This window comes from Astatotilapia calliptera, chromosome 15, assembly GCF_964374335.1.
Source record: "Astatotilapia calliptera chromosome 15, fAstCal68.1, whole genome shotgun sequence".
Taxonomy (NCBI): domain Eukaryota; kingdom Metazoa; phylum Chordata; class Actinopteri; order Cichliformes; family Cichlidae; genus Astatotilapia; species Astatotilapia calliptera.
In genome coordinates, this window is record NC_137436.1 from 38,818,241 (window position 1) to 38,882,097 (window position 63,857).

Sequence of the window (63,857 nt, forward strand, 5' to 3'; positions counted from 1 at the left end):
TGTTTCCTACAGTTTTCCCCCAGTATAGGTTTTGGTTAGACTTTTTCAGTTCCCTTTGTCAGTCTTTGTATTTGGTATTTCCTCATCAGTCTCATCACTTTCCTCTCCAGAAAGAAAACAATAAAAAGACCTGAAGAGACGTCTATGCAAACGCTCTCATTGTGAAAGATAAGTATACATCCAACTAATCTGTGACTCTGTCACAGCTCTGATCAGCAATTCTTTCAGGTTTGTCTGTTTTGATGATGTTATTAATTGTTATTATCCTTTATCCAGTTAACTTTCAGAGAGGAGCGGAGGGAGGAGCGAAGCCAGCGTGCTCTGTAAACTGTCATTAAAAAAAAGATAAGTATATATTGATTTTATATTATTATGACAGCTCCTCCTCAGTGAACACTTCCTCTAGTTGCTGAAATCATTTACTAATTTTTTTCTTCCCATTTGTCTTTTGTTTTTCAGAGAAAACAGAGGAGCCAAGGTGACATTAAGACCTAAGACAGGACGGATTGAACCCTTTCTCGTAAAAAGATAAGTATTCACTCTGCTTTTAATCAGAATATTGATAAATATCTAAAATTCTGCTCACCTGGTTGATAAAGTTACTAAAATGATTCCCTCTTTTCTGTCATTTGTCCTTTAGAGAGAAGATGAGGAGAGTGAACGTCAGCAAGAATGAACAAAGTGGTAAGTAGTAAATAGTGTTTAAGGTTGTTTGTAAAACATCCCAAACATTAAAAAACTTGTTGAGGTTTTAACTTTTATTCTTTCTTTTCTGCCTCTTGTTTCTAAATGTCAGGAAAAAGAGCCAAGATGAGAAGAAACTCCACACAGAAGATTTTCCCTCAGTAAAATGGTAAATACATTCATCATGTTATGACGTTTGCTCACAATAACCAGGAGTGTTTCTGAAGGGATTCACTCTCATTTGGTGTTATTTGGTGTTTGTCTTTGAAAGGAGAGGAGCAGTAACGACACTGGGAGACAAACAACAGGATGATCCAAAGAGAAACATCAAAGGCCCTCTCACCAGCTTTCATTTATTAAATTTGTCTTTACTGAACGATTTCTGGTGTGTACTTGCGTTGATACTCAGACAACAGCTCGTCTTTCTGTTTGTGCTGGAAGATTCAGGCAAACACATATTACATATATAGATTGTTATATGACACAGTCTCACATTTAGTGCTATATGATAATGATAAGGTCCAGTTTAATGGTATTGCTAGTGTCTAATGAAATGAACACGTGATTTTCAGATCCAGCAAAGTGAATATTTTTCACTGTGGATAAATTACATGGAAACGTTTAATGAGTCATCAGCTATTTCACTACAAAGATGATGTGATTAAAGGTTCTCATACATGCAGGTCAGAAGTTTTGCTCCATCCTGGATGTTAAATGCTGATCAATGTTTACACATATCTGCACATTTCTAACAGCTCATTTCACAGGTCATCAGTCTCCTGACTGCATATGCAGAGTTTTATCATCACGTGTTCATGGCAGACAAACATAATTATGAATTCTTGTTTTAGTTCCATTCAGTCACTCAACATCAGGTGTCTGCTTGTCCTGAGCTGTGAGAACTACAGTGAGTTGCTTTCCTCTTTAGCTTAGTATTAATAAACCAGGTCGTAGGTGGGCACCTGCATCAAGGAGTCAAGAAGCATATTTTATTGTTTAATGGTGAAAACAATGGATTGTTGGTCATTTGTTTAATGGAAAGACTGAAAGTGCGGCCTGGTGTTGACTTACACTTATTCAAAGTGATGAAGTACCAACAGATACTAAAAGTCACAGCCTGAAACACGTCAACTGCTTTATTATTTCTAGTTATAAATAAACTGTCAGTTTATGGCCCCTGTGGCTCGATCAGGCCCTTCCGGGATGTGGAGATATTTATTATTTACTATAACTTGTGCTTATGTTGGTTTTTGCTGTGGTTTCGCTACTGTGTTTTTCTCTTTTTGCTTGTTTTTATTTTTCCAGCAGGTGATCAAACAGATTTTTAGTGTCTTCTCTCTCTGTGTCTCTCTTCTCCTATCTTTTTGCTTTCCATCTCCTTCTGTTGAGCATCTTCCCAACTTCTCTTTTCTTCATCTTTCTCTTTCCCATCCCCAGTCCTGTCCGTTCTGATTGTAATAATTTCAAAGTAAAGAAAAGAAAGAAATAATAAAGAGCTAATACACTTTGACAATCAAGTGGACCAGTGTGGCAAAAGCTGTAATGATCCATTTGGGAAAATAAATCTGTTGGACTGGTAAACTAAGCTATCGGGGATAGCTCAGTAGGTAGAGTGGTGGCCCCATAATCGGAAGGTCGGTGGTTTGACTCCACTGAACGGCTACCCTGAGGTACCCCTGAGCAAGGTACCGTCCCTACACACTGCTCCCTGGGCGCTGCATTGGTGGCTGCCCACTGCTTCACTGGGTGAATGGGTTAAAGGCAGAGGAACTATTTCCCTACGGGGACTAACATGCACACTTTACTTTACACTAATATACTATAATAATACGGTATGAAAAATGGCAAACATGAGAATTCTGTGTGTTTTCCTTCTTATCTGCAGATTAACAGTCCACAGGTTTGGTGCTCAGACTCTGATTTGTTCCCTGGAGATGGAGGAGAGAGAGCACAGAGGACAGCAAGGTGGAGGAGTGAAGGAGAAGGTGGTTTAGTTTTTCAGACAACTCAAACTTTTAAACACTTGTAATGAGCTGAGTGTGTGTGTGTGTGTGTGTGTAAGAAGTACCACTTTTAGGAGGCTTTGAAGAATCTACAATAATTGTGTGTTGTTTGTACATGAATCACAATGTGTTACTTCAGAGGTGTGATGTTTTCAAGGTTTTTAAATAAAAATCAGCTTTCTTTTTAATTGCTATTAACTGACAGTCAGATAACCAGCTTTTAAAAACATATTCATAAACACTTTGCAGTCAACAAAATTTGCACAGAGGTTATAGATGAAATAAAAGTATCACGTGTGTTCTAGGTGTGTTTATAACTCTGTTATTGTACATATTCTGTGTTATACATCATAATCATTCCAGTCTTTTTTTTACTGTTTTAATCTTTATAAAACTGTTATTTATTTATTTTTGTGATTTCTGCTGCCCTATTGGTCTGGTCTCTCTTGAAAATCTGAGAATGTGATATTCATAATAAAAGGATTTAAGTTTACTGCCAAAAAATGATTGCACTTCATAACAGAAATGTGCTAACTGGCTTGAAATAGATTGAAACTGTTATGAGATTGCTTCAGGGAGCAGACATGACACCGTCTTTTAGGTTTCGCCATCACTTTGTATTATGCGCACAACACCACCCTCCTCTGGCTTCCACATGAACTGCACCTTAAACATCAACTGTTTCCTTTCATATCAAAAATCCTTGAAAGAGTAGTTGTCAAACAGCTAACAGATCATCTGCAGAGGAATGGTTTATTTGAAGAGTTTCAGTCAGGTTTCAGAGTTCAGCACAGCACAGAAACAGCTTTAGTGAAGGTTACAAATGATCTTCTTATGGCCTCTGACAGTGGACTCATCTCTGTGCTTGTCCTGCTAGACCTCAGTGCAGCGTTCGATACTGTTGACCATAATATCCTATTAGAGCGATTAGAACATGCTGTAGGTATTACAGGTACTGTGCTGCAGTGGTTTGTATCATATCTATCTAATAGACTCCAATTTGTGCATGTAAATGGAGAGTCCTCTTCACACACTGAGGTTAATTATGGAGTTCCACAGGGTTCAGTGCTAGGACCAATTCTGTTTACATTATACATGCTTCCCTTAGGCAGCATCATTAGAAGACATAGCATACATTTTCACTATTATGCCGATGACACCCAGCTCTATCTGTCCATGAAGCCAGATAGCACACACCAATTAGTTAGACTGCAGGAATGTCTTAAAGACATAAAGACCTGGATGGCCGCTAACTTTCTGCTTCTTAATTCAGATAAAACTGAGGTTATTGTACTCGGCCCTGAAAATCTTAGAAATATGGTATCTAACCAGATTCTTACTCTGGATGGCATTACCTTGGCCTCCAGTAACACTGTGAGGAACCTTGGAGTCATTTTTGACCAGGACATGTCCTTCAACGCACATATTAAACAAATATGTAAGACTGCTTTCTTCCATTTGCGCAACATCTCTAAAATTAGAAATATCCTGTCTCAGAGTGACGCTGAAAAACTAGTTCATGCATTTATTACTTCCAGGCTGGACTACTGTAACTCATTATTATCAGGATGTCCAAAAAACTCGCTGAAAAGCCTTCAACTAATCCAAAATGCTGCAGCAAGAGTCCTGACAGGGACTAGAAAGAGAGAGCATATTTCTCCTGTTTTGGCTTCCCTTCATTGGCTTCCTGTTAAATCCAGAATTGAATTCAAAATCCTGCTCCTCACATACAAGGTCTTAAATAATCAGGCCCCATCTTATCTTAATGACCTTGTAGTACCATATCACCCTATTAGAGCACTTCGCTCTCGCTCTGCAGGCCTACTTGTTGTTCCTAGAGTATTTAAAAGTAGAATGGGAGGGAGAGCCTTCAGTTTTCAGGCCCCTCTTCTGTGGAACCAGCTTCCAGTTTGGATTCGGGAGACAGACACTATCTCTACTTTCAAGATTAGGCTTAAAACTTTCCTTTTTGCTAAAGCATATAGTTAGGGCTGGACCAGGTGATCCTGAATCCTCCCTTAGTTATGCTGCAATAGACTTAGGCTGCCGGGGGATTCCCATGATGCATTGAGTTTTTCCTTTCCAGTCACCTTTCTCACTCACTATGTATTAATAGACCTCTCTGCATTGAATCATATCTGTTATTAACCTCTGTTTCTCTTCCACAGCATGTCTTTTATCCTGTCTTCCTTCTCTCACCCCAACCGGTCGCAGCAGATGGCCGCCCCTCCCTGAGCCTGGTTCTGCCGGAGGTTTCTTCCTGTTAAAAGGGAGTTTTTCCTTCCCACTGTCGCCAAAGTGCTTGCTCATAGGGGGTCGTATGATTGTTGGGTTTTTCTCTGTATCTATGAAGCGCCTTGAGGCGACTTTTGTTGTGATTTGGCGCTATATAAATAAAATTGAATTGAATTGAATTTATCTCCGGTTCTGTTCATAATTTTTATGGACAGGATTTCTAGGCGCAGCCAAGTGGCGGAGGGCCTTCGCTTTGGTGGCCTCAGAATCTCATCTCTGATTTTTGCGGATGATGTGGTTCTGTTGGCTTCATCGGGTGAGGGCCTCCAGCTCGCACTGGAACGGTTCGCAGCCGAGTGTAACGCAGCGGGAATGAGGATCAGCACCTCCAAATCTGAGGCCATGGTTCTCAGCCGGAAAAGGGTGGAGTGCCCACTCCGGGTCGGGGATGAGTTCCTGCCCCAAGTGGAGGAGTTCAAGTATCTCGGGGTCTTGTTCGCGAGTGATGGGAGAAGGGAGCTGGAGATCGACAGACGGATTGGGGCTGCGGCTGCAGTAATGCGGACGCTGCACCGGTCAGTCGTGGTGAAGAGGGAGCTGAGTGTAAAAGCGAAGCTCTCAATTTACCGGTCGATCTACGTCCCTACCCTCACCTATGGCCACGAGCTGTGGGTAGTGACCGAAAGAACGAGATCGCGGATACAAGCGGCGGAAATGAGCTTCCTCCGAAGGGTGGCTGGCCTCTCCCTTAGAGATAGGGTGAGAAGTTCGGCCATCCGGGAGGGGCTTAGAGTAGAGCAGCTGCTGCTCCACATCGAAAGGAGCCAGCTGAGGTGGTTCGGGCATCTGGCAAGGATGCCCCCTGGGCGCCTCCTGGGCGAGGTGTTCCAGGCATGTCCCACCGGGAGGAGGCCCCGGGGCAGACCCAGGACACGCTGGAGAGATTATATCTCTCGGCTGGCCTGGGAACGCCTTGGTATTCCCCCGGACAAGCTGGAGGAGGTGGCTGGGGAGAGGGAGGTCTGGACCTCTTTGCTTAGGCTGCTACCCCCGCGACCCGACCTCGGATAAGCGGATGAAGATGGATGGATGGATGGATGAATTGAATTTACAAATGTCATGACACAAACAAACGTTTCAATACCGTAAATCACCTTTTGGACTGCGATCACTTTTTGGCACAACATCGGCTCTGATAACATTTAAAGCGCATTGAAAAACTATTCTTTAATGCTAAAAACCCATTATCAATTGTAATTATTTATTTATTCATTTAAATTTCAGATATCGATCTTCATTTTTGTAAACTGGTGAATTAATGATTTTTTAAAGAATTAAAACGACAAAGTTTGGCAATATATTTTTTAAAAAGGATGAATAAAACAGTAAAATAAAATGAGAAATATATATATATATTTTTTAAAAACTATGATAATTAGATGAGCTTTATTTTAAATAAATAAAATTGATTTTCGGTGACACTGGGTGTCATGGTGATGATGACGTGTTTGAGTGCAGGTATAAAAGCAGGAGGCAAAAGTGAAATTCGGGTTTCACGTTTGAGCGCAAACAGGAGCTTTTTCCCACTAGTGCTGTGAAAACTCGGATTTTTCAAACTACAGCTAACGTTTGAAAATCTTCAAGAAGGATTTGCAAAATGACTTCTTCAAACTTGAGTCGCGAGATGCACCTGCTCTCCCTTTTCATTGAGGAGGTGATAGATCAACGCTATGGTGAGTACAGCAGGCTAATATGTCAGAGTGCTAGCAAACAAATACAACTTCGATTTTTGTCTTTTATTGTTTGGAAGTAGGACTTCATGAGTGTTAACATTTAGGATGAGATGTTTCATGCCCCTAGAGACAAAGCACGTACAAACTCCAAAACACGTGCAAAATACAAAACACATGCAAAATACAAAACACATGCAAGCTCCAAAACACTTACAAAATACAAAACACATGCAAAATACAAAACACGTACAAAATACAAAACACGTGCAAAATACAAAACACGCAAAAATACAAAACACGTACAAAATACAAAACACGTACAAAATACAAAACACGTGCAAAATACAAAACACGTACAAAATACAAAACACGTGCAAAATACAAAACACGTACAAAATACAAAACACGTGCAAAATACAAAACACGTACAAAATACAAAACACGTGCAAAATACAAAACACGTACAAAATACAAAACACGTGCAAAATACAAAACACGTACAAAATACAAAACACGTGCAAAATACAAAACACGTACAAAATACAAAACACGTGCAAAATACAAAACACGTACAAAATACAAAACACATGCAAAATACAAAACACATGCAAAATACAAAACACGTACAAAATACAAAACACGTGCAAAATACAAAACACGTACAAAATACAAAACGCGTACAAAATCCAAAACACGTACAAAATACAAAACACATGCAAAATACAAAACACGTACAAAATACAAAACACGTGCAAAATCCAAAACACGTACAAAATACAAAACACGTGCAAAATACAAAACACGTACAAAATACAAAACACATGCAAAATACAAAACACGTACAAAATACAAAACACGTACAAAATACAAAACACGTACAAAATACAAAAACACGTGCAAACTCCAAAACACGTACAAAATACAAAACACGTGCAAAATACAAAACGTACAAAATACAAAACACTCGCAAAAGTAGTAACTACACAAGCCAGGAAGTACCAATGACCGGATTTGGGGTCTGCAGCCTTTTTTTTTCTTCAAATATTAAACTTTATTAAGAAACAGTATACAGAACATGTATACAATCAGAACAAAATTAACACATGCCAGGAGGTGTAATACAAAGAATTACAAACATTCAAATAATTTGTAATTACTACAAATAGTAATAGTTTTCATAGCCTTTTTGTTAAGTGATCCACTAATCAATTTTATGTAACATAAAACATCATTACAGTAATGTTTAAAATTAGGTTTGTTGGTCACGTCGGTTTTTTGTTACTGTATTTGCATTTGTGAAAATAAAATTTAGCTAAGATAACTAACAAGTTTATTATAAAGTAAGCATCTTCTTTTTTTGCCTTCAAAAGAAACAAAATACAACATTTTCCCATTTCACAGTAAAGTCTTTATAGAGATGTCCAGCAATGAATCTACTGAAGTCTTTCCAAAATGTTCTAGCGTGTGAACAGATCCAGAGGTGCTGCACAGTCTCAGGATGGCTTCCACAAAATCCAGTTCACATTTATGTCCCTTTTGAACTTCGTCATGTAATGATTAGCAGGATAAAATTCATGCAATATTTTAAATGAGACTTCCTTCACTTTATTCGTTACCAGATACTTGTTAGGAATTGTCCATACTCTTTTCCAGTTAATGTCACTGACAAAGAAATTCCAATAAGAGACCACATGTGGGATAGTTAGAGATTCTGTCTGGAACAAAGCACGGATATTCTTATTACTTTTACTGTGGTTTGTTAGACAGATTCTTCCTATGTGTGAATCTAAAGGGTTGGGGAGAGAAACAGATGATATGCAAGGTTGAATACCTTTAAAAAGCATTATAATACCCGTAGGTATTGCATCAAATAATATAGCATATTCTTTGGGTGTGGCTGGAAATTTATAGGTGTTTAAGAATTCTGAATAGGACATAAGCTGCCCATTAGGATTAAACAGCTGATTCACTAAAACAATCCATTTCTCAACCCACCTAGAAAAAAATGATTTATTTTTATACAATATGTTCCTATTATTCCAAATTGAATACGTATGGGGTGTAAAGTTATGTTTATATATAAGGGACCAAGCTAATAGAACTTGTTTGTGAAACATCGAGAGCTTTTCTGGAAGCTTATCTATATTATAATCACAACCTAAGATAAAACTTAGACCACCAAACTTAGAGAAAATGTAGTGAGGAATAAAATTCCAAATGGATACCGGATTTTTAAGAAAATGTTTAGCCCAATTAATCTTAAATGTATTGTTTAGAATATGGTAATTTTACGAATAGTAAAATCCAAAACATTGAGACCACCGTGTTCATAGTCATTCATCAATACACTCTTTCTGATGTAATGTGTCCGGTTTTTCCAAAGGAAGTTGAAGAGCATTCGGTCAATATCCTTACAAGTTTTGCCGTCCACATGCAGAGAAATTGCTGCATAAGTCAGTCGAGACAGACCTTCTGCTTTTGAGAGCAATCCGGTTGTTCAGTCTGACGTCACTAGCCGTGTCTGGGTCTAAACTCTGCTGCAGGTCCATATATCAAACGATCACTGTGGCATTACTGAGAGTTGAAAAACTGTCTAAAGTCTTTCATCTTTAATAAAATGATCAGCGTTCTGCTCTACCAGGTGTAACAATTGAGTTTAACATCCAGGCATCCATGAAAACGGAATTTATGACATTTAACGGAGTTAGAAGTTAGCAGGGAGTTAGCTCGCTAGCTTCTATCTAAATACAATATAGCATGTCCTGACTGCGGGGTTTTGGAAACAAATTAAAACGTACAGCTCTGTTATCACTTCCAGCATAAATGAAGACAGAAAACTAAACAGCAGTAACGTTTGTAGGGTTACTGAAGTTGGGCTAGCTGGTATATAATGATGTGCTGCGTGACCGCTAGCGACACAGCTACGTTAGCATAATATAAACAAGCTAACTTTTTTTTCCACTCGATAAAAGTTACCGTGAGTGTTCTCGGTGGTCAGGAACAAATGTAATCGCGTGGCAGGATGCTGTAAAAGGACCAAACTTCAGCCAGGAGAACAACTGAGATAATCCATCCACAATACGAGGTTAGTCATTCATATACTGCTGCATGGGCTGGGCTGTAGTTACACCCTAAGGTTTTAAAAACTGAGCTTAAATAAATGATTAGCGGTAATAAAAGCCGAGGGAGGTCAACAGTGATCACTGACTGTTTTAGGAGCTTTTTGAGATCAAATAGAAGAAAATACATAACATTAAACATGTTAACAACACAAAAGCCATATTAAACGCAGACTACTTTAGACCCGGAAGTAGGATTCGTCACGTCATCACTGAACAACCGGATACCCTTCCTCTTAAACTTAAATCTCTCTGCAACCATTGATTTAATTTGGTTTGAGATTTTTTAATAATTGGGGGAAAATTTAGTAAAATTCTGTCTTTTGGATCTTTGCAGATAATCAGACCTAAATATGTTGCTTCATTTTTAACTGTTATATTACAAATACTCTGAACATTACACTCTTTGACAGGTAATTATTGACATTTATTTAAATTTAGGACCAATCCAGACCCTTTTGAGAAATCCTCTATTACACGTAAAGCAATTGGCACTTGGCTGGCATTTTTAAGAAAAATTGTGGTATCATCTGCCAATTGACTGATGACAATCTCTCTGTCTGCTATGTTTATACCCGTCACAGGGCTATTCGAAATATGAGAGGCAAGAATTTGGGTGCAAAGTAAAAAAAGATAAGGGCTAATCGGGCAACCTTGGCGATCACCTCGATTAAGACTAAAACGAGAAGTGGTGCCATTTTTCATTCTAATAGAACTATTAGCATTGGAATACAGAGTTTTGATAGCTCTGCAGAAGATATCACCAAAACCAAATTTCTGAAGTGTAAGAAATATAAATTCATGCTCAATTGAGTCAAAGGCTTTATAGAAGTCCAGGAGAAGGATAAATGAGTCATCAGATATTAATGCTGAGTAGTCCAGAATATCCAAGACGAGTCTAATATTATTGGAGATGTGCCTGTTTGTCATAAAACCAGACTGTGTCTCGTCTACAATATCGTCCAAAATATATTTAATTCTTCTAGCTAGCAATAGAGCTAATATTTTATAATCATTATTCAGGAGGCTTATTGGTCTCCAGTTGTCTATAAAAAGTAGGTCCTTCTTAGGTTTGGGAATTAAAGTAATAAGTCCTTGAGTAAGGCTGGGAGGAAGAGTGCCCCTTTCAATACTTTCATTATAAACCTGCAACAAAAAGGGTGCAAGCTGACAAGAAAATGATTTATAGAATTCAGCCACCAGCCCATCTGTGCCTGGAGATTTGTTGTTTTTAAGAAATTCAATAGATGTCAATATCTCTTTTTCAGTAATTGGACTGTCACAAAAAAGCCTATCAGCACTTTTAATCATTTCAACATTGTTTACAGAGTCAATAAATTGGGTAGCGACCTTTGCGTTATAATTGGATTCATACAACTTTGAGTAGAAATTACAACAAAATTGAGAGATAATTTTTGCATCATCACTGACCGTACCATTTATATTCAATTTATGAATAGTATTGGTTTTAGATCTATGGGTCTGCAGCCTTAAAGGCCACATTTTAAGGCCGATTACGTCACAGCGACACGACGAAGGCTGTGTCTGAAGAAAATATAATCTGATCAAACATTATTCAGCTTTAAATATTGTTCAGCTTTAAAGTTACTGTGCAACTGTGTAATAAAATGTGCTCACGACTTTGGCCTTGAGAGCGATAAGAAGCGATCGCCTCATCCTGCAGGTGCAAGATATCTGCAAGCGAAGAGACTAGAACACCCAAGGCCGCTTTCCTTTTATGGAGTTGTTTTTCTGCTAATGCAGCACTGTCCTCACAACCCCCTCCTGTAAGTTTTAGAGAATATATACCCATTCGCACAGCAAATCTGAGGAATCTCCTGATGTGAGCTGTGTTGAGAGGTTGTCTCTGTCTCAATAAAAGTTCACTGATTCCCCCATCTGCAGCAGGTGTCCGGTTGTCTTCATTCTCCGCCAGCCTGGTTAAGTCAATTCCTCCTTAACATCTAAAAGAACCTATTTAATGAAGGAAGACGGGTTCACTTTGTGTTTAATATTATTCTATTGCTGTTGTTTTTTTTATATCCTTCAATTGGCGTCACGGAACAGGATCCGCTCCAGGGCAACTGGAACGGATGGGAGGATTCGGCCGTGGTCTGAGTGAACGGAGTTTGGACAAAAGCTGTGTGCACACAAAAACAAGGTAAGCAGACCTTTTATTTCTGCTATATTGAACATTATAAAATACTTAGTGTCCAAACTCCTAGTAATTCATAACCAAAATTGTCTGGCTTACTTAAGGCTTGTTGAGAATCAGACAAGTGAATAAGAGATAAGTGAATAAGAAATAAGTGAATAAGTGAATAAAGATAAGAGTGAACTGAGGTCTGACCACGGTTGCAGCCGACGGGTTGCTCTCCGGTGTCGGATACATACCTCAGTGCAGGTCTGGGACCTTGAAAGGGTTTATTAGTAACGCCTTTCTAAACAAATTAAAAGGTTAAAGGCCTTGAGAATATTTTTTAGTAATATTCTCTAAACTACAGAAGGGTTAGGAAGGCCCAGAGGACTTTATTAGAAAAGATCCTCTAAAACTTAAAAAGGAGAAGTACTGGTTGGAGTCCAAAGGAGGGGTCCCTTTGATCAATAGGAGAAAACGGATCTCTTCTTAAAACCCCGATGATTTTAGTGTTTTAAATGTTTTGATGTTCTGTTTGATATTGGACACACATAAATACACGCTGAATGCTTGCTGTGGAACACTGGGCAGGACAGTTTGGTTCTCCGTTGTTCACAGATTACACAATTAAAGGAACTAGGTTCCTCTTTTGGTTAAAATAATACACCACACATAGAATTTTTTTACACATTTATTACATACATAAGGAGGGTAATGAGTGACTGCAGGTAATGTATGAAGTGTGAATGAGACGTGTGAACAAGGTGACAACCAACTAGCACCCCTATCAGGAAGCTCTAGGCAAGGTTACCCGCCAGACTCCGGTTTGGTAGAAGCCTGGTAACACCTGAAGGGATATTTCAGTGCTGACTCACCTTTAAAGCAGCGCCCCAGCTGTTAGTGCCTAACAGAGGCAGAAACCCAGCTGGCCCAAATTCTCCTTTAAAATCAATAAATAGAACATAAATTACCGGTGTGTGTAAATAAGTTGTATAAATCTGTTAGATCTGAAACTCCTGCTAAAAAACTTCCTCTCTACAACTCTTTTCTCTTCTCTCCCTCTTTCTCTCAGTTGGGATTCTGTGTGTGTATGTGTGCTGGAGAAATAAAAAAAAAAAGGAAAAGGGTCTCTCTCTGTCTCTGTGAGAGGAAAAAGGTGGGGGCCGAGTGAGCCCGCGGGGCCGAGCGGGTCCGCGGGAGCGAGCGTGTATGCTGTATGAGGAAGAAGGGAGTGAGAGGGAGCGAGTGAAAAGAGTAATCGAGTATTTGGTGATTTTTTATTATTTCAGAGGCACTGGGTAAGAGTTTTGACTTTAGCTGTGAGAGTTGTGAAAAGAGCAGGTTTTTCTTTTGTTGTAGACTGTGAGTAATCGGTGTTTTTCTGCCTATTGTGCTGCGTGGAAGACACAGAAGTGTAGAAATGTTTGTGGTTTATCTTTGTTTGACGTTTTATATAGAGTTGGTTGATTCAGGGTGATTTCTCCCGTTTAAGGGAGGAGTTGCATTGTGGTTATGTTAAAGCTTTGCTGTAGGGGTATGTGTGTGATTTTGTGCTGGCTTCGCATGTTTAAATGGATGCATAGAAGTTTGTCAGTGAGAAATTGTTATGGTGGGGTTTTAAAGTTAGTAAAGAGTCAAACAACGCCCACTGTTTTAAAAAGGCCCAAAACATCATAAAAGACACCTCACATCCTGGCCACTCCCTGTTCGAACTGTTGCCCTAAGGCAGACGGTACAGGGCAATCAGAGCAAGGACTAATAGACTCAAACACAGCTGTTATCCAACTGCAATAACACATCTGAATACTACAAAAATGTCCACCATGCCACTCTTGTGTTAATCTATGCACGGTCTGAAGCATGACGGTGGGAATACTTAGTATTTTAAGTATTCTATCTATTTTATTGATTGAATTTTATTGTTTTTTTATATTTGATATTACTAGGGATGATGCAATGATCAGGGACCATTCTTAATGTCGTCGGTCTCATGACAATGACAATAAAGTTTTTGATTTTGATTCTGATTCTGAAATACACCCTCCTCAAGAGTTCAATGATTTAGGCAGTTATGTTTATACAAATACTAAATGTATGTTTAGTGTCTTCATACAGGTGTTTTTTCTTAACCTGGAAGCCTGAGTACGGCAGCAGAAGACAGGCCAAGCTTTGGCTAAAATTCACGGCTGGACACCAGAGTTGTCCTCACCCCTCCCGGTAAAACAAAAAAGAGAGAATGTAGTTTGAGGCAGGTTTTTCTCGCTGACCTGCTCTGGGTGCTGTGTCCCTGAATCTCACCAGTGTTAACCTCTGGCGGAAGACATGGAGAAAAGGAAAAGATGTTCCTGGTAAATCACTGAAACAAATAAAACCACACACAACCAGAGAAAGATATGAGAAGGGTGAGGAACAGACACATGTGCGTGTTAGAGAAATGCCTCGTTTGAGAAAAAGTTAAAGTAACCCATATACAGACGCACCCATACATGCAATGAAGAAACAGCTTACATACATGTGCACGTACATGCAAGGTTAAAGTAGCGACACTTAACATACACCTGTTTTTAAATGATATAGTTCATACATTACTGACAATTAAACGCTTTGGGTTGCAGGACAACAACGTAACGTCAAAAGACAAAGACACTGGTCTGAGGATTAAGTGAGGACACGACAAATTTAGTGGTTAAAAGGGTCGACTTGGGACATGTTTTTGTTGATTGTTTAAGACAAATGACTACTGAATGATAGGAAATTCCTTTTTAGGTTTCTAAACAGGATCTTAAGAATTTTAACACGTACCTGTGTTGTCCTGTCAACTTGAGGGGTTATGAGTTGATTATATGGAGAAAAAAAAAAAAAAAAAAACAAAAAAGGGGGGAGACGAGATCTCGTTGTTTCTCCCCTCTCGGGATAACACAGCCAACACAGCACAGCCAACACAACATCATTTTCCTGTTCGCCTGTTTTGTTTTGTTTTTGTTTTTTCTGAGAGCCGAAGCTGACCTGGACTCCTACCCTCCCCTCTACCATCGTTGCCCTCTCCGCGACCATCTTTGACCCTTTGACCCCTGAAGGCCACAGCAGCTGGACTCACAACAACAACTTGAGGATGTCAACAGTGCTGCAAAAGAGTGATCTCATGCAGCAGAGACGGAGAGCACTAAACCTAAAGCCCGTTTCACTACACGGGGGAAATTCCCAGGCTGCGTCAGCTGACAGAGCTGTGACGAGACGCGCATTAAGCCCGGAGGAAAAGGGACGGTGAGCAGAAGGATGCTGACCTCTGAGAAGAGCCGAACAGCAGAGCTGCAGAAGGCCGTGGAGCAAAGTAAGGAAGATGCAGGCAGCTGCAACAACGGATGAAAACAGACCCAAAGAGGAGGGGAGGACCCTAGGCCATGCGTCAGGCCGCTGGTTTACCTGAACTACAGAACAGGAAGGTGATGAACACAAACATATACCAACACACGAACACACACTTCTGCATGCGCCTACTTAGAATGAAGGGAAACACACACATGAACACTTATGCACTTGTTGAGGGAGTAAAAACTGATACATACCCATGCACTAAAATCAAAATGTTGATTTAATTTACTAAGAAGTGACACACAATGCTCTAGCTGCTGCAATGAAGAATGCTTTACTGACAAAGGCTCAATGCTGCACACAACAAAGTCAAATACAGAATTTGCTATAATAATAAGCCCAGAGGGCATTTGTGTGGTCTGGGGAGCAGAGTCCGGAGCGGTTTGGTTATGAAAATGATGCCCGTGCGAGATATCTGGGGCTTAAGGCCTCGACTTAATTGTTTACTCTACACTAAAAAGAAAAGAAAACACTCTGAGCAGTGGTGCAGAGTGAAAACGAGGAATTAACAGTGTGAGTTTTATTTCAGAGCGCCACGTCATTGTGATGGAGATTTAATAAAGGAGGAACACACGGACAAAGAAGAAGAGAAGGGGGGGCAGCCCTTGAACGCGATTGCCTGAGGCATTAAAGTTCTGTACTAAATTCTGGTTTCCAGTGTGAGAAAAGTCACGCAGTGCCAGTAGTAGAGCTAGGTTGAGTGATGATTCTAAATTACTGTAAGTAAATCATCGTACACCGTTCAAGTTTCATGATAACGGGGATCTAGACTTTGTTGAACCCTAGGCAATTTGAACAGGTAAAAGTCGAGTGACCAAGTAGCAGTTGAATAAAAGTCATTGAATAAGTGTTGAAATAAACTGGCAGAATTAAGAGAATTAAAACATTTCAAGAGCTCAACTTACTTAATGGTTCAATTTTGTTTCACGAACGCAAAACATATAGGTTTATGAATATGAAAAGGTTGAGGTGGTGTTGATTTGACTCTGTGTAGGTTTAGGTTGGTATTTTTATTGATGGGAAGAATATTCAGTGACAAGTCCTAAGACCCGGGCGTCTGCATTTTGTTTTTGTTATTTTTCATTTTATTTTGTTTTATATTTACTGATTTTTGTTTGTGAATCTTTTCTTTAAGCAGATCTGCACATCGGAAATTACAAGCATTACACGTCGGCGAGAAAATTGTTGTAAGTGAGTTTCTCCGCATTGAAATGGGTTCTGGAGGAAACACTTGTGGGGACAATTAGAAACGAGAGTCCCTGTTTAAAAAAGGATTCAGCGAGGTAATCCAAACTCAAGTTCTTGTTTCTTTTTGAGATGACGTCATTTTGCTGAGTGTGGAAACTAGATGCGACGACAGGTTTCACTATCAGCAAAGAACGGATGAATGGATGAAAGACTGGGAATAAAAACAAACGGACTGACTGGTAAAAGATGACAAGACTTGACCATGACTCAAGGTTAACCACCTCCACCTAGATAGGATAAAAGGGTGGATGAATTTATGTGGGTTTCTTTTACAGGAGTAGAAGGATGACAAAATATTCGAGGATGAGTGAACCTGTAAATGCCATTTTTGTGTCTTGTGTTGCTTACAGAGGTAACTGCGCAGCGTTACCATTTACATTTTCTTCCCTACAGGGTTACAGTTTTAATGTTTTTCTATTACAGGATTTCTGGGCGGATGTGTGAAGAAACGGTGTTTATGGGTTAGGAGTTGGGGATGCTATTACACTGTATTTACAGGAAATGTTTTATAGCACCTATGGAATGAGGATGCCTGACTACGGTCAATGTGCTGCTAATGTTTGCTTTGCTTTGGTGAGAGGGGTGCAGTAGAAAACAGACAAGTGACATGAAAACAAGTAATAATAACAAATAACAAATTTGGGGACAGTTTGACCTAGAGCCCACTAACTGGCCATTAGGGGCTCTCGCTCTCTCTCTCTCTCTCTCTCTCTCTCTCTCTCTCTCTCTCTCTCTCTCTCTCTCTCTCTCTCTCTCAGGTTGTTGCTCTTTAACTCCTAGAACACGCCCTTGGCGAGGTGGGGGGAACTGGACCACCTTTCTGTGCCCCATCATCCTCTATTAGACGACATCCAAGCTAAGTAAACATGTCTTGGCCCTTTCCCCCTGAAATGACAGGCAGGCAAAGATGTTGCGTCTTTGTTTGCTTCCTGGCCCTGGGTCTCATTCCCATTGGCATAATCCTGATCTGTGAAGGGCCCCCGACACTTCTGACACCTTCAAGTTCAAAAGCTTCGCCCCCTTCTGACAGTCCCAATCTGACAAATGTAGCCCCTAGGGTCTTGCCCACCACTTCCTCTCCAGTTTTGCCCACGCCCGATCCATTTAGAAAGAAACGAGACACGGTTACCTCCTCGCCAACGGATGATGAAAACTCTGATCGTGAGGGCGACGAACATTATCGTCTTTCTCTTGTTTAAATGCTTCTAGAATGGTTGTTTCTCTGTGGTGTTTTGTATTAGGCTTGCTATTAATTGTTTCCCTCACCCACTTCCTCTTGAAGGATATATCTGGTTGAACTGTGTCTGGTCGGGTTGTGAGGGTTAAGCGATGTTCTCAGGGTCTCCGGACCTAAGCCTGAGCGAATGTGTACTCCCACCACTGGATATAAATTGTTTTTTTTTCCACACCCCTTCCTCACGTTTTACCATATTCACTTTTGAATGTCCTTAGCAGTTACCGTTCTGGGTTTATTTTACGGTTGATTTATTCTTTCACATTTTCACGTTTATATCTCTCATTATTATAGTAGACTCTGTACTCTCCACATTTTTATCATTACTTATGTTTTTTAGTTGCTGGGTTACAGGAACTGTTAATTTTGTGTCTCTACCCTGGTTGCACTAACTCGTTGTATCCGTGTGTGCAGGACAGCTGTTACTGCTTTCATCGGGAACCGAGACTGCTTGCAGCCGACCCCTGGGCAGGGTGGTGCCTGGACTCTTTTCTCCTCATCTGCAATGACAGATAAAGACAAATGATAAGACCCGAGGAGTTTTTCGAGCCAGGCTTCGACACGTCTCTGTGTTCCTTTGAATGTTACTTATTTTTGTGTGTTGACCCATTTAAGATGGGTCAAAAGGGGGATTTGAAGAAAATATAATCTGATCAAACATTATTCAGCTTTAAATATTGTTCAGCTTTAAAGTTACTGTGCAACTGTGTAATAAAATGTGCTCACGACTTTGGCCTTGAGAGCGATAAGAAGCGATCGCCTCATCCTGCAGGTGCAAGATATCTGCAAGCGAAGAGACTAGAACACCCAAGGCCGCTTTCCTTTTATGGAGTTGTTTTTCTGCTAATGCAGCACTGTCCTCACAACCCCCTCCTGTAAGTTTTAGAGAATATATACCCATTCGCACAGCAAATCTGAGGAATCTCCTGATGTGAGCTGTGTTGAGAGGTTGTCTCTGTCTCAATAAAAGTTCACTGATTCCCCCATCTGCAGCAGGTGTCCGGTTGTCTTCATTCTCCGCCAGCCTGGTTAAGTCAATTCCTCCTTAACATCTAAAAGAACCTATTTAATGAAGGAAGACGGGTTCACTTTGTGTTTAATATTATTCTATTGCTGTTGTTTTTTTTATATCCTTCATGTCCCAATTAAGAGACTGCACGCTTGAAGTACATGCACTACACGTACTACGTACGGTGCGTACGAGAAGTGCGGAAGTGAGAGGCTTGTGAAATGAGACGGTATATGCTTCGTCGCGCTGTTCAGGTTGCCTAGCAACCATGATACTAACCGCGAGACACGTTACATACAGCTTTGTTTGACAGAAATGAAGGAGAAAAATGTTTTGTTAGTCATTCATTTTTGTCATGACATCACTTTGATTAGTTGAGTATCTGAGGCTGAGACCACAGGACTGTAAAACATGATTGTTGGGCTTCATTTCTGTGCTGAACAGTCATTTAAGATTAGTTAGTAAAGAACAATTAGTTAATGTTGTTCATGAGACTAAAGTCAACTCACTGTGGCAATGTAAATATAATATGGCCAATATTATAGTATTGTCAGATTATTATTATATATACATATACATATATATATATATATATATACACATATATATACACACATATACATATATCACTGACCTTCAGCGTGTTGTGTTTGTGGATATATGACTGACTTTAATTATTAAACATTCGCACATAAATAAGTGACGTCATATTCAGTACTTTTGACAGTTCACTCTTCGGCCGCTCCATCTTATTAGGGAAATTCCATATACATAAATGTAAATTTCAAAACTCAACCCCATCATTTAATTTGTTTTTGATTGAAATTGAATATTACTTACACTCTCTTAAATTAACTTCCAATAAAAAAGGTTTATCATTGATTGAAATTCATTCAGAAATGTTTAACGAATGAGCTGTCACAACTTTCAAGTACAAAGTTGTTATGAAGTCTGTCACATCCCCCCCCCCCCTTTTTTCTTTTTTTATCCTTTATTTATTTATCCTTCTTATTTCATTGTACTGTATATTGTTACTCTTATTTGCCTTGTATGTCTACTGTACAAACTGAACTGGAATGACTGACTGTTCGCTTTATGATTTCAATAAAGTTTGGAAAAAAACAAAAAACAACCTCTTCGGCTGCTCCCTTCTGCCGTATTTTGCGGCAAAATTATCCACACCCACCACCGCGTTATGAATTGTGGGATATATGGGACCATGAAGCGTGCACCGGACCACGCTTGATATTTGGGGAAATCGACGGCGCATTTGGAGTATGCATTAGTGATGGGATTTCCGACTCTTTTTACAGCACCGGCTCTTTCGGTTCGGCTCACTAAAAAGAGCCGGCTCTTTCGGCTCCGAACCAGCTCTTCAGGTTGTTTTGTTGCTTTAATTAATTTATTATTAACAATAATATAAAATTATGCACAAAAGGAATTACTAACGTAAAAAAAGTGGTTTTATTTATATATGTTTATATATAAATATATGCGGTGGCCCCTAGAGACAAAACACGTACAAACTCCAAAACACATTTCTAGCATGAACTGAACTTCCAAAGCAGAGCTACTAGATCACTTAAATTACACAATTGAAAGCATGTGTGTATTGTTTGTGTATTTATACACAGGCACTCATATATATTCAAATAATTTAAAAAAAAGTTCATTTACCTGTTACTACCACACACCAAATCCGGTCGTTGGTACTTGCTGGCTTGTGTAGCCACAAGATAACAAAGGCTCAACACTGCGCCCAGCATCCTGGAGCACTTTTGTTGTCTTTTGTACGTGTTTTGAGTTTTTATGTGCTTCTGAGTTTTTATATGCTTCTGAGTTTTTACGTGCTTCGGAGTTTTTACGTGTTTTGGAGTTTTTACGTGTTTTGGAGTTTGTACATGCTTCAGAGTTCGTACGTGATTTGAAGTTTGTATGTGCTTTGTCTCTAGGGGCCACCGTAAATATACTTTTATTTATTCACTCCACATAAAATGTAATAAATAAATCACATAATACAAAAATCAACTATTCATATTTCAAGTTTTAACTATTTAAATTTTCAGCTTTTTCCTTTTACAAATTTAAAGTGAAAACAACACAAAACACTGCAAACCACAACACAATTAAATATAAATTATAATATGAAAACAAAAAGAAGATGCATATTCTCTGTCATATGGGGCTGCATGAATAAACTTTCTGAATCCTTTATCATCTGCAACCGAAAATAGTTGTGGATGATTACTATACCTTTCTAATGTTGTTGTCCCTGCCTCTCTTTCTCTCTCTCTCTGGCTCTGTTCCTGTGCTACTGAGTGTAACTACTAGTGATGTGCGGATCGATCCTGAAATATCGATTCCTCCGATACCAATCATTTATGTTCTAGAATCGATTCTCACATTAAAATATCGATATTTTAGTAATTTAGAGTAAATTTGTAGTTTATCATTAACAGGAACACAGTGGAAAGAAACTATAACATTCGGATTGCCTACATTCAAAGGAACTACTTCCTCTTCCGCCTTTCATAGTCATGTGCGAAATACGGCTGTATAAATGTCTCGCAGCCCCTTGGCGTGCGCACTCACAACAATGGCTGAGCGTAATTGTGCGGATGTATTTTACCTCCACAAACAGCTGAGCCGTGGTTTGCAATAAATGTGGCAAAAAAAGGGAGGTGTTGTGGCCATACTTGCCAACCTTGAGACCTCAGAATTAGGGAGACATTCAAAAGGGCTGTTTGGGCGGATAAATATATTTTACAGGGTTTATTTATCGGATAAAATACGTTAAATGTCACCGTTATTATTGGCCGGCCCGGAAACAGCGGGGGTGTCCAAATTCAGAGGCTGCTTCCACCTGAGGACCGGCCTTCGCGGTCTAAAGAAAGCCGGGTAGTACGTCACGAGCTCCCTCGGTGGAGTGAAACTCTGCCGTCTGCTCCTTGCTGTCTAAAATATAACCGGACACTGACGTAAACTCTTCTGTTTAATCAGTTTTCTGTTTGACGTTTATTCAGCTGTGTGAAAACCCCGGAGGAACCCTCCCGAGGGAATAATAAAGTTTAATTTAATTTAATCTAATCTAATAACTTTAATCTCAGCCAACCCGATTTACTCACGAACAAATAAAACACTGAAAAAGCCAAACAAGAACATTTTTAAGTTATCAAAGTGACTTGTACATCATGTTTAACCCGAGTGGTGAAAGACCGCGGGGGTTTGAAGACGATGTGTCGGTCGGCTCAGATATTTGAAGTTTACACAGCTACATTCTCACCTGAAAATATGTTAAAAGTTTTTTTGCGACCCAGAAAGAGAAATAAGAGTGATATTAAAACTAAGTCGCTGCCGTCATTGTTGGAAACTGGAATTGGCTGGGCCGCGCTATGAATTCTGCGATATGGTTTTTCAACTTTGTTGTCCGGGTGGAAAATCTGGAGAAAGGTGGGATTCTCCCGGAAAAATCGGGAGGGTTGGCATGTATGGTTGTGGCAACATCACTAACCTTGTCAAACACCTCAGAGTAAATCATATCACAAAATATGACGAGCGTATGTTGAGGCGAACTGAAGAGGAGGAGAGGGACAGGTGCTGCTAGGGTGAGAGTCTCTCACGGAGTCCTTTAGTCCTCCAGGCAGGCAAGGTGTTCAAATAGCACACAACTTTAGTTTTTTTATTTCTATATGATGAACTCTGCATTATTAAGTGATAAGAAGAAGGTATTCTGATGTCCTGTAATCATTATGACGCTATAATTTGAGATACAATAAATAAAATCCGTTTTGTACAAAGTATCGGTATCGGATCAGTATCGTCGATACCACCCTGAATATTACTTGGTATCGGATCGGAAAGGAAATCAGTGGTATCGCACATCACTAGTAACTACCGCCCCTCCCCCCCTCTGCCCAGCGTAAAGCACAAGGCTCGCTTGCAGAGTGCAGCGGAAAAAAAGTGCGAGAGAGAGGCTGAGAAAAAAAAAAAAAAAACACGTGACGGCTCGCAATAAGGAGCCGGCTCGCGTCGTTCACGTCAAAGAATCGGCTCTAAGAGCCATTTCGTTCGCGAACGACCCATCACTAGTATGCATTTGAAGTACACTTCGAATTGGGACAGCCGTCGTCGCGTGGCGGTGACGTAACTGCACTTAAAATGCGTACTTCAAGCGTGCAGTCTCTTAATTGGGACACAGCCGAAGACTGTCCCAATTCAAAGGCTGCTCGAAATGCGGCCCTGAAATGCGTCCTTAATTTCCCTGAATTTTAAGGATGGGTCGGTGTAGCCTTCATGGCCCAACATATCCCAGACTTCATAGCGCGGCGGTGGTGTGGATAATTTAAAAAACAGCGGAAGCGGAGCGGACGAAGAGTAAACTTTCAGAAGTAAGTACTGAATATTATGTCACTTATTTATGCGCAAATGTTTTTATAATGAAGAACATTAAAACATTACTGTTGGCAACATGTCGGGAAAGTTATGTGACATTAGCGACGTTTGTACTAACTTGGTTTTAAAGCCTTTACTTCAAAATATTCGCCGTTCAATAGCTGACTTTAATCTTACAGAGAATGTAATGATTTTATGCCTAAGTAAAGTCAGTCATGTCAGTCAGCTGACGGTTCACTCCTTAAGCTGAAAGAAAGACACACATGTGTCCACTGTACCATCTGGGAACTCTTCTTGTTTAGCACTCGTAATAACACAAACACTAAATCCTGCTTCTCTGGTGCTGTTGTGTAGCAGTGCATACACCTGTGACTGTCACCTGTCTGTCTGTCCTGCACTCTCTCTCTGTTTCTTTCTCTCTGATTGTGGAATAAAAGTATGAACATGTATTTATAAGTTACACTTGTGTTTGAATCCTGCAGCTTATCACACATTTGATTTCTATGTGTGACAACTGCAAGTGTCCAGAGTGAGGACAGACTGAGGGACCCACTGCTGCACATCATCTGTGAGGCTTTGCACCCCTAATGATCCACCAGGACAAACTCAGCAGTATGTGAGGAAGAGGAGGAGGAAGAGCCAGCAGCAGCTGACAGATGGAGAGAATAGACAGACTGTTCCCTGTTTGTGAAGGACTGCTAGAAAAGTTTAACATAACTAATTGTCTGTCCTGAATCAGTCTTATTAGGTAATGTTCAAATAATGTTATCATTCCAGTGTTTTCGGTGTGGGAGAAAGTACTCAGGGCCTTCAAGTTACACACCATGAAAGGCAGCAACAAGTTTAATGTTCAGAAACCTAAAGTATGTATCAGCAGCAGAATGGAGCTAAAATAAATGTTTGTTTCAGTTCTATGAAGCTTTGAGTATTTTGGATTAGTAGTACTGCTGTGTTTGTTACATCATATTGCTGTAATTGTTTATATGCTTTATATATTCTGAGGTAAGTTGATCTATAGTGTTACATCATATTTTACAAGGATGTTATGTGTTTGTAGACTTTCTGCCCAGTTTGACCCATTTAGCAGAAGTCAGCCTGTTTAAGGCTCTGATATCTATTCTGTATGACTTAAAGCAGTTATGACATGGTCTGATTTTCTAACCCAATAAAGGAATGTTTAATATATCAGTCTACCCTTCATTCTATCAGAAACAGTTATCACAGCTTGTACATTTTCTTTTTACACATGTATGTAAGCATTGAGCCAAATTTAGTAATGCCAACATACTGAAGGAACAACATTTGTCTCTTATATATGATACACCTATACAGTGGGGCAAAAAAGTATTTAGTCAGCCACCGATTGTGCAAGTTCCCCCACTTAAAATGATGACAGAGGTCAGTAATTTGCACCAGAGGTACACTTCAACTGTGAGAGACAGAATGTGAAAAAAAAATCCATGAATTCACATGGTAGGATTTGTAAAGAATTTATTCGTAAATCAGGGTGGAAAATAAGTATTTGGTCACCTCAAACATGGAAAATCTCTGGCTCTCACAGACCTGTAACGTCTTCTGTAAGAAGCTTTTCTGTCCCCCACTCGTTACCTGTATGAATGGCACCTGTTTGAACTCATCATCTGTATAAAAGACACCTGTCCACAGCCTCAAACAGTCAGACTCCAAACTCCGCCATGGCCAAGACCAAAGAGCTTTCGAAGGACACCAGGAAAAGTATTGTAGACCTGCACCAGACTGGGAAGAGTGAATCTACAATAGGCAAGCAGCTTGGTGTGAAAAAAATCAACTGTGGGAGCAATCATCAGAAAATGGAAGACATACAAGACCACTGATAATCTCCCTCGATCTGGGGCTCCACGCAAGATCTCATCCCGTGGGGTCAAAATGATCATGAGAACGGTGAGCAAAGATCCCAGAACCACACGGGGGGACCTGGTGAATGACCTGCAGAGAGCTGGGACCAAAGTAACAAAGGTCACCATCAGTAACACACTACAACGGCAGGGAATCAAATCCCGCAGTGCCAGACGTGTTCCGCTGCTGAAGCCAGTGCATGTCCAGGCCCGTCTGAAGTTTGCCAGAGAGCACATGAATGATACAGCAGAGGATTGGGAGAATGTCATGTGGTCAGATGAAACCAAAGTAGAACTTTTTGGTATAAACTCAACTCGTCGTGTTTGGAGGAAGAAGAATACTGAGTTGCATCCCAAGAACACCATACCTACTGTGAAGCATGGGGGTGGAAACATCATGCTATGGGGCTGTTTTTCTGCCAAGGGGACAGGACGACTGATCCGTGTTAAGGACAGAATGAATGGGGCCATGTATCGTGAGATTTTGAGCCAAAACCTCCTTCCATCAGTGAGAACTTTGAAGATGAAACGAGGCTGGGTCTTCCAACATGACAATGATCCAAAACACACCGCCCGGGCAACAAAGGAGTGGCTCCGTAAGAAGCATTTGAAAGTCCTGGAGTGGCCTAGCCAGTCTCCAGACCTCAACCCCATAGAAAATCTGTGGCGGGAGTTGAAAGTCCGTGTTGCTCGGCGACAGCCCCAAAACATCACTGCTCTCGAGAAGATCTGCATGGAGGAATGGGCCAAAATACCAGCTACTGTGTGTGCAAACCTGGTAAAGACCTATAGTAAACGTTTGACCTCTGTTATTGCCAACAAAGGTTATGTTACAACGTATTGAGTTGTATTTTTGTTATTGACCAAATACTTATTTTCCACCCTGATTTACCAATAAATTCTTTACAAATCCTACCGTGTGGATTCATGGATTTTTTTTTCACATTCTGTCTCTCACAGTTGAAGTGTACCTCTGGTGCAAATTACTGACCTCTGTCATCATTTTAAGTGGGGGAACTTGCACAATCGGTGGCTGACTAAATACTTTTTTGCCCCACTGTATATGCACTGTCAATATACATTTTGAACCAGCTGCAGATGTCAGAGTAACAACTGACGGACCCCCACATAAAGTGCGTTACAGTAGTCCACAGGGGAAGAAATAAAAGCATGGATCACGGTTTCAAAGTGCTGCCTAGGAAGAAAAGATTTCACTCTTGCCAGTCGCCTTAAATGATAAAAATGGACTGGTTCAACTTAAAACCAAGGGCAGTAACAACAGGTTTAAAATAAACTTCCAGGGGTTCCAAATGAAAAGAAGAGGACTCACAGGGGCCACTGGGTCCAAACACCAACAAATCTGTTTTCTTTTCATTCAAATTTAAAAAGTTTAGAGCCAACCAAGCTTTAATGTCATCTAGGCATACCAAGAGAGGTTTTATTCAGATGCCATCCTTCTGCTTCAGTGGCAAATAAATTTGGCAGTCATTCCTATATACTTGTCTTTGAGTGAAGATTTAAGGTGGTAACACATGTAAATAACTGCAACTTGAATCTGTACTGAAGCTCAGTATTTGACACAGAGTTCATGTTCACTGCTGTAATAGCTAATAATGACTAATATAATAACCATAATATTGGCCATATTATATTTACATTACCAAAGTGATATGACTTTAGTCTCATGAACAACATTAGCTAATTGTTATTTACTAGCTAATCTTAAATGACTGTTCAGTACAGAAATGAAGCCCAAAAATCATGTTTTACTGTCCTGTGGTCTCAGCCTCAGATACTTATCAAATCACACAAAGCTCTTGTAGAAACAAACAAACAAATGAAAAAAATATGTTCTCCTTCATTTCTGTCAAACAAAGTTGTATGACACGTTTCCAGCTGTTAGTATCATGGTTGCTAGGCAACTTGGGAAGCGTGACGGAGACTAGAGCCCATGTGTTTGCAATAAACTTGCCGTTTATTTTGCAAATCGAGCTCAACACTGCCCCTAGCGTCCTGGAGCACTTCCGTTGTTTTGGATTTTGCACGTGTTTTGGAGTTTGTACGTGTTTTGGATTTTGCATGTGTTTTGGATTTTGCACGTGTCTTGGTGTTTGCATGTGTTTTGGATTTTGTACGTGTTTTGGATTTTGCACGTGTTTTGGATTTTGCATGTGTTTTGGATTTTGTACGTGTTTTGGAGTTTGTACGTGTTTTGGATTTTGCACGTGTTTTGGATTTTGCATGTGTTTTGGATTTTGTACGTGTTTTGGAGTTTGTACGTGTTTTGGAGTTTGTGCATGCTATTTGGAATTTGTAAGTGTTTTGGAGTTTGTACATGCTTTGTCTCTATGGGCCACTGTAGGGTTTCATACTTGAGTAACATCAATTTTAACATGTGCCAGTACGCTATAAAGATGGCGCCATGTTTTTTTTTTAATTGCTAACGACTTAAGGCGTTGGAGGACGCTGATGTCAGTGCGCGGCCGTTTTTGCATGTAGAGGGTTTGAGTTGACATGTTTGGGCTGCTGGCGCTGAGTTATACGTGAAAGTTTCATAGATTGTGAATGTGTAAAGCTGGAGAAGCTGGAGTTTTAAAAGTTCACAGAGTCGCAGGATGAGTTTGAGATTGAAACAGTGTGTGCCTGCAATAAGGAGGTGGGAGGTTTCTCACCTAAATGTAGCTGCTTTATCCTCAAAATATCGATGCTCAACTAATATGAAGATATTACTCCTTAATGTGAATGCGTATTAAAACCTCAGTGAAAACCCATATGGAAAAGATATATATAAATCTTGTAAGGTTTTTATCTGTCTTGTGTGAAACTTGTATGAAAAATATACAAGAGTGAAAATACATATAAGATCCCTTAAAAAATTATATAAATGAAACTTGCATGTTTTGGATACTTCTTAAAAAATATATGACATTAACCCGACATATATTATCCTAAGAAGAAAAATGTAATATCATACTTATATGAGTTAGACAATCATGAGTGAAACTAAACTATTGTAAGTTTTTCATTGAAAACAAAAGATTTACTTGTGTTATCACAAACAGGAAACAACTAACAATTAACATTGAATGACAAAAAGATGTGGGGGAAAGCCACAAATTTACAAGAAGTTTGCTTTGAACATGTGATTAAATAAAACCCTACATTAGAATTTCCCTCTGGGATTGATAAAAATGCTTTTCATTCATTTGTGTAAAGTTTATTTATTTCTTTGTTTAGCATTTTTGCAAAACTAGGCATCCTATTCCTGACTTTCAAATAATGTTTTTTCCTGTTATTGCATTGACATTTAAAGAACAAACTTTTACAATAAGTTTGACAAATGATTAAATCAACACAGTAAATATTCAAAATACATCTCAAATGTATTCTATATAGATGGAAAAGATATTAGACAATATTCATATTGTAGAAATATTTTTAATTTTGCACAGAATCAGCAGATTACACAAAGATGTAGATAAAATACATTTTATATATAATATATTTCTGTCTTTTTACATGATTCATTATGACAGTGCTTTAAGGACCATTTAAACACCACACCACTAGCTTAATGGAATTACATTGAAATACATAAATGTTGTGAACATGCATTGCAAAATGTTTTGACAGAATTATTTTTTCCCCCAAGTCAGAAACCCATATTTCAATAAGAAATATGTTCAGAAATGACAGCGTGAATGCGCCACCTTTATGAGCCGCTATGGCTTTAGACCTTATTAGCTGCACATTTCACTCTTAATTAGAATGACATTTGACACAATTGAAAGCCTTTGAATCTCTCCCATAATCAACACCATAATCAGTAGCTCCACCTTCACATTTGGATTGAATCATTTACAATAAGATTTAAGATTAAATTATTTACAATAGTACGTATTCAGTAGCTGACATACAATTGAGGTAGAGTCTGGACACTGTATGTACATACATGGCCTAACTATCTGAGTAGCATTTATGGCTTTGTAAAAGCCTGTGGGAAAGTGAACAGTTGACATATAGCTCAGCTGAGTTCTGATAAGAGAACCTCTGGCTAACTTTTGCACTGTGCAATTACCATATTTTCCTATAGCATATAAACAATGACTATCCATTTCAACAAAGTGTGAGACAGCAAAAATACTTCCATTTTTTAAAAGCACCACATAATTGTTTCTTTGTTTTGTTTTGCTGTACGTTTAAAAGGGAACAATGTCTCCATTCACAGAAATTCTCTTGTAGTAACTCACCACAGAGTTTGTGGGAACCTCTAACTGGGTGGAGAGCAGCTTGATCTCTCAGAGATATTTGTCTTACATTTGGTGAACCAAGGGCAGTCACCTGAGTAAACTTTTCATGCTTCTTGACATGCTGGGTTCCTTGTCTCATTTCATTGCAGAACTGTTTAACTTCTGCAGCTGCATTTGTTAAGAACTGCTTAGCTAAACGAGGAAAGGCACGGGAGACTGCCACTCGTTTACATATTTGTTGTGGTACAGCTTGACTACTTTTTATTTGTTTCAAGAGGTACCCATTGAAACTTTCAAACATAAAGGCTGAGTGAGCCCCTAAAGGACCCCATTGCACAACACTTTTACTCAAATGCAACAATGAATGAGCATTGAATGTCATGTGCTGTTTTCCATACAGAGATTGTACACCTCCAACAAAGTACACTAATGCGTCGTGTGCGTGTCTTATCAGTTCAGTATTTAATTCGGACCCCAAGAGAATGCTTATCCCTTCTACCAGTAATGCCCAATGACAGTGATACTTCTGTGGAAGTATGCCTTTCAGAACTGGCAAGCTATAGTACAAAAGCCAATGCTGCCACTCATGAGCTTTCCAGAATTTGCGTTCAATTAAAGATCTTGGAACTCGAGCGACGATACCTGGAGGTTTAATAGACAAGAGGTGTTTGTCTATGCTTGCTGTTTGTACACCAATGTACCATGGCTCAGAAGTGTTTTTAGAATCCATCCATAAAGATGCCATGTATCTGCACACACCAAGCAGTACACAGTGCATGTAGCCAGGGACCATTCCATTGATAAGATCAAACAATGGCAAATCTGCAAGAGGAGATGAGCCCTTTATCCCCAAAATAGTCTTCCCTTGTCTTTCAGCTATTTGTCCTATTTCTACTGTGGTTTTATGATTTCTGTCACTTGGCTTTTCATCAGGACATGCGTAAACCCTTGTTTTTCCATTCCCTTTCCTTGTTTGCATCCCAGGATGAAGGCAAACTCCACAGCCATATTCACCATTAAATTGCTTGAAATTCTGTAACAATGGTCTTGCTACTGCATCACACACACAGCACAATGTGTGTACTTTCATGTGTCTCCGTGCCTGATTGTTAGGATCTTGCCACTCAAAACCAACTTGAGAAAGATTTGCACACTCCTCGACAAATGGTTTAAAGAAGCAGGACATGTCTGGCTTTTTGGATCCAAACCATAAAGCACATAGAAGTACATGTTTGTCTCTACTCTCCGGTGGTATCTCATTAATGCAACACAATATTGGCCAAATACTAAATTTGGAAGACTGAAAAACTGGTACACCATCACAATTAAAAGTGAGGGACAGAAAATCATCTTTACTGGTAGACTTTAAGGTCTGATACAAGCTGCCATCAGATATGTCCTTTATTACACGGCTACCACTGGGATCACCTCTGAAACATAGATCATGCACATTGTGGTTCTCAAGAATGTCTTTTAGCTGATCTTTTAATGGTATACTAATAAAAAAGTTACCTTCCTCTAAACTGGCTTTCACTGTTGTGAATGAAGAACATGACACACAATTAAGTGTTTCCTCCAAAGATTGTGAAGACCCAATGTACTTAGTACAAACTCTACAGTAATGATGTCGTTTAAACTGGTTTGTAATATCAGCGAAGGGTTTCTCCAGAAAATACCTGCTTGATGGAACTACAGTAGTCCCAGCAGAATGTAACTTGAGCAGTTTCAGCAAGTCCTCCATTAATACACCTGTAGTGTTGTGTCTCAAAGCAAAGGAGAGGATTGACATGATGCTTTGATTTTCTGTTAGTCCACTGGAGCAGTTCACATCAACTCCTGCTTCAGGGGCGTTCTCCTGAATGGTTGAAAAAGAATTGTGTTATATTTGAGCAGGTTTCACTTGTTTTCATATGTAGCCTTGTCTTTTTTTTGCAAAACCTACGGTGGCCCCTAGAGACAAAGAACGTACAAAATACAAAACACTTACAAAATACAAAACACATGCAAAATACAAAACACTTACAAAATACAAAACACATGCAAAATCCAAAGCACATGCAAAATACAAAACACATACAAAATACAAAACACATGCAAAAGACAAAACACATGCAAAATCCAAAGCACAACGGAAGTGCTCCAGGACGCTAGGGGCAGTGTTGAGCTAGATTTGCAAAATAAACGGCAATTTTGTTGAAAACACACGGAGATGGATACCAGCGGAAAACACCATCAAGGATAGTCACCACGCCTCATAATAAAGGTAATGTGCAAACTGTTGTTAGTTTGATTGTTTGTTTTTATTAATATGAACGCTTGGTTTATGCTTTGCTCATAGACAACTGGTTTTAAAAAATGGATAAAAGTATGAAAACGTAATGTTTTAGCGATTTCTGTCCTTTGCTAAACATCCAAAGTAGCATGCTGTGCACTTTATATACATATATAATGAAAGTTAAGATAAAATATGTAATCTCCTGTGCATTCAGGAGTCTTAATGTAAGATGTGAAATACTTGTATTTTCTGTGGGTTGTAGTGAATCTTAATTTTGTAAAACATTTGATGGGGTCATTTTTACAGATGTACTGTCCCTTCTGTGGACACCTCTTGGCAGACAGTCCTGCCTTTTGTAGTCTATGTGGTAAAAACATCAAGTTTTTAAAGGACATCACCAGCACTGTGTCGAGAAATCCTGCCCTTAGTGAAGAGGCAGCAGCTCTTCCATCTACCAGTTCCAGCATCCTGACTGGCACAACTATACAGTCTACACAGGGTAAAAAACATATTTGTATTAAATAAATCTTGTTAACTGTCCCTTCCCTAAAATGATAATTTTTTTTTTCTGTTTATAGCTGGGAAATCATTAGTGGAGTCATTCATAAAATTTCGGGATGTGAAAGAAAGGGAAAGAAAGGCATTTTTTTCAAAGAAACACCAGGAACAGAAGGAACAAAAACCAGTGAAGGTATGTCATAAACTTGAACGTGGAAGTTGACCACTTTTGTTGCTAATACAAAATCCAAATTACCTTTAGCACTGCCAAGGCATCACTGTAAACTTCCATATGCATATGAAAGGAACTGTATATATTGCAAGGGTGGCTAACTATGTCCTCTACAGCTATGGACCCCCCCGTACTATCTCTGTTTAATTTACTTTCAGGCTGATTGCTGTTCATTGCCTGTATATGGTGTGTTCAGCTAATCACAACCTTGGACATTAGTGTTGCTCGGGGAACGTCGAAGAAACTAGAAACAATCTAGTTGCCGCTCTTGGGGGTTGTAGTTCACCACTGATACAGGGCTTACAATTTTTAACCTGATCTGAATTTCTTAATTGTCAGCCTTTGGTCAACAGTCCTTCAATAATATATGCCCCCTGTTAAAACTATATTTAGTCGCTAATGTTGTCTTTTGAGTCATAGCACAGCTGGAGCACAACTACAGATCAGAAATAAAATGGAAGACCATGTAGGAACAAAGATGTAAAAACATGTTATTGTTAATCTCATTTCTAGATACAGATTGGCATCATGAGAAGGACCAGTGATGGTATAACACCTGTTCGAGGAAAGTCACTTCCGGTTGATGTTCATTCTCACTGGTCAACTGAGCAAATCTTGTCTGCCAGCGTGAAAAAACATAAGGACTTTAACCAGGCCATGGCCGATGGACCCTATGTACTGCTATACCCTGATGCAAGGGAAGTTAGCACAATTCCTGGAACCAACACCCCTTTCACCATCCAAAAATACAAGGATGCCATAGGGAAGGCCTATCAAAGAGTAACTCTCTACATTTGTAACCATGATGACTTCTTTAATACTGGTAAGTGATTTTGATAAAGCAGTGACAATCATAAAGTTTAGATATTAAAAATAATTCAAGATTTTTCCAAAAAATGTTAATCAGAGAGTGACATGATTTTGCCACAGATTTTAAATATATTTAATTTGTGCTGCATAGCCAAAGTGTTGTATATGTTTGCTAATTGTTAGATATACCTTTCAATACATACATATATTTAAATTAGACTGTATTTTTTGAATCATTGAATATTTGCAGATTGCAACACAGAGTGTGAATCTGAAGAGGACAATGAAGTTCAAGTAAAAGTAGTAGAAAGCCCACTGTCGGACACTGTGGTTAGTCTTTTTCTTTTTTTTAACGGTGTTTTGTGTGTGTGTGTGTGTGTGTGTGTGTGTGTGTGTGTGTGTGTGGGTGCGTTGGTGTGTGTGTGTGTGTGTTTGTATACACCAATATAATCAAGAAAAGTTTTAAAAAGTGCTGTTAATCTTATTTTACTACTTATCAGGTATGGGATTTTCCAGATAATCACAGCACGCCGGAAAGAGCACCTTCAAGAAATAGGTAAGTTTTGTATTGTGGAGAATACAGTGCGGCGACCGTGAATAGGGTGGAGCCAAAATACATTCTTGTGTATTATATTGTAAATTCTGAAATTATTTAAATTCTTTACAGGGGGTCAAACTTGCAAACTTCTTCTGAAGTAAGACTCTGAAAAATGTCATTAATAATTATCATACAGGCTACAAACATAAATTATATTAACTGTTCATATATTTTTGATATTTAGACTCAAGGTCCCTGCTACAGGTATGTTTTGGACACAGAAATTTGTGTATTGACACACTAGACCAATAAAATATTAGTTAACTTTAGATTTTAAGAAATGTTCTACTTTGCCCACTAAATGTTTTTCATTGCAGCACATACACAAGTGTTTATGCACCGATTGTAATTGATAGTGACTCAGACAAAGAAGTTCTCATCGAAAAGGATGAGAGTGAAACACAAAGGTAAGTATACATTTAAATGTGAGAATGTAAATATGATAAAAGTGAGTAATAACATCCTCATTTTATGTGATATTTAATAATTTTTTTATGTTCTAGTACAAATGGCCTGTCTGCTGCAGAAGTACTCGAAGAGCTGGCGTCTAAGACAATAAAAACATCTGTCAGCAGATTTAATATAAACAGGGCAAATGTTTGGGATGGAGCAGCTCGGGGCTTTAGACGTGTGTCTTACAACCCAACTGATGATATACTTGTGAAGTTCAGCGATGATGCAGGACAGCGTGAAGATGGAATGGATAATGGTGGTCCTAAACGTGAATTTTTGACATTATTAATGAAATGCCTTAGATCGCGACGAATCTTTGATGGACCTGAGGACAGCAAATTTCTTACATTTGACAGCGCTGGTGAGAAATTTATACCATCTGACTATAAAATTAAATTAATACATTCTGAAGTTAAGCTTGGATGATTAATTTTTTATTAAAATAAAAAGGCATATAATTTAAAGCATTATTTTAGCATAACTAACTAAATAAATCCATTACCAGCTGCAAGAGAGGATGAATATTTCCTTACTGGCAGAATGATTGCCACATCATTGGTACATGGTGGTCCAGGGCCTGCCTTCCTCTCCAAGACACTCTACCAGCATCTGATTGGGACAACAAAGTCTGATGTGGTGGAGGTCACGATTGAAGATGTAACTGATGAAGCTACAAAAGCTTTTCTGTTGGAAGTATGTTGATTTAAATATTCGATTGTAAAACTACAATTTCCTTTGTTATCACAAAGCTTGATGTGTTAATTGCACATTGGACTGTAACGCTGTGCTCCATAGTAGTTGTAATTTTAATCAACATGCTAAGTGTACCAATGTTTGTTAATTATGAACAAAGATAAATGTTTGACTTTAAGTAGAGGAGTAGAAAACAATACCAGAATAACATGCTTTAAAATATAGACCAAACATTGAAGTGCACTAGTAATTATATTTAAAATGATTTTGATGTGAACGTCATGGACAACAACCTTGTGATACTGCAATTTTCTTTTTTTTATTATGTAAACACTAGATATCCAATGCTGCAACGCTGAAGGAACTCCATGGGTGCATTGAAATGCATTGCAGCTTATTGCAGACAGCTGGCTGCTATGTATTTCCGGACTCTTTAGATGGTAAAGGCAACATCATTAAGGACTACCTTAAGTGGTACATCATATACCGCAACCACTTCTCAATCCAAAGGTAACATATTTGTAAGTATTTGGACTGATACTAAATAATGGGGCAATGTAGCTACAGTATTTTAATAATAGTTTTTTAACAAAATTGTTTTTTAAACCATAAGCAACACTATAATGAATTGATAACAGACCACAGCTACAGAAGCCGCCTATTCTTTTGACCAAATTTTTTTTCGAATAATATGTATGTTTCTGCTTAATTTTACAGTTTTGCATCTTCCCTTTTTACTTATCGTTTCCATGGTTAATTATACTTTGAGCCTAATGTTTGCAAAAAGTTTTTGAGTTATCATGCATGTGCTTTACTCAGTATGGAAAAAATCATGTGAAGCTGCGAGGACAGAGATCAAATTTCAAACTTTTAAACACTTATTCTATTAGAATTCTTGTTACTTATCAGTCCCCGCATAAAACTGGATAAAGCTGCAAACACAAGTTCAGCCAGTGACCATGTTTAGGCAGGTACTTTAAAAAAATGCAGTGCAAATTTGATTTTTGCAGGTGGTTTGATCTTTTACATTATTGATTTTATTGAGAATAAACCGTACTGTACTGACTGAAAATGCATTTGCAACATTGTGGCTGAAGTAACTTAAGCTCCAGTTTCCAACATTCACTTGCTGATGAATAGAAATGCAGATGGTAAAATATAAATTCGGAAGGTGGCATGGTGGAGCAATGGATAAAACATCAGACTGGGATTCAGAAGGTAGCACGTTCGATGAGAGCCCACACACCAGGTGTGTCCTTGAGTAAGACCGCCAGCACTAACTCACTGCTCACCCCAAGGGTGATGGGTTAAATGCTGAGATCTAATTTCCCCCTAGGATCAATAAAGTCTGTAAAATTCATTGTGCTTTCGGAATAATTAAAATAAAACATTCAAAAAGTGTTTTTCATTTTTTTATTGTAGTGCTGATGACAATTTTCCCCTTATAGATTTAAGGATGGCCTCGCAACACTTGGTGTAATCCATGCCCTGCAGCAGCATCCTTTGTTGTTCCAACCCTTCATGTGCTCAAGACCAGAGCCGCTGACATCTGATTTTTTAGAGGACATGTTTGCTGTGGTCCTGAGCGAACCTGGCAGTTCAAGACGGCAGGAAGAAACCAGGGTGCTTGGATTCTGGCAAGACTATCTGATAGACGCTGAAGGTTTGTTTAATACAAAACTTGTACTGCAAACAAATTTCTACGATCAGTGAAAACCAATAAAGCAGCTCTTTCATGAATATTACTTTTATGATATATATTTTTTAAGTTTAAACTGTCAGGTGATATTTCTGCTATAGAACAGAAGCACTTTTTTTGTCTTTTAGCAGTTGAATCTCATCCCTTGGGGGATGAATGTGCTGCCAGCAGTGGCTATTGGGGAGCTACCTAGCATGAACAAAACAATAATAACAGAGTCAAATTATCACCTTTACAGTTTCTGTTTAAAATGGAAAAATTGTACCGCAATAGTAAGTCACCACAGAGCTGCTGTTTTATATATTTTTTTATATTGAACTGGTATGGGTGTTTGTGCTATTAATCTTGGAAAAACAGTAAAAACATAACACTTTGGAACATTTGAGGATCCAAGTTTCAGATATTCTGCTTTGTATTTGGAATTATTATAAAATAAAGAATTATCTTTAGCTACATTCTATTTAATTATAGATACCAAAACAGCAGTCTCCCTACAAGACATCCTGATGTTTGCCACGGGCCTAAACAGCATTCCACCAGCTGGAATGGAACCAAGACCAAGATTGCTGTTTGGTGATGCATCACGTTTCCCAATTGGGAAAACATGTGCAAACACCATTGTGATACCAATGGCTCAGTCATATAAGCAGTTCCAGGATGATATGGACTTTGGAATATTAAACTCTCCTGGTTTTGGTCTGTATTGATCGACTTACAGTTTGATCCTCACACTGTAATATAGTCCTCATTTCAACTGTGTTTTTGTTCTTATACAAAAAGGTTTGTTTAAAGAAATTGGCTAGATATCTGTTGGGCCAAGGCCTTTGTTTTAGTTACAATGCTAAAGTAAATGTCTGTGATTTGAAAGGATTACTTTTTAGTACCCTTAGCTTTAGAATTCCCTTTACTACTATCCAGCATTTAGAATAGATATATTCATAGATATTGTACATTTTACACAATTTGTATTTCAGTGCAAAGTGTAATTTGCCTTGTTAACGTTAACAATAAATCTTATTACTTAAATTAGAGTGTTTTTACTCCTTTATTTTATATCAACCTGTATTAATAAAGCTAATAATACCAACACGTGTCTTGCATTTAAGGTGGAGGTTAAGAGAGTCTTCACAATATCATCTGTTAGGATAAATAATTTATTTGATCTCATCGTCACAACTGATATTCTTATTTGGAAAAACACAAAGGCTATTTTTTTAAGTGACTATAAACTGATGAACTATAATTGTGATCTACTTGAAGCAAAAAACTTTTTTTTTTTGCCTTAACAAAAGTGCAGGTGGTGCATTATTATAACCACAAAGTGGAATCCACAGTTCTGGGATGTGTGGGAACCTTGGCATTACAACCCAGCAAGTCCTTTTAGTCTGATGTAGTTCTCCACACAAGATTCCAATGTCTGTGATGAACTGAAGCCACTGTTTAGTCCTTCAAAATATTCCTGTAGGTGAGGGTCTCCACAGAAATCGGGAGTTGAACTCATCCTGAACTGGCTCAGCTCTTGATGTCCAACTGCAAGGCCACAGTCGCGTCCACCAAACCTAAAAGTTTGTACAAGGAAAATTTTTACTATTAAAATACTAAGAAAACGCTACAACATCCTTGTCTCTGTAGGGGGGGGGGGGGGAATTATGCTTAAAGTGAACATATGTTTTTACTTAAGACCACTGGCTGTATTATGGCATTGAATAGACTAGAAGGTGGTCAGAGTTCCTGTAACTACCTGTCTTGAACAATTGACTTGCTGAAAACATTGGCAGATTTTTGTCATGTATTTAAGGAGATAATATAAAACGGCTTTTCATAAATTTTAGCACTGGAATCAACATGTGAAAAAAGTAGACCTATTTAGTCCAAATTTTGGGTGGTACAAACACTGTGGTGTCTGTTTTTTATGACCATACAGTAAAAGAAGACTATATGATCAAGTGCATAGATCAGTGCGCCCCAGGGTGACTGTGGCTACAATGTAGCTTGCCATCACCAGTGTGTGAATGTGTGTGTGAATGGGTGGATGACTGTTTGTGTAAAGCGCTTTGGGGTCCTTAGGGACTAGTAAAGCGCTATACAAATACAGGACATTTACCATTTAGAGATTAAAAGATGCTAAAAAAAAATGTCATTTTTGTGATTTCTACTTAAATTACAGACTTTTGATTTTTCACATTTTAAATTGACAAGAGTGATACAAACCTATGAGGCAGGTAATACATCACATCCGGTTTACCAGATGGACAGCGTGACTGGCTAACTGGACGGATCAGGTGCGTGTTCCACTTTCTTTTGCATTCATCCAGATCCCTCTGAAGCACAGCCATGAAAATGAAGCGCACCAAGCACATGTGTTCATGACTACCATTAAAGAGGTGCATTTCCTTCATGTCACTCAAAAGGTCCATCCAGAACTGTGTTCTAGAAGAGACAAAAACATACCATCAGTTCAAAATCACTATCCTTCAAAGCCTCACTATTTCTTACGTTTATGAAACTGTTTCTTGAGTTGATGTAAAGTGCGTGCATTTTGGATTTCTATTCATCTCACTTTCTTTATTGACAGTTTAAATTTTCTATCTTATACTTGGCTACACATTGAAGCTATAAAGGAAAGGTGGTGTAATACACATCAAGGCTTCTGCATCACAGACTATATATTACAGCCACACTTTTATATGCTTAATATAGTTGTTTCTTGAAAAATTTTAAAACCTACCGCTGTTTTCTGAAGTACGACCACCAGCTTTCAATTCTTTGATTTGTTATTGAAGATCCATACATATGACTGGCAGCTCCTGCAAAAAAATCCTGATGAGATGACCGTAAGGCACAATGCATTGCTGCCATCGTCCCATTTTCAGTGCCGCAGTCTGTGCGAAGTCGCACTGGTATGACTCCAAACTCTGAAGCACACTGAACGTAGTGTTGAGCTATGACTTCTGGGTTGCTGTTAGTTGGTCCGCAAACCAACCATAATATCTTCCGCGAATAGCCATCAATACAACCACTGATAGTCAAACCATATGGCTTTAATTTGTCATATCCATCAACATGCCAAGTGTGGTTTGGTCCAGGTGAATCGTAAACTCTTCGTAAAAACTTTTTCTTTGAGCGCTTTTGGACTCCAGATGGGTCGAGCTCTGCCATCATCACCATTACATCATGCCTTTTCACAGAAAGATGGTGTTTCTGACGCAGTGTCTGCCACATTGAACGGTATCCATAATGTTGACCAGGTCCCTTCAGCTCTTCTATTATTGCAGCACGAATCAAGGCCTGAGTTGAGTAATGTTTTTTGCAGGACAGTGATAAACTTCTTAATCTACTTTTAAGTGTGGTCAGACTGATCTTCTGTTTATGTTTTGAGGCCAAAATGTCCAATGTTTCATTATAGGAGTAACCGTCTCTGAAATATTTCTGAATGAGGTCTTCAATGGAAATGTTTTCTTGAATTGATCCTTATAAACAGAAAAAAAATAAGATGGGAAATGGTAAAATAGATCATCAGACAAGAAATGTGCAGTTTTAAATAACAATGACATTTAAAAACCAATGTATTGTCTCATTATTAAACGAAATTAATATGTTGCTTCTTTGGGCCTCAGTAAATTCAAGACAAATAAAGTCTACAACTATAACCCTAACCTGGACGACTAAGAATCTTCACAGATATATACCTTACTGGTTTAAATGATTGCAAAATAATGTGTATGCAATTTATATAACATAAAAATAATATAGTAAATAAGGACTGCATTCAAATGTAAATAAACTGTAAACAGCCAAATGGCAGCTTTGTGAACTGGTTCAGACAACCTTTTTTATATATGTTATTTGTGAAATACTTACTGTTGTTGACAAACGCCAAAAACTCAATATGTTTGCCACATGAACCGCAGAACTTGACAACTTCTCTCACGTTATGGCCACAATATGGACAAAACATTCTTACCCTGAAACAAACAGCATTTTTCTTTTAAAATGGAGTATTAAAACGGAAAAGGGCAGACCTAAGCTAAAGTGTATATACACAGACGCATTTCCAACACAACAGCTACGTTGCTAGTGTAAAACTGAACTTCCAAAACACAACTACCTAGATAACTTAAATTACACAATTGAGAGCATATGTGTATTAGTTGTTGATTTATACACAAACACTAATATATATTCAAATAATTTAAAAAAAAAAGGTTCATTTACCTTTTACTGCCACACACCAAATCCGGTCATTAGAAACTTCATGGCTTATGTAGCCACTAGGTAACAAAAACTCAACACTGCCCCTAGCGTCCTGGAGCACTTCCGTTGTGCTTTGTATTTTGCATGTGTTTTGTCTTTTGCATGTGTTTTGTCTTTTGCATGTGTTTTGTCTTTTGCATGTGCTTTGGATTTTGTATGTGTTTTGTATTTTGCATGTGTTTTGTCTTTTGCATGTGTTTTGTCTTTTGCGTGTGTTTTGTCTTTTGCATGTGCTTTGGATTTTGTATGTGTTTTGTCTTTTGCATGTGTTTTGTATTTTGCATGTGTTTTGTCTTTTGCATGTGTTTTGTATTTTGCATGTGTTTTGTATTTTGCATGTGTTTTGTCTTTTGCATGTGTTTTGTATGTTGTATGTGTTTTGTATTTTGCATGTGCTTTGGATTTTGTATGTGTTTTGTATTTTGCATGTGTTTTGTATTTTGTATGTGTTTTGTATTTTGCATGTGCTTTGGATTTTGTATGTGTTTTGTATTTTGCATGTGTTTTGTATTTTGCATGTGTTTTGTCTTTTGCATGTGTTTTGTATTTTGTATGTGTTTTGTATGTTGTATGTGTTTTGTATTTTGCATGTGCTTTGGATTTTGCATGTGTTTTGTATTTTGTATGTGTTTTGTATTTTGTAAGTGTTTTGTATGTTGTATGTGTTTTGTATGTTGTATGTGTTTTGTATTTTGCATGTGCTTTGGATTTTGTATGTGTTTTGTCTTTTGCATGTGTTTTGTATTTTGTATGTGTTTTGTATGTTGTATGTGTTTTGTATGTTGTATGTGTTTTGTATTTTGCATGTGCTTTGGATTTTGTATGTGTTTTGTATTTTGCATGTGTTTTGTCTTTTGCATGTGTTTTGTATTTTGTATGTGTTTTGTATGTTGTATGTGTTTTGTATTTTGCATGTGCTTTGGATTTTGTATGTGTTTTGTATTTTGCATGTGTTTTGTATTTTGTATGTGTTTTGTATTTTGCATGTGCTTTGGATTTTGTATGTGTTTTGTATTTTGCATGTGTTTTGTATTTTGCATGTGTTTTGTCTTTTGCATGTGTTTTGTATTTTGTATGTGTTTTGTATGTTGTATGTGTTTTGTATTTTGCATGTGCTTTGGATTTTGCATGTGTTTTGTATTTTGTATGTGTTTTGTATTTTGCATGTGTTTTGTATGTTGTATGTGTTTTGTATGTTGTATGTGTTTTGTATTTTGCATGTGCTTTGGATTTTGCATGTGTTTTGTATTTTGTATGTGTTTTGTATTTTGTAAGTGTTTTGTATTTTGCATGTGTTTTGTATTTTGTATGTGTTTTGTATTTTGTAAGTGTTTTGTATTTTGCATGTGTTTTGTATTTTGCATGTGTTTTGTATTTTTTAAGTGTTTTGTATTTTGCATGTGCTTTGTATTTTGCATGTGTTTTGTATTTTGTACGTGCTTTGTCTCTAGGGGCCACCGTACTCTTTAAAGAAAAGAGAGCCATAGAAAGGGAACACATCTTGCATTTGTTTCTTACCAGTGACACCGTTTGTGGTTCTGGCATCTGCTCATCTCTTTGGGCAGCATCTTCACTTTCCTGTGAGGAATACAACCCAAGTATTGAATATATATATATATGAATTAAATATCCGAATGATATATTCCAAAACAAGTAGTGAGTCTGTCACTGGAAGTGGAGCACATCTTGCATTTGTTTCTTACCAGTGAAACCGTTTGTGGTTCTGGTATCTGCTCATCTCTTTGGGCAGCATCTTCACTTTCCTGTGAGGAATACAACCCAAGTATTGAATATACAGTGGGGCAAAAAAGTATTTAGTCAGCCACCGATTGTGCAAGTTCCCCCACCTAAAATGATGACAGAGGTCAGTAAGTCTATAATCTGTGAAAAACATATTCTACCGCCAAATAGAGAAAATACTGACGTAGAGCATGAACTCAAAAATTTGTTTTCAGCTGTGAGTGCCATGATTGGTTAAGTGTACGGTCAAATATGAGGATACACCAATCAAAGGCAAAGTAGGGCGGGCCATGCTGCAGCGTAGAGGTGGCCAGCTTTCACCGCGAGACCTCACACCTCACACGGTCCTCATCAGGTAACGGCTTCCTTACGTAATTTAACAACAAGCGGGAAATCGGTCTAATAAAGTGTGTCTTGCAAAGATGGAGACTACGGAGACGAATAAAACTAATATCAGAGGTAAGTCGCCTAAATGTTTTCGAATTTGAATGACTTAGCTTAAGCTAATAGCTTGCTAAAAGTGGTTTGATGTTTTACGGGTCACATAGAAACAAGTGACCAACGTGGAAATGCTCTCTTCAGAGAATTATGCATGCGACATAGCACTTGGTGGCATTAAAATGGTTCAAACGGTAAAAGTATGCCTATAGAAACCATGTCAAATAGAATATTTTTTGATAAGAAAAAGCCTTTATTAGTATATAGCCCGTAGCATTCTAGCTAGGAAATAGCAATTCTTTTTTTCCTCCCCCCTTCATTTACTACAGAACACGAGGAGAGGAAGTTTGCAGTGGTGAAGTGAAGGGGAGGACTATGGAAAGCTTAGTGAAGTAAAAACTGTTAACATACAGGGGTATGATGACTCCAAGATGGACCAGCATGGGAATCCCATTTCCACTTACTCAGGCAGTTATTGAATGGCGCCATGGGAAGAAACAGCGAGGAGGGTGGCCACATTACAGGGGCACTGTTGTTTTTGTCTCTCGTAAGTAATTGTTAATGATTTGAAACGTAGAATGTCCTTCTCTACTTGAAAGTAGTTCTCTAAAGAAAAACTGAATTCACTCTTTAAAGTCATGTGTAACACTGAGTTATTTAAGGACTAGTTTATTTCAATGGATGAGTTTACTGACTGACGCGCAGAAGAAACAGTTCTTTTATTGTGCGTGACTCAAAGTCTGGTCCTTGATCACTATGGAGCTTTTCTGGGATACCATAATGAACCAGAAAATTGTCCCAGAGACATTTGGCGACAGTCTTTGCTTTTTGGTTTGGAGTGGGGACAGCGACAGCGTACTTGGTAAAGTGATCTGTTATTACCAGGATGTCTTTGGTTCTGCTCCTGTCAGGTTCCAGTGATAAAAAGTCCATGCAAACCAGTTCCAGAGGTCGATAACTTCGAATGTTCACCAGGGGTGCCGCTCTTTCAGGTAAGGCTTTCCGTTTGGTGCATCTCTCACATGTCTTCACTTTATTCCACACATCATTGGCCATTTTCGGCCAGTAGAATCTTCGACGTACGAGGTCAAGAGTACGTTCGATGCCCAAATGACCCATCTTGTCATGCAGTTCTGACAGTACTTCAGCCCGAAATGTCTGAGGTAACACTAACTGGTGATAGAGCTGGTCCCCAACTTGCCTCCTCCTCATGAGAATGGCGTTTTGGAGCTCCAGGCGATGTTGGTCTCGGAGTAGAAGGGGCAGTTCTGGGAGTTCATCCCGCAAGATGGGAGGAGGACTAGAGATGGACCGATCCGATATTACGTATCGGTATCGGTCCGATACTGACCTAAATTACTGGATCGGATATCGGAGAAAAATAAAAAATGTAATCCGATCCATTAAATATCACGAAAGCACCTCACAAAACTTGCAACACGCCGTAACTCACCTCAGAACGTTAGCACGTCGGAGCAGTATGCATCACGTGATAGAGCGGCTGTGGCATGCGGGACCTGTCGGTGGTCTGGATAGCATGTGGAGCTTCGCTAGCAACCTGGCATTTCATCTCCGACAAAGTTATCCCCGAGAGAAGTAAAGCAAGTGTGTAAGTCCATCTCTGAATGTTTGTAAAGCATTCCTGCGTTAAGCTTAACGAGCGACTGCCTCTCGCTCTCCGGCTGCTACTTCAATCATGAAACTGCTTAATGATCAGCTGATCGGCTTTTCTGTCGCGAGTCCGTGTCTCTTGTTTGCTTTTGGCCCACTTTGCACCAGAAAGAGGAAACCAGCGGCTGAACAACAGCAGCACGTTTAAGCTTGATCAGCTGTTGTTAGAATTTATTTATTATTACTTTCTACTCCAGGATCTTTTTCTACGTAGCTGACGGCTGGTAACTGTGCAGGGGCGGATCTAGCAAAGTTTAGCCAGGGGGGCCGATAGGGCATTAACAGGGAAAAGAGGGCACAAAGACATACTTTTCTTTCTTATTCTCATTTAAAATGTCGAGCTTTTAATTATTTAATATTGATCTGAATCTTACACCCAAAGTTTTAATCTGATGTAAAATGTATAGAAGTCCATTATTGTATATAGTAACTGTTAAGTCTAATATACCCTAGTAAGCTATAGTACTTTTTCCTTTGGGAAGGTACCATCTGTGCAGTCTGCAATTTTGTTGAAGAAAGATGTTGAATCTATTTAATATTTCTTGAAAAATAATTGATTTCTGTGCATTTTTTTTCACACTGCATCAAATTAAGGTTGATTACGTTGATTAAGCATCATGAGGTGGAGCGTGAGGGGTGGTTCAATATTTTTTATTTATTTATTTTTGTTGTTGCTGGGAGTTGGAACCCTATTAGTTAGGTTGCTTAATATTTATGCTAAGTACTCTTTAAAATACCAGAATAGGGAGGATGGTGTAGGTTTAAGTTTATTAGATTGATCAGTATTGCTGAACTATGAAATTTTTTTTTTTGCATACAGGTATAACAGAATAGCTTTAGTGTAGTTGTTGTTTTAAACTTGAGTATGAACTTATACAAAATGCAGCAAGATATTTAAAAAACAGTTTTGTTGATTAAAACACACTATATCGGATTCATATCGGTATCGGCAGATATCCAAATTTATGATATCGGTATCGGTATCGGACATAAAAAAGTGGTATCGTGCCATCTCTAAGGAGGACTTTCCCCAGTCTCTAGCAGCAATATGACATGCCTCAGGGTCTGGTCTTCCCTCTATCTCTCAGCGATTTCAGCATTCGTCAGCTGAGGAACAACAGGAGGTGCAAACTGAGTGTCGTTGACGAAGCTGTCAGGCAAACTGTCGGCATGGGCAGTTAGTGACTGGATGAGTGCGGTGGTGGACATCTTTTCAGCCATACTATAAACGAGCTGCCGGTCACAAAGGGCCTTGACTGTGTGTTGATCGATGGAAATTGAGGAAGACTGATCCAGATGATGTTGGGCAAATCGGAGAATTCTCTCCTTCTCCTTTTGGGACATCTGGTCATTGGAGAGTTCTCCATGTGGCCTGCGAGAGAGAGCATCAGCATCTGGATTTTGCCTACCAGATCTGTACATGATTTTGAATGAAAATGTGGAAAGAGCAGAGAGCCAACGGTAACTGGTGGCATCTAATTTAGCAGAGGTAAGTAGATAGGTGAGTGGGTTGCTGTCAGTAATGACAGTGAAGTTGGTGCCGTAGAGATAGTCATGAAACTTCTCCGTAACAGCCCACTTGAGAGCCAGAAATTCCAGTTTGTGAGCTGGATATTTTGACTCACTCCTCGACAGACCACGACTTGCATAGGCAATCACCTGGTTTTGTCCTTGTTGCTCCTGGTACAGAATAGCTCCTAGCCCAGTAGAACTAGCATCTGTATGGAGAAGGTAAGGCTTCTGGGGATCGGCGAAAGCAAGTACTGGTGCTGTGGTGAGTTTTTTGATAATGGTGTCAAAGGCTTGTTGACATGCAGGAGTCCAGCGACTGGCAAGTGGTTCCTTAGGATCCAAATATTGCTCTCGCTTGAAGGTGGCTCTGAGTTTCCGCTGTGATGGAGGATATCCAGCAGTAAGGTCATGCAAAGGTTTAACGATGTTGGAGAAGCCTTGGATGAACCTACGGTAATATCCTGCGAAACCCAGAAAAGAGCGGAGTTCTTTAAGAGTCTTTGGAACCGGCCAGGACTTAAGTGTCTCGATTTTATCTGGATCTGTCTGCACACCATCCTTTGACACAACATGCCCCAGGTATTTAACGGATTTCTGGAAAAACATGCACTTTTCAACTGAGAGCTTGAGTCCAAATTCCTTCAGACGGTGAAGGACTTTCAGTAGTCTCCTCTCATGCTCTTCAAGCGTTGGTGCAAAAATAATCAAGTCATCAATGAAGACCAAGACTTCTTTCAAGTTCATTTCTCCCATGCACTTTTCCATTAGTCGTTGGAAGGTACTGGGTGCGTTTGTGACTCCCTGGGGCATTCTGTTGAACTCATAGAATCCAAGTGGACATACAAATGCTGTTTTGCTCTTGTCTTCCTCCTCCATTTCAATCTGATAATAACCAGATTTAAGGTCAAGGACTGAAAACTATTCTGATCCAGAGAGAGCTGTAAAAGTATCCTCCAACTTTGGCAATGCATATGCATCTTTGATGGTCTGCAGATTTAGTTTCCGGTAATCAATGCAGAGCCGCACACTCCCATTTTTCTTTCGCACCACGACAATGGGTGATGCAAAAGGTGACTCTGACTCTCTGATGACCCCAGAGTCAACCAGCTCCGTCAGGTGTTGGCGCACAGCATCCAGATCTTGAGGATGGATTGGTCTTGGGCGCTGTTTGAAGGGAGTAGGGTCAGAGAGCTTGATCTGATGTTTCACTTTGTCGGTTTTCCCAAAGTCAAGGTCGTGTTTTGCAAAGACATCATGGAGGGCGTTTAACTTCTCAGTAATACGACTCTTCCATTCCGGTGTTAAGGGGGAGTTACCAAAGTTGAAGTTGAACCCAGAAGTCACAGGGTTAGGAGGCATACTGTCATGACTCCTTTCCTGACACTGAATAGACTGAATGGCACTGATCTCTGCAATGATGGCTTTGGCTGGGAGGGTTACATCATGATCAGACTGGTTGCAGATTACCACAGGTAAGTGGTATGGCTGGTGAGAAGGGAAATCCATGACACAAGATGGGACCATTAAGCCACCTGGCAGAGGCGACGAAGTTGGATGTTCCACCAACACAGCCTTCTCGGCCTGGAGGCAGCGTCCGCAAATTAACCCCTCCAAGGGAACAGTTTTTCCAGCTGGGATGGTCTGTGGTCCGTCAGTGTGCAGCTTGATGATTCCATGATGGTTACTGTTGGCCAGTCTGTATTGTTGCTCAAGGATTTTCAGCACCGTTCTGTATCCATGTGGGGCTGGAATGGAGGGTTGTTGGTCTGAGAATGCTTTCTCATATGCCAAGTCCAGAGTATTTGTACCAATCAGTATTGACGGCTGTTGAGCTGATTGGACATCAGGAACTACCAGGGCAAGTGTGTCAACAGCTGTGGTGGAACCCAAGAAGTCGGGAGGGAAAGTCACGTTCAGCTCCACATAACCAAGGTATGGAACAGCTTGGCCATTCGCTCCTTCTATCTCCAGGAGATTTCTCAGAGGTTGTATCTCATGGTTAGAAAGATAATCATGGTGGAAGGAGTGAGAGATGGTGGTTACCTGAGACCCAGTGTCTAACAGGCAGTCAAATACAGTTCCTCCAATCGTGAGTCTTTTAGGCAATGTGATGGAATGTCCATCCTGCTTGTAACTGGGACATGAGTCGACTGCAGCCTCCGCCTGTCCCTCCACAGAGACTGCCTCTAGTTTGATGATTTGTTATTGCTGTCCCAAGCCTGCTGTCTTTTTTCAAGTTGTTTCTTCTTTTTCAGAACCAGTGTCGGGTTCGGAGGGTTGGCGCATCCTGCTGACATGTGCCCATCCTCTCCACATTTAAAGCAGTAGCCTGCTCTAGGCCGGGAACTGGTTGCACTGCTGCTGGGTCTTGGTTGTGCTGATCTGAGTTGAGGTGGTGCTGGCTTGGAGAATTGAGATTTCTGTGAGAGAAGAGCAGCCATTTGACTCTGCAGTTTCTGCATCTGTTGCTTCAGCTCATTAATAGCCTTGGTGTCTGAATGGCTACAAGCACATGTGCTCTGGGAATGAACAGCGGCACGAGGCTTGGATGCAGTTAGGTGCTTCTTCATGAGATTCTCCTTGGCCAGCTGTCTACCCTCCTCAGTTCGAAGCAGTAGGAGGAGCTCTGCAAAATATGGGGGATCGCTCCTCAAGTTCTCCAACTGTAGTTTGTTTAGGATATCGCTATCCCAGCATCCTTGACAAAACTGCTTGAGCAAATGTTTGTTGAAGTCTGAAGACAAGATACCACCTCTTTTCATCACAGTGTTTAATGTGAGTTGTAAACGTTGTAAAAAAGCAGAGGGTTTCTCACCCGGATCCTGTAACGTATTCAGGAATTGAGCAAACAACTCTTCACCATCTTGTACTAAAGCAAAAGCAGAATCCAACACTTTTAAATAGATGGATGGAATTGTGTTTGAGCCCAGCCCTTTCACAACATCTGCTGCCGGAGGTAGCAAACTTTCAAGGATGCGACGAGTGATCTGTAGAGGTGCCAAATTTGGATCTGCTAACAGCAGTTCAATGTGAGATCTCCAGGTCTCATAATCTGTTTCGTTGGCTGGTTTGGGGATCTTCCCAGAGAAAGGACGAAGTCTGAATGCAGATACGGTGTATGTTTTTTCAACATGCTCCACTACTACTTTTTGTATTTCTGGGGGGTTCATTTCAGTCTGTGACAATGAAAATCTTTGTGGATGTGGCAGTGACCCCTGTTGGTCAGGTGAGGGATTGCTGGTAGCTGTCTCAGGGATTGCGGAGTGTCCAGACAATGACCCCTGCTGGCCAGGCAGAGATGATGCAGGCTCCACAATTTGGACTGAGGCTCCCTCTTCTAAGTCACTGTCTTGTTCCATTCCTTCCAGATGCTCACTAATTTGTCCCATCATTTCCCGCAGAATATCTGGAAATTCCCTGCCGCTGCGGCGTGCAAGTTGCTTGAGCTCGTCGAGGTAATCTGCAGGGGTCCTGACTCCTCCTGTGGCTGTGCATTCCGCGGCAAGCGATCTTACACAAAAAGTCAAAGCCGAGTGATTCTTTGACTGATGAGTATGTGGGAAAAATGTATTAAGAGCAGTTAACGCAGAACTATCACAATATTCAACGATCAGGTTTTTGTAAAAAACGCTATTTGCGTCATCCACGAAAATAGCCGTTTTTATACCGTATTGTTTCAAATAATCAAGAATTTCCTCATCTTTCTCAGTGTTTGTGGCACCAGAAACAATGACAGAATGTGCAACATTGACCCCACTTTCCTGAATAAACTTCATTTTTTCTTGTCGCGGACTTTATCAAAACCACAGAAAATACCGAATATCAAATTACATCAAATAACACAAAAAAAACCCCCACTCATTCACCCATCAGGCTCCTGGCTGCCTCGCCACGTGTAACGCTAAGTTATTAAGGACTAGTTTATGTCAATGGATGAGTTTACTGACTGACGCGCAGAAGAAATAGTTCTTTATGGAGCCTAGATGGTGTGAATGATGAGACCAAAGACTGCAATGTCTTGTACCAAAAATATATTGAATAAATAGGGGAAAGGGGAAATGGAACAAAATAATTAATACAACACACAACGTAAATGTCCACAATTAAATAATAAATCAATGCTGTGATTTTTCTGTGCAAGAGTCCTTTTGCTAAGAGTCCTTTTTTGGTCCTTTTCTTTTTAAAGTTCACTTTTAAGGTATTCCTCCTTAGGGTCCAGCTTCATACAATGGGGGAATATGTCTGTAATCCAAAGACAGCTAAGTGGGGGAAAAGAGGGGAAAACAAAGAATGGTCCTACCGGCTCGCCACTTCAATATGAAGAAGATCAATTCAAAGGGGGGGGAAAACCTGACCGCTGAGGTGAAATGAGTTTATAAATAAGATAAGATAAGATAACCTTTATTAGTCCCACACGTGGGAAATTTGTTTTGTCACAGCAGGAAGTGGACAGTGCAAAAGTTATGAGGCAAAAATGAATGAGGGGAGAAAACGCTTTGTTTTCCAACACCGTTCTAAATGCCATAAGCTCACAGCCACAGCAGAAGTCGAACCCGGAAGTATCCCTCCACAGCCGGTTTTCAGAGTTGCCGCGACGTCGAAGGAGCCAATCAGAAGAGGGACCTCAAATCAGCTGACGTGGGTCATGTGACAGAGTAGTTGATATGGGTTACACATGTGCTTACTTCGTTTTTCCAGGGAGCTGAAGACTGTACTACATGTTTACTTAATATACATTAAGTATACATTACATAAAGTCGCAACAGTTTTGTATTTTATCACTCGTCTTTACTCTGCTCTAAGTAAAGGTTTACATATTAACACAGTAAATCTCCTAAACGTGGCTCCTACTCCTTTTAACCCTAACCCCTGACTAATGAGATGTTTGCTTTTAGATGTTGAATAGTTGTATATTTTATGTTTCACATGGATGGAAATTCTGTGAAATAGGAATTGTTTGTTTTTTTGCTAAATGCACTATGTGAATCACAACTCAACACAAAACTAGACACTGTTACTGCTGTCTTCTTCTTCTCTTTCTCTATCCCATATACAAATGTTCTCTTTTCTTTGTTAGCTCTCTCTTTCACACAGGTCAAAGAACCATTCCAGTGCTCAGTTGTGTTTTTAGTCAGGAGTAAAAAATAACATTCATTACTGCAATTACCTGAAAACAGGACATAGTCTGGTGATTTAAAAAAAAAAAAACACCTGTGGAGTAATGAGGGGATTGTTGTAATGTCTTTTTGTTTCCTCCTTTGTGCTCTAGCTACTCGTTTTGAGGCAGCTCGGAAAATTAATGCACTGCTGAAGGAAAATGAACCAGAGGACCTGACCAAGAGGGTATCTGTCCATCCTGAAAACTATCAGGATGATTCTGATGACTCCGATCCAAATGAGACTCTGATTCTGTCGCAGCCATTGCAACTCAAGGTGACATTTCACTTGGAACCATTTTGTAGTATCCGTGTTTTACATGTTATCTAAACACTCCATCTATAAATATTGGCTTCTAGGCTAGTGTCAGTCATTAGGAAACCATTATATACATGTTTTCATGTGGAAAATGAAACATTTTAGGTGATGGCTCCTTTAAAAAGTTGACACTATTGTATTGTACATCTACCATTGGATGGAGTCTATGCAGGCTACAGCCTTATGAAACGGGACAGTGTAGCCTGCAAGTAGCATTTCCTGGTTATGTCTGAACATCCTCACCATCTTTCTATTATGTTACACACCATTTCTGTCACCAAGCAATGACTGTAGTACTTCTCTTTCCCTAAAAAAAAAATATTTTACTGATTTTTACCTTTTTCAGATCAGATATAATTTTAAAACTGAAACGTATTTACATTTAAGAAAAGGAACTCCACCAGTGGTCCCCCTATTCTACTGCACACAAAGGTCATTTGTATACAATGATTGTCAGGATTTGTTAAAGGAAAAAATCACTTGTAGCCACCTAAATTGAATAATGGTAAACTTTTTTTTTTTTAACTGTATTCAAATGAGCCCAATCTTTGGAACAGGCCTAGTTACAGTTCTGTGATGTGCAGTACCAGTTAAAAGTTTGGACACACTTTCCCATTATATTTAATTGTAAAATTGTACAAACTTTTGACTGGTACTGTATGTGGCTAAGAAATCAGCTCTTTGAAGTATGCACCCTACACTTTGTGGCACAGCTATTGAATCTGTTGTCTTTACACTTTAGATTCATAACTTTTATGGCAGCTTTGACTATTTTATGTAAATTCCTCTTCTTTCTCGCTATCTTTTTTCATGTCCAGAAGTCAAAGGCTCCTTCAAAGAAAGACCCTGCACAGGAATTCCTTGCAATGTACAGTCATTCACCACCTTCAGTCGCTTATGGTGAAAAAAGTCCAAAAAAGACAGTAATTGGTCTAAAGCGGAAGATCCAAGACCTGAAACAAGAGAATGATAAACTGAAGGAGTTGCTTGTCCAAGGTATCACTTCCTATCACTAATTTAACAATTAAACAGCCAATATATTTGAAAAAGTCACTCTAGCCTATGTATAAACCATTCTGGTAATCTTTTTTTTTTATTAATTTACTATATATAGATGTGCCAGAACTCATGAAGACGATGAAAAAGGTGATTAATTTGGCTGAACCTCTTAAGAGATCCAGTTTGGAGCTTCCCCAGATTTCTCCGCAGTCCACGCCCGGTTCATCATCAGATGGTTCGCTGCTGCCCCCTCCCAAATCTACTTCATCCTTCTCAACACCAGCATCTGTCATTCTATCAACAAAGGAATCCCAGTCATCAAAGGTAATGGAATTTTAAAGAATAAATAGATGAAGTGCATAAATTGGATCTACTGTCTTTCTACTTACAGTTGATCCAACCTTGAACACAGTACCAGTAAAAGTTTGGACAGACTTTCCTATTAGATTTAATGGGAAAATATGTCAAAACTTTTAAATTGGTACTCTACTTATAAGTATGATGGATCTAATTCAAGTGTTAAATTCATTGACTGTGTTTCTGCTGTAAAGTTTCCCTTCTTAACAAAGGAGTCTATGGGGATTGACTCTGTTTTAGAGCCAGCCCCTGGTGGAGCAGAGGCAAACTACAATTTTTCTACAAAAGCTTCACTTTTGCATGGGAATGCCTGTGCGAGTAACAAGGGATGCAGAAAAAAGTTTTGCAATCCAGTAGCTTAGCATCCGGACATTGCAGGTGAACGACGGCTCCGGGAATATACATAAATGTCACTGCCTTCAAAACTAGACGAGAAACAGAGTTTTAAGTCTGGAAAGGTATGTAGTTGTTCTTTACGTCTCTTACATTGATCAAAATGTCTTTTTGTTGGAACAGGTGGAGATTTATCCTGGGACTAGAGTCATGGTAGAGAAACTGGCCTGGGCCTATGCTACTAATGCAAATTCATCTACAACCTTTGTGAGGCATCTGCTCACAGCAGTCTTCCCTGTGGAAATACTGCTAGTGAGCAATCTTCGAGGGGGAAAACGAGGCAGAGGAGATGCACGTTTACCGCTCGACAAAAATAAATTGGATGCCATCTACAGTAAGTTTTTAGCTTTTTATGGCATGTTTTCGCAGTTGTCCACACTTCTGGCATTTAAAGATAACAAAGGACCAATGAAAAACAAGGGCCACACATATGAAGAATATCTTCTTAACATTTATGCATATATTATTGTTGATGAAGAAAGGCCTCCACCAAATAGAGGATTCTAGTTGATCTTTTTTGAGTTATATCCAGATGAATGAATGGTCTTTTCATGACATACTATTGTAGGCCTTAGATTTCTCTGGTGTTTCATTTCCTTTATGGTGCATTTTGTTTGTCCAACTTCAAAGTAACAAATGATGGTAGATAAGTATTTTACATTCTGAATGTTCTTGCATTTGATGTATTTCAGTGACTGCGTTTACATGCAGCCGATAACCCATTCAAAACTGGAATGCTAGCAATAACCCGGTCACACATGGCTTTAAAATACCGGCAAAAATCCAAATATAAATCTTGGAGTTACCAAATATTTTGGTGAGAAAAGGGTCATGTAAAACCTCTATCGGCATATCGCCATCAAAATGAAAATGGATTTGTGTTTTGCACATGTTCTATTCCCACGGAATCCTGGTCTTTTGAGTAGAGGAACTTTGTGTATGTGCCGTCTGGCTCTCTGTGACTCTCTCATCTCATGCATGTGAATGAGTTATCCCGAATGTTTCAGAAACCTGAATAGTGAGCCTAACTCGACCATAACCTGAATATTGGCTGTATGTAAATGTAGTCAATGTAGTGAACCTCTCCATGCATCGTCTGCAAATTTCAAAGCTGGCACCATTAGATATTAAGACTGATTAATGCAGGATCATTGCACTATTGTTTAAGATCATTGGGTTCTTTTACACTACTAATTCTGTTCTTGTCATCATCACACACCCCCCCCCCCCTCCCCCTGCATTTTTGTACATATATAGGTGCAACCCTTGAGAAGTGGCCTGGGACCCATCCTTCCAGCATTGGTACTACAATCAATGCCAAGATCACAGAACTCCGGGCCAGAAATAAAAATGTCTCTGTCACAGCATCCCCATAACTTGACTTTCGATGTCTCGTTTGGCATGTTATTATAATGCCAATTCATGTTTTATCTATTAAAGATAGATTGTTTGTTTTTTAAGTGGGCAGGTTTTTTGCCCTCCAAAGTTTTACTCATGTTAGCAGGTAAAAGTTCAACAAATTTGCAGCAAAAAGGTATGCAGCTTAGCATGCTCTTTAAACAATAGAGCTTAGATTAGGTTAAATATTTCTGTGAAATATTAGTATGTGACTGTTATATCAGAATAATAAAAGTTAATTGAATTTAAAGATTGCCCAGTATTCATGATTTCTGTTTTTGTTTTCTTCAGTATTACAATACAGTACATTGACTGCCGACCTGTCAAAGAAAGTTATGTTGGCTTACGAGTTTGTCTTTGCATTGCTAGTTTTTAACTGATGTTGGTCAAGCAGGGGCAAATGATACTGTTGTCTTTTTCATATGTGATAGATTTTTTTTTCTAGTAATGTTAATTTGTAATTAAGTTTATAGGTTTTTTTTATGAGATGAGATTTAAGAATTCTTAGAAGAAAAATGTAAAAAAAAAGAATAGTTTACCATAAAAATGTATTGCCGGAACATAAAGAGAAAACATATGTAATCTAACATATTCTTAGAATATATGTATAAAAAGCATTTAAAAAAAGAGATTATTGCCCTGCAAACTACATTTACTTAACATATAAAAAATTTTTATATAACAGATTTTGTTCATATATGTAAAGCATATGTCTTTATGACAAATATGTACTTAAAAACTTTGCAAAAATTATATGGAACATCTATGGAATACATACTTTGACATTTACTTTCCTTATATAACTCATACTTAGTTTTAACATGATCCTTATGTGATCCACTTTATTATCATGTATGAAAGTAAAGGAGAGGAGCAGTAACGACACTGGGAGACAAACAACAGGATGATCCAAAGAGAAACATCAAAGGCCCTCTCACCAGCTTTCATTTATTAAATTTGTCTTTACTGAACGATTTCTGGTGTGTACTTGTGTTGATACTCAGACAACAGCTCGTCTTTCTGTTTGTGCTGGAAGATTCAGGCAAACACATATTACATATATAGATTGTTATATGACACAGTTTCACATTTAGTGCTATATGATAATGATAAGGTCCAGTTTTGCTGAGTCTGAGTCTGCAGAGGGTCCCGGTGATGTGGAAGACATCATGCCTCGTCCCTGTACCAAAGACGCCTCGTCCCAGTGGCCCCCAGGATTACAGGCCCGTGGCACTGACCTCCCACATCATGAAGACCCTGGAAAGGCTCATCCTGGACCAGCTGCGACCCATAGTAAGACCACATCTGGATCCCCTTCAGTTCGCTTATCAGCCTCGTCTCGGAACAGAGGACGCCATCATCTACCTGCTCAATCGTGTCTACACCCATCTGGACCAGCCGGCGAGCACTGTGAGGGTCATGTTTTTTGACTTTTCCAGTGCTTTCAACACCATCAGGCCGACCCTCCTGGGTGATAAGTTAGCAGCGATGCAGGTGGATGCTTCTCTGGTGTCCTGGATTGTTGATTACCTGACAGGAAGACCACAATATGTACGTCTCCCACAGTGTGTGTCTGACAAGGTGATTAGCAACACAGGGGCACCACAGGGGACTGTCCTCTCCCCCTTCCTCTTCACCCTCTACACCACAGACTTCAGCCACTGCACAGAGACCTGCCATCTTCAGAAGTTTTCTGATGACTCTGCGGTGGTTGGATGCATCAGCAGGGATGATGAGACAGAGTACCGGGCTGTGGTCGACTCCTTTGTCACGTGGTGTGAGCAGAATCATCTGCAGCTCAACGTGGCAAAGACCAAAGAAACTGATCGTGGACTTCAGGAAGACCAGGAAACACTTGACCCCTGTTTCAATCCAGGGGGTCAGTGTTGACATTGTGGAGGACTATAAATACCTTGGAGTACACATTGACAATAAACTGGACTGGGCTAAAAACACCACAGCACTTTACAGGAAGGGCCAGAGTCGTCTCTATTTTTTGAGGCGACTGAGGTCCTTCAACATCTGCCAGAAAATGCTGAGGATTTTCTATGAGTCTGTTGTGGCCAGTGCGATCCTCTATGCTGTTGCATGCTGGGGGAGCAGGCTGAGGGTCGCAGATGCCAACAGACTTAATAAACTGATCCGTAAGGCCAGCAATGTTGTGGGGATGGAGCTGGACTCCCTCAAGGTGGTGTCGGAGAGGCGGATGCTGTCCAAGATAAAGACAATGTTGGATAACACCTCCCACCCACTCCATGACATGTTGGTCAGTCACAGGAGCTCGTTCAGTGAGAGACTGAGATTACCGAAAAGCACCACTGAACGACACAGGACATCATTCCTGCCTGTGGCCATCTCCCTGTACAACGCATCCACTTAACACACTGTTTGCTGCTACAACTACACATGTTTCTTTTCCAAATATTTATTTATAAGTGACTTATGTATGTATGTATGTATATATATGTATATATTGTACTATTCTTAGTTAGCGTATTGTCTGTCTTGTCTTAATGTTGGTTTAAAATGGAGCACTGTAACAAAAAATAATTTCCCCCAGGGATCAATAAAGTATTCTGATTCTGATTCTGATTCTGATTTAATGGTATTGCTAGTGTGTAATGAAATGAACACGTGATTTTCAGATCCAGCAAAGTGAATATTTTTCACTGTGGATAAATTACATGGAAACGTTTAATGAGTCATCAGCTATTTCACTACAAAGATGATGTGATTAAAGGTTCTCATACATGCAGGTCAGAAGTTTTGCTCCATCCTGGATGTTAAATGCTGATCAATGTTTACACATATCTGCACATTTCTAACAGCTCATTTCACAGGTCATCAGTCTCCTGACTGCATATGCAGAGTTTTATCATCACGTGTTCATGGCAGACAAACATAATTATGAATTCTTGTTTTAGTTCCATTCAGTCACTCAACATCAGGTGTCTGCTTGTCCTGAGCTGTGAGAACTACAGTGAGTTGCTTTCCTCTTTAGCTTAGTATTAATAAACCAGGTCGTAGGTGGGCACCTGCATCAAGGAGTCAAGAAGCATATTTTATTGTTTAATGGTGAAAACAATGGATTGTTGGTCATTTGTTTAATGGAAAGACTGAAAGTGCGGCCTGGTGTTGACTTACACTTATTCAAAGTGATGAAGTACCAACAGATACTAAAAGTCACAGCCTGAAACACGTCAACTGCTTTATTATTTCTAGTTATAAATAAACTGTCAGTTTATGGCCCCTGTGGCTCGATCAGGCCCTTCCGGGATGTGGAGATATTTATTATTTACTATAACTTGTGCTTATGTTGGTTTTTGCTGTGGTTTCGCTACTGTGTTTTTCTCTTTTTGCTTGTTTTTATTTTTCCAGCAGGTGATCAAACAGATTTTTAGTGTCTTCTCTCTCTGTGTCTCTCTTCTCCTATCTTTTTGCTTTCCATCTCCTTCTGTTGAGCATCTTCCCAACTTCTCTTTTCTTCATCTTTCTCTTTCCCATCCCCAGTCCTGTCCGTTCTGATTGTAATAATTTCAAGGTAAAGAAAAGAAAGAAATAATAAAGAGCTAATACACTTTGACAATCAAGTGGACCAGTGTGGCAAAAGCTGTAATGATCCATTTGGGAAAATAAATCTGTTGGACTGGTAAACTAATATACTATAGTAATACGGTATGAAAAATGGCAAACATGAGAATTCTGTGTGTTTTCCTTCTTATCTGCAGACTAACAGTCCACAGGTTTGGTGCTCAGACTCTGATTTGTTCCCTGGAGATGGAGGAGAGAGAGCACAGAGGACAGCAAGGTGGAGGAGTGAAGGAGAAGGTGGTGCAGCTCAGTGTCCAATCAGGAGTGAGCATCTCTATATATGTATATAGAATATATATATTTCAAGTTTTTGTTGTTTTTTGTTATTTAAAGCAAACACTAAAACTGTCACCCAGACCTCTGAAGATGAAGATAACTAATCATAAATAAAGGGAATATTATCATGATGAGGACACTATCAGAGGTAGTTCAGGGAACTGTTATAGTTCAGATACCAGAAAAATCGTTTTTCTTTTCTTGTTTTTTTGGCTTAACTTCATGGTAGTCAAAATGAAGAAGAGTGCTAAGTAAGTAAAAGCTGCATGGCAAAACAACACACACCTTCACTGCAGATGCATGCACAGAAACCAGTATTTTTTGTATCTTAAATATTAACTAGTGTGTGTACAGTAGTCAATATAATGGGATGTGACCTAAAGCAGCAAAAGAAGAGTTCTTACAGCATTTTGCAATATTTAGGATTTTATTGAACACTTTTACCTTTCAACATTTGTAACATTAGTGAGTAATGAAGCATTGCAGAATAATCCTGTGTTTTTGATTATTTATTGTACACTACAAGTAAACAACAATAAGTTAAACATCTGTCACATCTGTCAGAAGCTTGGATACATTTACTCCTACAAGGATTTTACTCTCATGAAATGTAAAAAGAACACTGAAATTATATTTTACAGAACACTGAAATTATATTTTACAGTTTTTCACATAAACAGTTTTGCTTTGCTTACAGAAACTATAACTTTAATCTCAGCCAAACCGATTTACTCAGGAACAAATAAAATACTAAAAAAAAGCCAAACGATAACATTTTTAAGTTATCTAAGTGACCTATATATGTTTAACCTGAGTAGCGAAAGACTGCGGTGGGTTTGAAAACGATTTGCCGGGAGTCCGGTGTTCTCACAGCTCTAGTGAGCCTAGCCCCCGGCTCGCTATCGAGCTAGTGGGTAACAGACGTCTCTGAAAACGTCGGAGCGCTTTTGAAAATATGTGGTGTCTTGATAAACTGAGCAGATATTTGAGGTTTACACAGTTACAGTCTCGCCTGAAAATATGTGAAACGTTTATTTTGTGACCCATAAAGAATAATAAGAGTAATACTAAAACTAACTAGCTGCCGCCATTGTTGGAAACTGAGCTGGGCTGCGCTATGAATTCTGGGACACAGCTACTTCTTCTTCTTCGGGGTTTAACGGCAGCTGGCATCCTTGTACATGCAGTGCTGCCATCTTCTGTTTCAGTCCGTTATTACACTCTTAAATCCTGCTACTTATTCCTGCGTCTTTTGGGATCTTACAAAGCTTCAAACGACGCGTCGACTTTTGATAGTCAACGCAATCGTGACTCTTCGAGGGGGGAGCCCAAGATGGCGCTCTGAGCAGTCACGTATCGCTGAGCTCTGCGAACCTGGCCTTTTTAAAAATATATATTACACACAGTGAACAGAGACTTTATTTACGCCTACGCAATAGTCATCTTTTACGTCTCATTTTGGTATCTATTTGTGAACCAAAATGAGCAAACCCGAGAAGAGAAAGACCGAATCTAAGAAGTTGCATGCTAACAGTGGCTCCGTTAGCAAGCTTGCTAATGTTAGCCAAGCTGCTCAGTCTTCTCTCGCTACTGAGATGCCCGCCGACACTAAAAATACTCTCATCGACTCCATGCACGACTATTTGGAGGCAGTTTCCGAACCGCTTCAGTATTCACGGATGGAAGAAGAGTTTCCCCCTCTCCCTATCACTCCATGTGCCTCTCCCGCTGGTAAGCTAAGAAAAGTTGCGGATACGGAGACATCTACGGTTCTCTCCCAGCTCTCATCACTTACCATGTTGATTAACTCGAGTTCAGACACTTGAAAAAATGGTGAGTGACAACTCCATAGCCATCTCCGAGATGAAAAAAGCTGTCCAAGAGAACACTGAACATATCACAGCTGTTAAGGAGTCATTTGATGCTGTCTGTGCTGAGTTAAATGATATGAAGAGCAGAGTTGTCAGTGTTGAGGCACAGCTCGAAAAATATAAAGCAATCGCTGAAGCACAGGAAAAGCGCATCTCTCACCTGGAGAGCTATTCACGCCGTTGGAATCTGAAGCTCTACGGTCTGACCGAGAGGGACAAGCAGGACGTGCGGCAGGAGGTAATCAAAGTCTGTAGATCAGTCATACCGGAGATGCAAGATAAATCCCCCGACGTCGTTGACACCGTCCACCGCATCGGTCCCAAGAGGTCCAACAACAACCAACCCAGGGGAATCATCATTCAGTTTACATCCAGGATCTACCGCGATGCTGTCTGGCGCGCTGCTAAGAAGTCCACCTACCTGAAACGTAACAACCTAAAGCTGGCTGAGGATCTGTCCCCTGACGACCGCGCCCGAAGAAACAGACTCTGGCTATGGCAAGCCATTAGTGCCAAAATTCGCCACTTTCCTAACCCGTTTGGTTAAGAAATGGCGTAAAAAACGCCGTTTAATTATTCAAAACGCCGAAAAAAACGGCGTTCTGTTCCGACAAACGCCGCTTTTTCCGCCGCTCGGATGGCGCCCTGAACGCACCATCCGAGTGACGTAAAAAGCGGCGTTCAAAGACAGACGGAAACGCCGTTTTTTACGCTACTCGGCACAAAACGCCGTTTTTATGCATCTTTGAACGGCGTTTTTTACGGCGTTCTCTGCCAGCTGTAACGGCGTTTAAAATGGCGTTTTATTGAAATTATGCAGGGCACTCCCCATGGTTCCCTCATCCAATTACTTTCAACTCATTTCACCCAATCAAAGAAGAGGAAGTGCAGACCACACTAATGCATCACCGATTCACCTTGCTGCTAAGTGATTGCCTATTCAGTACCAGTGCTTGTCACAGTATTCACTTGTATTATAATCCCACTATGCATTTTGATGTGTTTAAGGCATGATCGAGCAAACAAACGACAGAATACTTTTTCTGAAACCTTAACTGTGTTACCTGTTATGGCAGCTAACAGGTCTGAGCTTCTTTCTTATTTTCCTCTTTACTTCTCTTAACCTTTAACTTATGTTTTAGCAATCAGATCCTGCCATCTTGCATTACCGCTTCGTGCTAGTTATGTTGACTTTTCTCTTCTTTTGTCTCCACTTTTTTCACCCGTGTTTGGACACTCGGCGCATGGCTCCTTTGTTTACATTAGGGATCAGCTGTTAGCGCTGCGCCCTGCAGCTGCGCTACCGGCAGACAGACCCTACATCCCCAGTGAGGGAAGAAACGGGGGTGATGTCTCCCGAGGACACCTCACACACCATCTCTCCTTCCTGTAATCACTTTAAATGTGAGATCGCTCCCTGATATGATTGAGGAGCTAATGACGCTAACCCGGTCACAGTGGCAGTATCCCGGCACTGCCCGGTACTCCCTCTGTGAGTAGGCTGCCCGGCTTCCAGCTGCTGCGGGCGGACAAGACGAGAGACAGCGGTGAGAGGAAAGGAGGGGGGCTGGCAGTGTTTGTTAAAGACGGTTGTGGTATCTCTGGGCACATCGCTGTGAAAGAACAACTCTGCAACACAGACATTGCGCTATTAGCCGTTAGCATCCGTGGAGGTAGCCTGTGACTCTCTGTGGTCCGCAGACTGCAAACGCAATCTCCGAGAGCTCTTCTTCTAATATCAGGGGACTTTAATCACGTCTCGCTGGACTCCACACTGCCCACCTTCACCCAGTATGTGACCTGCCCCCACCGTAGGCAATAAAACATTGTACTTAATGTATGCCAATGAAAAAGTGGCATACAGTTCATCACCTCCCCCTGCCCAGGGAAGATCCGATCGTAACCGAGTGCGTCTTGTCCCTGTGTGTGCAGCCCTTACTGTGCAGGGAGCCACTAATCACCCACGCAGTGCAGAGATGGTCCGCGGAGGGCATATAAATAAATAATAAAAGCAAGTAAATGACAGTATGCTCTTTCTGAAACAAACGGAGACCTTAACTTTTATCAAAATACCGTTTTACTCAGTTTAAAGTAATACCACTGTATAATAGCCTTCAAATTTAATAATGTTAACAGTATCTCAGGAATATTTTTGCCCTTTCAACATGCATTAAAAAAATAGATATACAGTTTTGAATCAGACCTGTATGTACGTTTTCTCAAAATTGACGTAAATAAGTAATCTCAAGAACCTGAAATAATAGTTTCCCACGTAAACTGGAGATGTCCTTGTCAATGTCATCAGAGTACTGTGGAAGTCTTACACGAATTTGAAACATAAAACCAGAGTGGCACATGACAGTGTTGCACATAACATAACTAGTTTATATGACATGAAGTTATAAAAAAAAAAAAAGAATCCATGTAACTTGGTAATGGCTTCTTTCTGATAACTGTCGGCTGCAGTGTGCATTATCTTGACAAAAGTATAAGATACTGAACCCACTGATATGATGTGGTGGAGGAGCACAAATACCTGGACACCCACATATATACATTTGCTGAACTGGAAGATCAAAACAGAAGCTGTACACAAGCAGTGTATGGACAGGCTATTTTTTGTGAGCAAGCTTGTGTAGGGCACTTTGATGTGTTCTTCTTGGATCAGGAGAGCAAGCTCTGTGATTGGCTGCACTTCGGAAGCTGTGGTGGAGAGGAAGTGAGTGAACAAACTGCCATGCATCATGGATATTCCTCTCAATCCACCTCACCAGGTACTTCTCTAAAAGTGTGACTCAGGTCTGTTGCCCCAAAGGATACAGGAAATGTTAGATATTTTAGTATTTTGGGAGCATGTACTGAATACCTTTTTTGATGATATTATACAAAGGACCCTGTTTCTGCAATGCCCTTTGTTTGAACTTCATCTCCTCTTGCTGCGACCCCACGGGCAACTTCCTTTGGCCTGCTGGTCTGGAAAATCCAACAGTTCATCTATATGTAAAGAAGGCACTTAAACTGGAACAGGCATAGCTGCGTTGATCCTGCTGTGGTATAGTGGGACAGTGCATTCCTCGAGTGCACATCAAGTTTGCAGCCTGCTAAAGATCACACACCATTGATTATGTGCCTTTAGGTATATATGGTTAAACATTTCCTAATGCAAATAACTACATGCAGTATTCTACCATGTGCAAACTTATATCACTAAAGGATTCTAACTGTCTAGTGTTTAATGGACCTGTCAAAAGTATGTTGAGATTATAGAAGGCCCCTTTCAGAGCTAGGGGGAACTTCCTTATATGGTTGTAACTTGTAACTTGAAACTTGTTGA

The 63,857-nt window shown here is 39.6% G+C and overlaps 2 protein-coding genes and 2 long non-coding RNA genes across 6 annotated transcripts in view; 3 read left to right on the forward strand and 1 right to left on the reverse strand.

Annotated features, from left to right (window-relative positions):
• The window catches only part of LOC113037330 (uncharacterized), a 3,451-nt gene extending 2,391 nt beyond the window's left edge, over nucleotides 1–1,060 (forward strand). The window contains exons 5-8 of one of the 2 annotated variants that reach the window (XM_026194300.2): nucleotides 1–532; nucleotides 645–684; nucleotides 797–853; nucleotides 956–1,060. The exon at nucleotides 1–532 is cut by the window's left edge and continues 374 nt beyond it. The gene's annotated coding sequence lies outside the window, so the exon portion shown is untranslated. Of the gene's footprint in view, nucleotides 685–796; nucleotides 854–955 lie in introns of both variants that reach the window. The other variant, XM_080290006.1, reaches the window with a different exon arrangement.
• A 10,268-nt stretch (nucleotides 1,061–11,328) lies between these two features.
• Nucleotides 11,329–18,757, forward strand: LOC145420319 (uncharacterized). 2 transcript variants are annotated; one of them, XR_013901613.1, is made up of 3 exons: nucleotides 11,354–11,714; nucleotides 11,842–11,935; nucleotides 17,290–18,757. It is a non-coding gene; the product is annotated as an uncharacterized LOC145420319 (long non-coding RNA). The 2 variants fall into 2 exon arrangements; XR_013901612.1 differs by having other exon boundaries at nucleotides 11,329–11,935.
• A 17,597-nt stretch (nucleotides 18,758–36,354) lies between these two features.
• On the forward strand, nucleotides 36,355–37,574 carry LOC145420492 (uncharacterized). Its single transcript, XR_013901812.1, has 2 exons — nucleotides 36,355–36,512; nucleotides 37,020–37,574. It is a non-coding gene; the product is annotated as an uncharacterized LOC145420492 (long non-coding RNA).
• A 108-nt stretch (nucleotides 37,575–37,682) lies between these two features.
• On the reverse strand, nucleotides 37,683–40,609 carry LOC113006754 (uncharacterized). The gene is made up of 4 exons (XM_026142916.2): nucleotides 40,410–40,609; nucleotides 39,277–40,018; nucleotides 38,760–38,978; nucleotides 37,683–38,107 (listed from the first exon to the last, which is right to left on the reverse strand). The coding sequence occupies exons 1-4, from the start codon at nucleotides 40,504–40,506 to the stop codon at nucleotides 37,909–37,911; spliced, it is 1,257 nt and encodes a 418-aa protein (XP_025998701.2). The 5' UTR covers nucleotides 40,507–40,609; the 3' UTR covers nucleotides 37,683–37,908.
• Between the last annotated feature and the right edge of the window lie 23,248 nt (nucleotides 40,610–63,857).

Coding starts and splice junctions, on each gene's coding strand:
- LOC113006754 (XM_026142916.2), bottom strand. CDS start 40,506: ATGTTTTGTCCATATTGTGGCCATAACGTGAGAGAAGTTGTCAAGTTC. Junction 40,019..40,409: donor TTTGGCGTTTGTCAACAACA/GTAAGTATTTCA, acceptor TCTGTTTATAAG/GATCAATTCAAGAAAACATT. Junction 38,108..38,759: donor ATGTATTACCTGCCTCATAG/GTTTGTATCACT, acceptor ACAAACTTTTAG/GTTTGGTGGACGCGACTGTG.